This window comes from Hypanus sabinus, chromosome 3 (assembly GCF_030144855.1).
Source record: "Hypanus sabinus isolate sHypSab1 chromosome 3, sHypSab1.hap1, whole genome shotgun sequence".
In the NCBI taxonomy this organism is placed as follows: Eukaryota; Metazoa; Chordata; class Chondrichthyes; order Myliobatiformes; family Dasyatidae; genus Hypanus; species Hypanus sabinus.
This window is the reverse complement of record NC_082708.1, coordinates 160,439,651-160,511,739: the sequence shown is the minus strand read 5'-3', so window position 1 is coordinate 160,511,739 and position 72,089 is coordinate 160,439,651. Positions and strand designations below refer to the sequence as shown.

Sequence of the window (72,089 nt, the reverse complement as noted above, 5' to 3'; positions counted from 1 at the left end):
ATCTTATAATAAAGGCCATCATACCATTAACTTCCTAATCATCTGGCTTCTAGTGGTTTGTGCATTAGGACACCCAGCTCCCTTTGAATGTCAAGTTTTTGCAATCCCTTCCCATTGAAAGAACATTCCACTTTTGTGTTATATTCTACGCAGTGGATCATCTCACCATCTTCCACATTACATTACATCCACTGGATTCTTCCTCACTCATTCAGTTTGTGTGTTTCCTCTTGAAGCTTCTCCATCCTCTTCCCTCCTCACAATCTCACCAAGTGTTGTAGCATCATCAAACTTGGAAAAGTGATATTTGGTTCCCTCATCCAAATCATTAATCTAGATCACAAAGGGATGTGTCCAGTAATATATTCTAACTGAGCACAGAATGTTACAGTTAAATACTTATTAGCTTATAAAACTCTATAGTACTGAACTGAAAATGTCCTGTGCTATAGCAAGTGTTCAGTACTGAGTTCCAAAATCGTCTTTAAATATAATGTACAATAGCAGAGTTCACTTCAGTTCTGGGCACGTTGGTTTCACTAATGGATTAGATGGATGGTTTCAGACCGTGGGAGGAAGGACATCAGCCTGAGTCACTGTACAAGTCAAACTCTTGCCATGCTTGAGCATACACTGTACATTGTTTTAGATTTCTGGCATCTAGGAACAAGCAGAACTGCTGTTAGAATATTTACATTTCTACCTGACGTGAGTAGAGAAACCATTTGGCCAATCCCGCACATGTCAGCTTTTGTCCATGCCCGGGAAACTGCCAAAAATGAATCACCCATCTCACAAACTGCCTAAAATCCAGCCACTGCCCCTCAATTTCACATACACATCCAGTTCTCTTCCTCTGACTGCAAATGAGCTCTGAAACTTTTCCCAGACCTCCCATCCCATGTCCCCTCCCCTTAACCTTCTCTCCTAATCTATTGTGACCAACTGTAATGATTGTCCACCTCTCAACAGGAGGAAAGGAAAAGGTTTACTCCATCCAAAAAAGATTAACACTTGCCTGCTGAGATTTCCTGATAATAATTTCACTTATTGAACAAGTGAATATAACAAATATAGCAATGTAAATTTAAAAATATAAGAGATTCTGCAGATGCTGCAATTCTTGAGCAACACACACAAAATGGTGGAGGAGCTCAGCAGATCAGGCAGCATCTGTGGAGAGAAACAAACATTCCATGTTTCAGGCCAACACTCTTCATCTATGCTGAAGGGTTCTCAGCCCATAAGGTCGACTGTTTATTTCTCTGCCTGGCCTGCTGAGTTCCTTCTCAACGTTATAAATGTGAATTTATGTTGCCTTTCTCTTAGTGAAAGCATTTCAACTTGCCTTACAAGAGTACTTATTGGCCAAGCTGTGCCAGAGGGGATATTCAAGATACTCAATTTTATTTTTTAAGAAGCATCTCATAGGGGTTTTGGGAAAGGAATCTCAGAGTCGAAGATGCAGCCATGAGTGATGGTCTATAGGGATCTCAGAGACTTTGTTAATTTGGGCTTTGTCCATGCTCTCAGGTGGACACAAAAGATTGTATTGTACTATTCCAAAGAAGAGGGGAGGGCTCTCCCTTGTGAGCTGGGTCAGTGTTACCTAACCAGTATCTCATCAAAACCCAAAATACAGCAAATGCAGGGGTCCTGAAATAATAAAAAAAAACAGGAAATACTGGAAATCCTCTACAGCCCAAGCAGCGTCAAGGGAGAAACAAAACTGTTCTGATGAAAGATCATTAACCATAAACATTAATTCTGTTTCTCCTTCCGGGTCAAAATTACATTTCAGGCTGGTGACCTTTCATTGGAATGGAAAGGGAAAATATGGATTAGAACCAAGTCAAATCGGTTGAGCTGATATAATCCTTTGGTTTAAATAGCTGCCTCATTAACAGATTAATGAGGGGGAGAGAGAGAGATTATAAGTACAGGGAGATGTTAAAACTATGAGACATGGGTCAAAGGTGTGGCTAAGACCTGACATCGGAGTGAGAATGCTGGAAACCATTGACAGATTCTGCCTGGCCAGCATTTTCTGGTTCATTTCAGATTCCCAGCACCTGCAATGTTCAGATCTTCAATCCACCCTTTGCCTGTTGTCTGGATTCAATCACGATCCAATCATGTAGTTGTAATCACAGTGTGAGGATGCAATGTTTTCTTTGTGTGGCATTGGTGGTTATTACTCAAGATGGCATCTAATTGGCTGTGAAATCCTTTTAAGATGCTAAGCGATCATTCCAAGTTCCAGTTTACTGACAACAGAACAGGCACTTCTGCCCACAATGTTTTGCTAAACTAATTAAACTTGGAGTTAAAAACTTAACTGAACTAATCCCCTCTACCTACACAACATCCATATCCCTTTATTCTCTGCACACTCGCACACCTATCTAAGAATCTCTCAAATGCCTCTATCGTACTTTCCTCCACTGCCACACCGGGCATCCACTATTCTCTGTGTAAAAAACTTGACCAACACATCCCTTTTCAATTTATTCCCCCACTCACTTAAATGCATGCCTTCTGGTATTAGACATTTCATCTTGGGAAAAGATAGCAGCTGTCTACCTATGCCTCTATTAATCTTATAACCTTCTATCAGTTCTCCCATCAACCACTGATGCTCCAGAGAAGACAACCCGTACCATATTACTGTACTCTCTTTTAGAGAATATCCCCTCCATCTATCCTGATAAACTTCTGCACCCTCTCCAAAGCTTATAATGAGAACGGAGTACTCCGGAAGCGGCCCAACCAAAACTTTATAGCTCCTTTACTCTGAGATTTTTTTCCATCTCTGAACTTACCTGCTTCGGAAGTAGTAAAAGAACAGGACAGCAAGCCCACTGAGCAGCAATCCAATCCCCATGCCAACTGCAATGTACAGATAGCGTTCTGACTTTTCAGCCCCTTGGGAAGGTAAGATCGCATGCTGGCATCTTGTTCCGGTGTATCCTGGGTCACAGCTGGTGAGAAAATTCCATAAAGGATTACACTTACAATCTGAGAACTGAAGGCTGTTTTCTGGAAGTAGGTCTTGCTGTTTTGCGGGCAATAGCTAATGCACAAATTCAGGAACTCCAACAACACACTAATTAAATAATTCCCCTCTTCTCTCCTCTGAAATTTTAACTAGAACATAGAACAGTATAGCTCAGGAACAAGCCTTTCAGTTCACCATAACTGTGCCGATCATGATGATAATTCTAACTAATCCCATCCACCTGCACATGCAGTGGAGATATATGGCTGGGGGAGGTACTGATCTGACTATTACAGCATTAAAACTGCTGGGGCAGCTCAATATGTTAAGGTCTCATTATGTGCCTGGGTAAAAGCTAAACATTTACCTATAATCTTATAGGTGCTAATCTCAGTTTAGTCTCAATATCAGCATTAACCTTATGATTATCACACATCAATACATCAGCAGCCATTCAAGACCTACCATTGCCACTTGACCTCTTCACACAAGCATCTGCCTCACCCCCAATTCCTGCCATTGGTCAGACTGCATGTCCATCCTAACAGCTGGTTGGAAGCCAACGGGTTCTTTTTGAATACTTCCGTCGGACAGAAATGTTTCTCGCTATTCTGGATAATTTTTTGGTAAATTAATCTCTAATTCCTGAAGAGTCGGGCCATTTCAAGGGGGTTTATAGCCAAAAAGCAAAAATAAACTCCAGATGCAAGCAGAGACTTAAGAGAGAAGAAAAGGGTTGGCATTTTAGTTTGAATATCTTCCACTGAAATGGGAAAAGGTTAGAAATAGAAGGGCTGGGAATTATAAAAAGGAAGGTCTTGTCCTTGGAGGCAAGTCCAGAAGGATCAGAATTACGTTCATGATCCATGATGTTGGTTGAGAGGGAGATTTGAAGGATTGGAGGAGGTATGAAAGGTGGGATTGGGGAGAAAATATTTTTGAATTCTTTGTTAGGTTCAAAGAGCTGTAACTCAAGAGAGAAGATGCCTCAAGTTTGCTTTGAGTTTTGCTTGAAGAGTGTAGAAAGTCAAAGGCTGAGAGATCAGTGGGATGGAGAATCCCATTGGCGGGAGACAGAATGGAGGTGCTTCATAAAATGGTTACCCAACCTCATTTGGTTTCTCCCAATCATGAACACCAAAAAAAATGGTAATATCTTCCAACTGACGCTGAGTTCAAACATTTTAAAGGAAAATGACTTACATGCAGATGCGATATCTGGTAACCTGGTCATGGTCTTCATGGTATTGGCAAATACCATTCATACAATAATCTTGGTCACTTTGGTGACAGTTTTGTTTTGAATTCAGAGCCATGAAGCGACTGGAATTTCCTGTCAAGTGAATTAAAATCAGGTTCAGGCATCAGATATACTTTTGCAGACACCATATACACCAAACCTCAGCTTTAAGAGGGCCTACTCATGCTCCGGAGAAAATCGATGCCATCACACACACAGAACAAGACCAACCAGCCTATCAAGCATTAAATGAGTGTGCCTCTCGGTCTCTGATCTTCTTGCTTCTGGTAACAGTTTCTCCCTATTCTCTATCAGAACCTTTCTTAGTTTTGAACTTAATCTCCTCTGCACTGGTTCTATCCCAGAGGTTTACATAAAGGCTCGAGTGCAACGCTGAATGGAGGCCACATTGCCTCAGGTGCTGCCTCTTAGACGACACTTTAAACTGAGGTCAGACCTGACTTTTTATGACAGTGAGCGATGTGATGGCATTATTTTGAAAAGAAGAGGTATTTTCTGTTCTGTACTTGACCAGTATCAAAGTACAAAGTAAGTGTATTATCATAGTATTTATATGTCACCATGTACTGCCCTGCGATTCATCTTCTTGCAGGCATTCACAGTAGATCAAAGAAATACAATAGAATCAATAAAAAAGCTACACACAAAGATGGACAAAGAACCAATGTGCAAATGAAGCCAGTCTGTGCAAATACAAAAAATGACAATAAACAATTAAATATTATTGAGAAAATGAGCTGACGTGTCCTTAAAGTGAGGAGCAGATCTTCAGGTCCCTACACTAAACAATGACGTAATCACATGGAGTGGGTGCAAAGCGATTCACAAGAACATTGCCGGGACGAGCATGCTTGAGTTTTCCCTGGAGTGAAGGAAGCGAGGGATGACCTTATAGAAGTTTAAATAGGTAAATTGGTTTATTATTGTCACATGTACCATGGTACAGTGAAAAACTTGTTTTGCATATCCTTCATACTGATTAATTCATTACCACGGTGCATTGAGGTAGTGCAGGATAAAACAATAAACAGAGTGTTACAGTTAACAGAGAAAGTGCAGGGCAGTCAGGGTCAAGGTCAAAACAAGGTAGATTGTGGGGCCAAGGGCCCACCTTATCATACTAGGGAACCATTCAATAGCCTTATAACAGCAGGACAGATGTTGTCCTTGAGCCTGGTGGTATGCACATTCAGACTTTAATATCTACGGCCTGGATTGAAGGGTGGGGGGGGGAGAGAATATCTGGGATGGGTGATGGGTGGGTCTATGATTATGACAGTAGCTTTATCAAAGCAGTGAGAAGTGCAGACAGGGGCAATAGAGGGGAGGCTGGTTTCTGTGATGATCTCTGAGACACATCTACGTCCCACTGCAGTTTCTTGCAATCACGGGCAGAGCAGTTACCAAACCAGACCATGGTGTATAGGAATAGGATCCTTTCTAAGGTGCATCACTGAGAATTGGCGAAGATTGAAGGGAACCTGCCCAATGATTTAGCTTCCTGAGGAAGTAGGGTCAAATCAATAAGTAGACAGAGCCCATCAGTTTTCCAGGTTAGGGGAGTCTAAAACTAGAGGACATAGATTTAAGTTGCAAGAGGAAAGTTTTAAAGGGAACTCAAGTGACAACATTTTCACACAGAGGATGGTGGCATATGGATCATGTTGAGGCAGGTACAGGTGCAATGTTTAAAAGACATTTGGACTACACAGATGGGAAAAGCTTAGAAGGATACAGAACAGATATCTGCAAATGGGCTTAGGTAGAGAGGTTCTTCGTTCATTGGACCAAAGGGCCAGTATCCATGCTGTATTGCTCTATGACTCTATGGCCTGTAAAATACAGTCTTTGAAGCAAATGGACAAAAGATCAGGAAGCACACACAAAATGCTGGAGGAACTCAGCAGGCCAGGCAGCATCTATGGAAAAAAGCACTGTCGACATTTCAGGCCAAGTCCTGCCGAAGATCTCAGCCCGAAATATTGGCTGTACTTTCCCCATAGACATTGCCTGGCCTGCTGCGTTCCTTCAGCATTTTGCATGCGTTGCTGGATTTCCAGCATCTGCGGATTTTCTCTTGTTGGTGGAAAGATCAGGGAGCGTTGACTCAGAATTTCCCTTCACTCTGAAGTTCTTCCTCTTTAGGGAACATAATGCGGTGGAGCAACATCACCTCTGCCCAACTCATCCTGACAACACTGGCTGTAATTAAAGTTCAAGAGAATTCCTGAAGCATGAGGTGTGATACCACATCTTTCTGCAACAGTTTACCAGGTGTGACGCACAACACGCAACTGTAATCATGGATTCAAATCACAGTTGGGCTTGGACCTAAGGCAAGTATTTCTGGTGCCTGTGAAGATGACTGACTAACTGGAAAGGTGCAGTTTGAACAGACGGTCAGCTGGCTGAAGATTTCTGCACACTTGGGCACTATCCCATACTCCGCATCGTTCGGGTCCTTGGCCCTGCATCACAAAATGTAACCCACCTCCAAATGCATTCAACTTCCTGGTTTGGCACTGAGCTTGAAGTAATCAGTCAAGACAATTACTTCTCATCATCTCAAAATAACTACTCCCACTCGCTTACTCAATGAGAGAATGGCATGTTCCAGACAGACAATGATACTGTATACTGCCAAGGGCACTTAACTTGACTTTGAACTAAATACTGAGCAGAATTCCAGAGCTGTGGTGGGAGTAACTTCCCTCAACGTCAAGACTGCAGCTGACAATCGCGACATCAAGGATCACTGGTAAACTGAACTTAACGGGCATTACTGTACATGTAATAAATAAATTAACCTGAATGAAGGGGAAAACCCTTTCACTGTTGTAGTTACATTTCACACAAAGGGAAATATGTGTGGTTTCATCGCCATGGCATTTCTGCTGGGGTTCCTCATTGCTTCATCAATGACCTTCCCTCCACTAAGGTCAGAACCGATGTTCACATAATGGAGCAGCCCGCGCCTATGTGAGACAAAGTCTTGAAACCACACAAGCAGGGATGCAGGAAGCATCTGCAAAATCGTTAGGTAGCAATTCTAGCCACCTCTGTATACTCTCTGGCACTACCATCTACAAGGGCTCCACCATCAGTATCCTGAGAGTCAGGATACTGAACCATCCGCACACATCCCACGGCTTCAGGCCATGGCATCGCATGACTCGCCTCCACACACCCCAAAAGCCTTTCCACCATCGGCGAAGCCTTACAGCCACTCACTCCAGCTTCTTCAATGACAAAGTGACACAAGCTAAATGCTGAAGGAACTCAGCAGGCTAAGCAGCACCTGTGGGAAGGCGTAAACAGTCGCCATTTCTAAGGGTCTCGGCCCAAAGCTTCGACTCTTTCCCGTAATGCGGCCTGTCTTGTTGAGTTCCGCCAGCACTTTGTGCATGCTATGGATTTCCAGCCTCTGCCGATTTTCTCCTGTTTGTGAGTTCTTCAGTTGCACCTCTCAGCCCAGCCCCCAAGAAGGACTGGGATAGCAGGCGCAAGGGGAATACCATCACCTGTGGGTTCCCCAATTTGAAATAGGTCACTGTTGTTTCATATAGACTCTTCACCCAGAAATATTGTAAGGTAGAGATTGCACCACCTTCTCAAGCAATGAGAGCTGGCCAATAAGCTCTGCCATTGCTGGTGACCATTATCTTGTATTTATTCTTTCACAGACAAGGACATCACTGCCAATGTCAATTTTGATCTTCCATCTCTAATTGCTGGTAAACGTAGATAATTAAAAGGTAACCACATTGTGGGTCTGGAGTCACCAGCTAGGTGTAGAAGATGGCTTTCTCTAAAGGGCATCAGTGAACCAGGTGGGTTTTGTACATCAGGTAGCTTCACAGCCACTTTTACTGAATAGGTTGCATTTTCATTCCCCTATTGCCTCGGCAGGATCCAAACTCCCATCCCCGACCAATGGCCACTAGAACAGTAAGTTTAGCATGATACTACAGCCGTGAATTAATTCAAAATCAACTGCTAGATTAAAATAATTGAGCCTTGAAAGCAAGCGGGAGATGTAGAGGAGGAGGCCATATTCAGAGGTGGTGCCTCAAAAAGGACCTTCATTGAGGACACACACTATCCAGGGTATACCCTCTTTCCATCACTACCAACAGGGAGGAGATACAGGAGCTGGAAAACCCTTATTCAACATTTTAGCCACAGCCTCTTTCCCCTCACCACCATATTTCAGAATGGTCCATGATCACCACCTTGCAGTTCATCTTTTGTATTTTTATATACTGTAACTTATAATAACTTTGTAAGAGCCGCACTGCTCTGCTGTCAGTGATAATACACCTGGATTCTGACTCTGCCTGACGCTCGCTATTTCGTATGTTCTCCAGCATGACAACCCTTTGAGGTATTTGTCCTCATTCACTTCTGGAGCATTGCATCATCTCTGGTGTCTATTTTGAGTACTCCTGTGTACTGAAGTCACATCTCCAACTCTATCTGCTTCTCAGCCACTCACTGCTGATCTACAACCGTCCCTAGCGCCTGGGCTCGCCCTGACACCTCCTGCGACAGCATGGCATCGCAGACCGTTCCTCCTGCTGCATTGCCAGCACTACATAGAATGCTGCTCAGGGAACTGGAAGATAAAGGGCCACCCAGAGGTTGGAATGGGCAGCCTGTGGAAGTAGTAGGTATAGGCAAATTAGAATGCTTAAAGGATCTTTGGTTAAGTATATGGATAGGAAAGCTTCAGAGGGGCATGGACCAAGTGCAGGTAAATGGGACCAGCTCAGCTGGGTATTTTGGTTGGCATGCATGAGTTGGTCCATTCTGTGCTGCATAGCTCTATGGATCTATATACTCCTCTCAAAATTACATTGATTTTCAAGTCTATAAATTTCAAAAGTTAATTTATAAACTTGGTCTTGCTTTCTATCAGTGAAGATTTTTCAGCGCCATTGAAGGTCACTGCTGAGGGTACTAGAGGCTCCTTTATACTGAGGCCACCAAGGACGGCCAACTGAGGGCTGTCTGCAATCAGCTTCCACCATGGCAGACAGCCACCAGCGTAAAAATGTCGGTATCAGCCACGTGCCCTCACCTCGGACTGCTGGAGCCGTTGTTTCTGGGCCACTCAACTCACGTCCCGATATGCTGGAAGCTGGAGTCTGTTCACTGAGAGCCACAGCCAGAGCCAAAGCTGCAGGAGAAAGCACAGAGATTATGTTTAGTGGCTTGAGGGAACAGGGTGTGTGCGTTATATCCACCAGCACACCAGGACTGTGTTATATCCACCAGCACAACGGGACTGTGTTATATCCGGGAGCACACCAGGACTGTGTTAGACACACGAGTACACCGGGACTGTGTTATATCCGGGAGCACACCAGGACTGTGTTAGACACACGAGTACACCGGGACTGTGTTATATCCGGGAGCACACCGGGACTGTGTTAGACACACGAGTACACTGGGACTGTGTTAGACACACGAGTACACTGGGACTGTGTTAGACACACGAGTACACTGGGACTGTGTTATATCCGGGAGCACACTGGGACTGTGTTAGACACACGAGTACACCAGGACTGTGTTAGACACACGAGTACACCGGGACTGTGTTATATCCGGGAGCACACCGGGACTGTGTTAGACACACGAGTACACTGGGACTGTGTTAGACACACGAGTACACTGGGACTGTGTTATATCCGGGAGCACACTGGGACTGTGTTAGACACACGAGTACACTGGGACTGTGTTAGACACACGAGTACACCGGGACTGTGTTAGACACACGAGTACACCGGGACTGTGTTATATCCGGGAGCACACTGGGACTGTGTTAGACACACGAGTACACTGGGACTGTGTTAGACACACGAGTACACCGGGACTGTGTTATATCCGGGAGCACACCAGGACTGTGTTAGACACATGAGTACACCGGGACTGTGTTATATCCGGGAGCACACCGGGACTGTGTTAGACACACGAGTACACTGGGACTGTGTTAGACACACGAGTACACTGGGACTGTGTTATATCCGGGAGCACACCGGGACTGTGTTAGACACACGAGTACACTGGGACTGTGTTAGACACACGAGTACACTGGGACTGTGTTATATCCGGGAGCACACTGGGACTGTGTTAGACACACGAGTACACCGGGACTGTGTTATATCCGGGAGCACACTGGGACTGTGTTAGACACACGAGTACACCGGGACTGTGTTATATCCGGGAGCACACGGGGACTCTGTTAGACACACGAGTACACCGGGACTGTGTTATATCCGGGAGCACGCGGGGACTCTGTTAGACACACGAGTACACTGGGACTGTGTTATATCCGGGAGCACACTGGGACTGTGTTAGACACACGAGTACACTGGGACTGTGTTATATCCGGGAGCACACCAGGACTGTGTTAGACACACGAGTACACTGGGACTGTGTTATATCCGGGAGCACACTGGGACTCTGTTAGACACACGAGTACACTGGGACTGTGTTATATCCGGGAGCACACTGGGACTGTGTTAGACACACGAGTACACCGGGACTGTGTTATATCCGCGAGCACACTGGGACTCTGTTAGACACACGAGTACACCGGGACTGTGTTATATCCGGGAGCACACCGGGACTGTGTTATATCCGGGAGCACACCAGGACTGTGTTAGACACACGAGTACACCGGGACTGTGTTATATCCGGGAGCACACGGGGACTCTGTTAGACACACGAGTACACTGGGACTGTGTTATATCCGGGAGCACACGGGGACTCTGTTAGACACACGAGTACACTGGGACTGTGTTATATCCGGGAGCACACCGGGACTGTGTTAGACACACGAGTACACTGGGACTGTGTTAGACACACGAGTACACTGGGACTGTGTTAGACACACGAGTACACTGGGACTGTGTTATATCCGGGAGCACACCAGGACTGTGTTAGACACACGAGTACACTGGGACTGTGTTATATCCGGGAGCACACTGGGACTGTGTTAGACACGCGAGCACACTGGGACTGTGTTATATCCGGGAGCACACCGGGACTGTGTTAGACACACGAGTACACTGGGACTGTGTTATATCCGGGAGCACACTGGGACTGTGTTAGACACGCGAGCACACTGGGACTGTGTTAGACACACGAGTACACTGGGACTGTGTTATATCCGGGAGCACACTGGGACTGTGTTAGACACACGAGTACACTGGGACTGTGTTAGACACACGAGTACACTGGGACTGTGTTATATCCGGGAGCACACCAGGACTGTGTTAGACACACGAGTACACTGGGACTGTGTTAGACACACGAGTACACTGGGACTGTGTTAGACACGCGAGTACACTGGGACTGTGTTAGACACGCGAGTACACTGGGACTGTGTTAGACACACGAGTACACTGGGACTGTGTTATATCCGGGAGCACACTGGGACTGTGTTAGACACACGAGTACACCGGGACTGTGTTATATCCGGGAGCACACGGGGACTCTGTTAGACACACGAGTACACTGGGACTGTGTTATATCCGGGAGCACACCGGGACTCTGTTAGACACACGAGTACACTGGGACTGTGTTAGACACACGAGTACACTGGGACTGTGTTATATCCGGGAGCACACCAGGACTGTGTTAGACACGCGAGCACACTGGGACTCTGTTAGACACACGAGTACACTGGGACTGTGTTATATCCGGGAGCACACGGGGACTCTGTTAGACACACGAGTACACTGGGACTGTGTTATATCCGGGAGCACACTGGGACTGTGTTAGACACACGAGTACACCGGGACTGTGTTATATCCGGGAGCACACGGGGACTCTGTTAGACACACGAGTACACTGGGACTGTGTTAGACACACGAGTACACTGGGACTGTGTTATATCCGGGAGCACACTGGGACTCTGTTAGACACACGAGTACACTGGGACTGTGTTATATCCGGGAGCACACGGGGACTCTGTTAGACACATGAGTACACTGGGACTGTGTTATATCCGGGAGCACACGGGGACTGTGTTAGACACACGAGTACACTGGGACTGTGTTATATCCGGGAGTACACTGGGACTGTGTTAGACACACGAGTACACTGGGACTGTGTTATATCCGGGAGCACACCGGGACTGTGTTAGACACACGAGTACACTGGGACTGTGTTATATCCGGGAGCACACCAGGACTGTGTTAGACACATGAGTACACTGGGACTGTGTTATATCCGCGAGCACACTGGGACTGTGTTAGACACATGAGTACACTGGGACTGTGTTATATCCGGGAGTACACTGGGACTGTGTTATATCCGGGAGTACACTGGGACTGTGTTATATCCGGGAGCACACCGGGACTGTGTTATATCTGGGAGCACACTGGGACTGTGTTAGACACACGAGTACACTGGGACTGTGTTATATCCGGGAGCACACCAGGACTGTGTTAGACACACGAGTACACCGGGACTGTGTTAGACACATGAGTACACCGGGACTGTGTTATATCCGGGAGCACACCAGGACTGTGTTAGACACACGAGTACACTGGGACTGTGTTATATCCGCGAGCACACCGGGACTGTGTTAGACACATGAGTACACCGGGACTGTGTTAGATCCCACCAGCACACCAGGACCGTGTTAGACACACGAGCACACCGGGACTGTGTTAGATCCCACCAGCACACCAGGACCGTGTTAGACACGAGTACACCGGGACTGTATTATATCCGTGAGCACACCAGAACTGTGTTAGACCCGCCAGCACACAGGGACTGTGTTATATCCGCGAGCACACCGGGACTGTGTTAGACACACAAGCACACCGGGACTGTGTTAGATCCCACCAGCACACCAGGACCGTGTTAGACACGAGTACACTGGGACTGTATTATATCCGTGAGCACACCAGAACTGTGTTAGACCCGCCAGCACACAGGGACTGTGTTAGATCCGCCAGCACACCGGGACTGTGTTAATTCCACATCAATCTGTGTTAGAGCCACATCAGGAATGTTTTAAGACCACACAGTGACTGGGCACTGAAACTGTACTAACACTACAGAGACACTGGGACTTTAGACCCACAGCAGCTCCAGTTTGGTGGGAGGGCTGCCTATTCCAAAACCTCCCTGGCTTGGCTCACCAGCTTTGCCTTAACCCTAGCTGGCCTAGCTGTTAACTTTTGTTTGATCTGTGTTGTTCATCTTTCATCCCTTGACCCTTCACACTCTCACTCCTTGACTCAGCTTGACCCTTGACCCCAAGCCCCGACATCCAACCCCACTGACACACCAATTCTCTGTCCAACAATCTCTCAAAATTCTCATCTACATGTTTAAATGCTTAACTGATCTCATTTCATTCTGATCTTCATCAAGTTCTCCAAAAGCATTACAAGAACTAGAAGCAAGAACTCCCACAGTGTGACACTCCCTCAGTACCGCCCCTCCCACTGTGCGGCGCTCCCTCACCTGCCCCTCCCACAGTGAGGCGCTCTCTTACTACCACCCTTCCCACAGTGTGATGCTCCCTCAGTACCACCCCTCCCACAGCGTGTCACTCCCTCAGTACCACCACTCCCACAAAGTGATGCTCCCTCAGTACCGTCCCTCCCACAGTGTGATGTTCCCTCAGTACTACCCCCCACAGTGTGACACTCCCTCAGTACTGCCCCCCCACAGTGTGATGTTCCCTCAGTACTACCCCCCACAGTGTGACACTCCCTCAGTACCACCTCTCCCACAGTGTGACACTCCCTCAGTACCGTCCCTCCAACAGCGTGACGCTCCCTCAGTATCACCTCTCCCACAGTGTGACACTCCCTCAGTACCGTCCCTCCAACAGCATGACGCTCCCTCAGTACCACCTCTCCGCAATGTGATGCTCCCTGTACCACCACCCCACAGTGTGATGCTCCCTCAGTACCACCCCTCCCACAAAGCGACACTCCCTCAGTACCGTCCCTCCCACAGTGTGACACTCCGTCAGTACCGTCCCTCCCACAAAGTGACGCTCCCTCAGTACCGTCCCTCCCACAAAGTGACGCTCCCTCAGTACCGTCCCTCCCACAAAGTGACGCTCCCTCAGTACCATCCCTTCCACAAAGTGACGCTCCCTCAGTACCATCCCTCCCACAGTGACACTCCCTCAGTACCACCCCTCCCACAGTGTGACACTCCCTCAGTACCACCCCTCCCACAGTGTGACACTCCCTCAGTACCACCCCTCCCACAGTGTGACACTCCCTCAGTACCATCCCTCCAACAAAGTGACGCTCCCTCAGTACCGTCCCTCCCACAATATGACGCTCCCTCAGTGCCGTCCCTCCCACAAAGTGACGCTCCCTCAGTACCATCCCTCCCACAGTGTGACGCTCCCTCAGTACAACCTCTCTGCAATGTGATGCTCCCTCAGTACCACCCCCACAGTGTGATTCTCCCTGAGTACCGCCCCTCCCACAGTGTGACTCTCAGTGCCGTGCCCCTGGTGCTGATCACCTTGTGCTGTGGGTTGGCAGACTCCGTCAATCTGTGAGATACAAACAAGGGATTAAATTCCTGCAATGTTCGACCGTAGACAGGTAGCGTTGTTGCCGGACAACCTGCCCCTATTGCTGACCTGTGTTCTCCCTGCATTGCCTTAGTGCCATACAGCTGCGGAGCACTCCAGTACAGAAACAGCCCATTTGGCCAGTCTAGTATGTACTGAACTGTCACTGAAATTTACCTATCTCGTTCCCTTGGGTAGGTTTCTGCTGAATCTTTTCTCTGCACCAGATATTCACTGAGAGAGGTATTCTCCACTCCCGGAATCTCCTTTACCCAACTCATAGAGGACGACAGCGGGTGCTTTGGCCCATGTAGTGTGTGCCAAACTGTTGTTTAAACTTACTCCTTTTGAACATTTTTTTCTCTGTACCAAGTAGCAGCTGCTCACTGAGAGAGGCATCCTCAGCTCCCTCAATCTCCTCCACCCAGCTCTGCTGACTCCTTCACTCTCCACAGTCTGACTCCTATCCCCCATCACGAGAAACAGTCGATCCACACGCATCCTACCTGGACCCTTCCTGGACGTGAACTCTTTCCATTAAAACTCCACTTAACCTCCTCCTCCGAACTGAGGAGACTAAACCCAGCTTTATTCACCTCACTGAGTAACTGAATCGCATAACCAACATTTATTTCCAAATATAATGAAAACAGAAAAGACTGGAAATACTCAGCAGGTCAGGCATAAAAATCGTTAACTCTGGTTCCCTTGCTGCCTTACCAGCTGAGTGTTTTCTGCACTTTCTGTTTTTATTTTGGACGTCCAACGTCATCTTTTGTTTTCAGTCGATAGTTTCGGGATCTTCGTTCTAGCGAGAGCTAAAGCAGTGAAAGCGTCCAGACTGACATCACAGTCAGTCTCCAAAACATAAACCATGGGTCAGATGGGGCTCCACAGATGAGATCACAGCTTATTTCTTCTGTGAAGTTTTGGCAGGCAGCTGGGAATCGGGTTGACAGGCAGTGTAGTACAATTACAGAGGAGTTTAAAAGTATTTGCAAAGAGTCTTACCACTTAATATGTAGACACTTGCCCTGGATTCCATTCTCAAGCACAGTATGTGCATACACTCCCACTCGACCTGCACAATGCTGCTCGCCTCGTTGCTGTGTGCGGACCAGCTGATCTACCTGTACTTAAACTTGCTCAAAGAGGTGAGTCACTGCTACGTCAGGGAGTTGGAGTTCAGCCCACATTCTGATCTTAAGGAGCTTCACAGCAGGTCCAGTCTTGGCAGCTCGTACTGAGCTCCAGCTGCCCTGGGGCAGGATCTATCATGCAGGTGGTACGGAACAGTTCTTCTGTGCCTTTCACCAGAACCGGGGCAACTCCCAAAGCAAGTCCATAGATGACCACAGGAAAGTGGTCTTAGCAAAGATATGTCTGAATCATTTCCTACAACCACCTATGCTCCAACTTGCACCATCTCCTAATGCCTGGTGTTTATGATCGGAAACCAACTTCCTGCACTGCCTTACCACACCAGTTCGCAATTCTCCAGAAGCATTAAACCCTGTTACCTTTGAGAGCCTCATCCATGAACTTCTACAATGCAGGGACAGGCCCTTTGGTCCAGTTCATCCTCTCCAAGCAAGTTACCGTCCTGAGCTAGTCCACTTGCCTACATTTGGCCCATATTCTTCTCAGCCTTTTCTATCCATGAATCTGTTTAAATTACCTTTAAAGATTGTAATTGTATCTTCCTCTACCAGTTTCTATGGCAACTCACCACCCTCCTTGTGAAAAACCCATGTTCTCACCTTCAGTCTATGCTGCCTCGCTTTGGACTCCCCCACCCTGGGAAAAGAGTGTGACCGTTGACTGTAACACTGGAACAGTCGCAGTTACCTGTAGTGACCCACAACAATCCTTCACCTCCAAACCCTAAACAACCCAATTCCTTGCTTTGTTTGAACATAAGTAGTAACTTTCTGTTTTTGAGCTTAAGGACTGATCTGCTATCTCAGCTCCACTTTCCTGAACTATACACCTATCCCTTCATTCCATTAACATCCATAAATCTATTGAACTCTGCTTTAAATTAATTCATTTCTATTTGGGTAGAGAGTACCAAATATTCATCTCTCTGAGTGGAGAAATTTCTCCTCATCTAGTCCGAAATGGCTGAACTCTTTATCTGAAACTGTGACCGTTGATCCTAGTTTCTTCAGCCAGGGAAACATCCGCCCTGCTTCCACCTGTTTCAAGCCCTCTGAGAATTTTGTTTTGTTCATGTGAGATCGCTCCACATTCTTCTAAACTCTGGAGAGTATAGTAACTCTAAAGATACTCCTTAATCTTTCTACCATTCCTGGAAACAATTTGGTGAACTTTTGCTTTACTCCTTCTGTGCTAAGTATATTGTTTCTTAGGTAGGGAGATAAACACAATGAGTCTGGTCTCACCTTCACTCTTTTCCCATTTCCCACTCTGGTTTACCCTCTCACCCCTTCTCTTTCCCTCACCTGCCCATCACTTCCCTTTAGTTCCGCTACTTCCCTTCAAGATGGCGCCAGCGAACAATGATTCTTCGGGTGACATCTTGCGGATAGTCAATAATTTCAGTTTTTCTACATCTTCTACTTATTCTTCTTACCTCAGTGTTGTGTTTGGAACTGTTGGGGCCTGTGGCGTACGGTCTGTAGTTTGATTGAGTGAGCCAGCGCTCTGCTCAAGGAAACCGCAGGAGAGAAATGTGAGCACTAGCTGCTATGAGAAGAAGATCAGAGACAAAGCAAGGGGTCAGGATCAACCGCATTTCTCACCGATTAAAGCATCGGGGAAAATTGAAACATTGAGGCAAATGCGGAGGAGAGAGAGGCTTGGTTTCAGTCGCTTCCCTGGCTCGAGTTGCTGCCCTCAAAGGGGCCCCTGGGTCCCAGTGGTCTTGGAGACATTATTGAAATTCTGAGTTTGATGGATCGGACTGTAGTTCAAACTAACTGCAGTTCACATTGGCCTCTTTCAGTTCTATGTTCTTTCTCTGTTCTTGTCCATTCCTTCTTGTTGCCGATTGGTGGGGCTGGGGATTTGGTTCTTGATGTTCTTCTTGTTGTTTCTCCATGTGGGGGGTAACCTGTTCGTTCTTTGTGTGCCAGATGGGTGGAGAGGGGTGTGGGTGTTTGCAAGTTATTGTTTCTTACTCTTTTCATGTGGTGGGGGGTGGAATGATGTCTTTCTTTCAACTACTTCTATGGCTTTCTGTACTTTCTGGAGAAGGCAAATCTCAGGGTTGTATTCTGCATACATACTTTGATAATAAAAAGAACCTTTGGCTCCCCCTTTCATTCCTTCCATGCTTCACTGTCCTCTCCTCTCAGATTCCTTCTTCTTCAGCCCTTTACACCTTCCACCTATTCACCCTCTCATCTTCTTACTTCAAACCCCCTCCTTCACCCACCCACGTTCCTTCTCACCTATTACCTGCTAGCTTGTTCTCCTTTCCATCTCCCCAGCTCCTTATTCTGGTTACTATCCCTTCCTCCACAGTCCTCATGAAGGGTCTCGGCTGGAATATTGACTTTTTACCTCTCCATGTCTGTGCTACGATGGGGCCACCCTCAGGGTGGAGGAGCAACACCTTATATTCCATCTGAGTAGGTACCCTCCAACCTGATGGCATGATTATTGTTTTTTCTTTCCGGTGAACAAATTTCTCACCCCCTTTCTCTATCCCTCATTCTGTTTACTTTCTCACCTACCTATTACTTTCCCCTGGGTCCCCTCCTCCTTCCCTTTCTCCTATCGTCCACCTTCCTCTATTATCAGATTCTTTGTTCGCCAGCCGAACTTGGCATCACCCATCGCCTTCCAGCTAGCCCCTTCCCCTTACCCCTACCCCTACCTTTTTATTCTGGCATCTTCCCCCTTCCTTCTCAGCCCTGAAGAAGGGACTCAGTCCAAAACATTGACTGTGTACTCTTTTCCGTCGATGGTGCCTTACATGCTGAGTTCCTCCAGCATTGTGTGTGTGTTGCTTTGGGTTTCCAGCAGCTGCAGACGTTCTCATGTTATGATTGACCCAACCACAAGTGCTCCCTGATTTGCTGAGCTCCTCCAGCATTTCATGTACATAACAAATCACTTGTTCTATTAATGTTCATTGCATTTGCATATTGTCTTTTAGTGACTGATGTACAAGCACTTCCCTTTGATCATTGACACTACCGAATCTCTCATCATTAAACCAACACTCTGTTTTTCTGTATTGTGCTCCATGTTGAATGGCCTCACAGTTTCCCCACACTATATTCCATCTGCTCTGTTCTCACACACTCACACAATTTGTCCATGTCCCTTGATGTCTCTCTACGTCAGCTTCCGCACTCACAGTCCCAGCTAGTTTTGAATGATCAACAGATTTGGTAATTTGATATTGGGTCCCCTCAGATGAATTATTGATACACAGTAGATTGGGAATAGCTGGGGTCAACAGCACCGATCTCCACTACACATGGCTGTCAACCTAAGAAACATCTATTTTTTTTGATTCTTTCATTTCTATTGAACAACCAGCTCTCAGTCCATATCAGTATCTGAGTGTTCTAATCTTCTTGACCAACTTCTTGTTCACGGCTTCAAGAATTACCTTTGGAAAGTCCAGATAAATGTTCATCACTTTATTATTCCATGACCTTGAAGAACTCCAGCAGATCAGTCAAACATGATCCTCCTGACACAAATCCATGTTCAATCCTATTATTTTTTTCAGGACACTCTGCTATTACATTACCAATTCCAGCATGTTTCCTACTATTGATGTTAAAATAACAGTTTCTGTTTTCAGTCTCTCTCTTTTCTTATAACAAATTCATGCTTGCTGCCCTACAATCCACAGGATCAATTCTAGGACCTATAGAGACTTTGTACTATGCTCTCTTCTTATTTCTACCATCAGGGAAGACATACAAGAGCCTGAACACACACTCAACATTTTAGAAACAGCTTCTTCCCCTCCGTCAACAGATCGCTGAACAGACAATGAGCCCATGAACACTACCTCACATTTTGCTCTCTGTTTGCACTACTTATTTATATATATACACACTATATTCCTTAAGGTAATCTATATTATTTTTATGTATTACACTGCACTACTGCAGCAAATTAACAAACCATGACATACAGTGTTCCTCCCTCCCTTGGAAGTTCTCATGTTTTATTGTTTTGCAACATTGAATCACAGTGGATTTAATTCGGCTCTTCTGACACTGATCAACAGAGAAGACTCTTCTGTGTCAAAATGAAAACAAATTTTTACAAATTGGTCTAAATTTATTATAAGTATTAAACACAAAATAATTGATTGCATAATAACACACCCCCCCACAAGTCAGTATTTAGTAGATGCACCTTTGGCTAGGTCTCTATCAGCTTCGCACATCTGAATACTGCAATTTTTCCTCCATTTTTCTTTACAAAACTGCTCAAGTTCAATCAGATTGCACGAGGATCATGAGTGAACAGCCCTTTTCAAATCCAGCCACAAATTCTCAATTGGATTGAGGTCTGGACTCTGCCTCGGCCACTGCAGGACATTAACTTTGTTGTTTTTAAGCCACTGCTATGTAGCTTCGGCTTTATGCTTGGGGTCATTGTCTTGCTGGAAAACAAATCTTCTTCCAAGTTGCAGTTCTCTTTTAGACTGCATCAGGATTTCCTCCAGGATTTCCCTGTATCTTGCTGCATTCATTTTACTCTCTACTTTCACGAGCCTTCCAGGACCTGCCACAGTGAAGCATCCCCACAGCATGATGCAGCCACCACCATGCTTCACGGTAGCGATGGTGTGTTTTTGATGACATGCGGTGTTTACACCAAACATAGCATTCAGTTTGATGGCTAAAAAGCTCAATTTTGTTTTCATCAGACCATAGAACCTACTTCCACTAGACTTCAGTCTCCCTCGTACCTTCTGGCAAACTCTAGCTGAGATTTCACGTGATTTTTTTTTCCCAACAGTAGCTTTCTCATTGCCACTCTCCCATAAAGCTGTGACTGGTGAAGCACCAGGGCAACAGTTGCTGCATGTGCATCTCCCATCTCAGCCACTGAAGCTTGTAACACCTCCAGAGTTGTCATCTGTTAGTCTGATGTGTCTTCCTTGAATTTAATACTTTCGTTGAATTCTCTTCTCAGTCATGGATGACTATATTTTCATGTTTATTCATTATTCCCTTAAATGGTAACTCCTAGCTCACCACCCTCATGTTAAATCTGTTCTGCCACTTGTCCTCTCACATGTTCATGCATTTCTTTGCTTGGATCAAAGTACACACTGAACCCTATCACTTTCAACTCAATTCCATCATGTTGTAGTCACTTTTCTCAAAAGCCCCTTGACAACAAGATTATCAGTTAACACCGTCCACTTGCACCACAGTATCTTTGTAAATGCAACACTGTACTCTAAATTCTGTTTTCTTGTAACCACCTCAATGTACTTATGTATGGAATGATCTTTCTGAAGGATTGTATCTTGGTACATATGATAATAACAATAGAAATAACATTGAACAGAAGAAGAGAAAAACAGCATTTGCCCAGTTGCTTCCTTGCCATGTTGATGTAGAAAACCATCTATCTCATCCACTTCCATCAATTCATCTTCCATCTTATTACAGAAATGTTGATTGGTCCAGACTATATGGAAATTAAAGTTTCTACATTTATCTCTGTCACATGCACCGCTAATTTCCTGATTTAATCTATATCAATGTTACAACTGGTTTCTTAAGGTTATTAAGGTCAGGAGTGGTAGTGGAGATAAGCTCTCACCATCTATTAAATGATTTCAATGGTGTGCTTCTCAGATAGCCTCTGACAGCCAAGTCCAGCTCCTGACTTTCACGTGTGCCCGGTTGGAACCATTTCTACTGATGGGAGAAGGGCAAAGGTGGGTTGCTGGCGTCTGACTACCAGGAGCTTTGGGCAGATGGGGCTCATCAGTCGTAGTTGGAAGGAAAAGTCTGATCTCAATCCTCCACTGCCTTGTGGCTATACCCACTCATGGGGAAGACTTTGGGAGCAAGTCCCTAAGTCCTATGTTGAGTTCAACACTGAGTGGCAGCTCCTGCAATGTTGCTGTTGCTAAATTCTATCGGTCTCTGCCATTCCTTTGGGTTCACCAGATTCATGGAGAGGGGGAGCTTGCTGCACGGACAACAGCTTGTTCTCCATATTGTACTGCCCAGGCCTGCTTAACTTGTAGACAGTTGGGATGCAACGTCCATGGCTAACCCCCACCAGCGGAGGGTCTCAAATGCTACAACTACTCTTGCACCTGTCGGTAACCAAACTCCAGTTTCCTTGCCCTTTGTTATTTCTTAGCTAGAACAAAATTCATTCTATTCTGCATCATGATCTCAAACAAGATAATTCTCATCATTCCCTTCCTTACTAACAGGGCTACACCACCCCTCTTTCCCTAATTGTCTGCTCTTCTTGCATGCTAGGTCCACTGGAATATTTTTTGCCCAGTTTTGGTTGCCCTGAACCCACACCTGTGTAACAGTAGTGAGATCAAATCACTATCAGTGCACTAACTCACACATTTTCAAATGATGTGAATATTCTGATGTAATGTCTTCATTAGGGTGATTCTATCATAACTATCACTGCATTTAAAAAACAGACCCTTCGGCCCATCTGTTCCATGCTGTTGACTCTGACACCCCCATTGCTTAACTTTATTTTTGCAGCTACTTTACTTTTGACTGTTTTTAACTTTCTTTCTGTTTTGTCTCTCTCCTTCCTTAATTCCTTTTCAGATCCCAAATCCTTGCCAAGCTACCTGAAACCATGCTCAATACCAGCAGTGAAACACGCCTCCCCTTTCGAAATGTTGCCCACATTGTAGGGTGATCCCATCCACGCTTCCACCTGACCTACGGGTGAGTCAGCGTCATTGTCCTGACTCTGCTAAAGAAACCTGGTAGTAAACCATGTCTCTTTGGCTGCAAAAGGGACTGAGACTATGAAATGAACTATCAGAATTCATCTCTACTGCCATTCCTTGAAAAGCAAACCTGCTCAGGCAAAAACTCAGTGGTTTTCCCACATTATTTAATTTGAAGTTTATTTGAAAATTCTGCTTCCTTCATTGCATCTGCTAAGAAAAGCTCAGGGCTAAAGAATCTCTGTTATACCAACAGTTAACACAATGAAACTTGTTAAACTGTGGGCTGAAACTGGTTATGAAATGCCAGAACTTCAGTAATAAACAGCTAGTGATTTGAAACACTCACAAACCCCGCAAACGTCATAGCTGTTGGCAAGGAAGTTTCGCCAGCATGACCCTGCAGTGAATGAAGGAATGGTGATTCTTTCCCAGGACAGGGTGGGAAAGGGGAACCAGCACTGGCTGCACTTGTCCACCTTGTCGGGAAAGATTTGGAACTGCCTGGGTAAGTATCTGCAGGATTTTAAATGGATAATTCAACTTTGGCTATATCCCACCATACATGCAAGGTTTTAAAAATTATTTTCGGGCTGTGACTTTTAATATCGATCCCTAGCTGTTCCTTGAGAAGATGTCCAAGGTCAATCATGCCAGAGAGTCTATGGTAGACTGTGGATCAAAAACAGTACAGTACCAAGGTACAACACACAAACTGCCACATCACATTTACAGTGAGGGGCGTAAGGTTGAATATTTGTCCAAATTTTGCTCCGAGCTCTCTTTGATTTTGCTGTTGGTGACACAGAGGTTTTCTTATTTCTAGTCTGAGTTTAGATTTCAGTCAGATGGGGATCAGTGAATTCAGCAAACCATCAGAATGTAGCCCATGTTAAAATGGCACAGGTTAAAAGCCCCAGTAAGTGTTGGTTTCAGTAAGGGCCTACCCAATACCCTTGTCCCATCAAGCCTCAGACTTACTGATTAGATTAATCTTTCAAAATCCAGTGGTCACTCTGTTACAGGCACCCTTCCTATAGCCTCTGTCCAGAATCCTATATGGAACTGTGAAATGTCCAAAGGATGAGAAGGAACAGTTGAGGAGTTATTCCTCGAGTTCTGAGAGTAGTTATCCTTCAAGCCACATCACTTGATCCAGTCATTATCACCATGTTGCTTGTAGAATCTTGCCGTGCAAGGATGACCACTATCTATGTGACCACGCATGATAGATACACGTGCATTATAATCACACAAAGTTGCATGAAGCACAGTAGGAAATTCATTTGCAATGGTGTGGATGTTGGGCCCATCAAACTGTCTGTACTTCCAGACTTACCCACCGTCTCTCCCCATCTCCTCTCCTCTTCCACTCCGTTCCATTGTGATACTGTGGTAAACCATGTATACCTGTCTGGACACGCCCCTCTGCTGTCTGCTCCTGTGGCTCCTCCCACAGACCCCTGTATAAAGGCGATTGGGGCACTGCTCCTCAGTCTTCAACATGGTTGTGCTCCCTTTTCGATGTTAATAAAAGCCTATCGTTCACTTCCGGTCTCCTAGAGTTATTGATGGTGCATCAGATACCTCACCGCCTTTGCACCTCTGGGTGCTCCCCAACTTTGCGTGATTATAATGCGTGTGTATCAATCACGGTCAGCTGTGTTTCTATCCTCCAGCCTATGGACATAGTCACTGAGAATAGAAACAGGCCCTTCAGGGGATCTCCTTCAGGGTCCCATTTTCCTGTTTGGCTCATATACCTCTACACCTTTCAAGTACCTATCTAAATGTCCTTTAAATGTCGTAGCCCCCACCACCATTTCCTCTGGCAGCTTGTTCCATATATCTGCTGCCCTCTGTGCAGAAGAGATTCTCCTCAGGTCCCTTTAAATTTTTCCCCTCTCACCTTAAATCTATGCCTTTTACTTTGAAACTGCCCTATTCTGGGGGGAAAGATTGTGACCAGACACTTACCTGTGCCCTTTGTGATTTTATAAACCTCTATCAAATCACTCCTCTGCCTCCTCAACTCCAGGGAAGACAGCCCCAACCAATCTAAATTATTTTGGGTCTTTCTGCACTCCCTTGTAAATCTTTCCCACCTCACCCTAAATGATGCCCCAGGGTTTGGACTCCCCTGCCCTGGAGAAATAACTGCTGCAGTCCACCTGATATCGCTCATAATTCCTTAAGGTCACCTCTGTGCACCAAGAAATAAATAACCAGCCAGGCCAACCTGTCCCTATAAATTAGGCTGTTAGACCTGGCAACATCCTTGCTAATATTTTCTGTACCCTCTTCAGCTTAATGTTAAAGGTGTAGTGGTTCTGCAGTTGTAAAATGACCTCCCAACCCATGTACTCTGTGCCCTCACTGAGGTAAGTGAACAAAGACATTCAGCCACACTGCATCAAGTGAGAGTTCTGGCACCCTACACATCACCGGCTGCGCCTGATCCTATCAAGTACCTCTCCTGATTTTCCAGTGAGCATGGAATGAGTTCTGTGCGTCCTAGAGGGTACAACACAAGCCTAACATTCCTTTGACCTTGTAAGCTTAAGGGAAGTTCAACTGGGATGTAGGATACTTAAAAGATTTAATTGGGTCAAGAGGAACTACAGTGCCTATAAAAACTACCTTGGAAGTTTTCATGTTTTATTGTTTTACAACATTAAATCACGGTGGATTTAATTTGGCTTTTGTTGATACTGATCAACAGGGAAAAAAACTCTCACTTCAAAGTGAAAACAGATCCCTACAAAGTGATCTAAACTAATTACGAATATAAAACACAAAGTAAATGATTGCATGAAGTATCCACCCCCTTTAATATGACACACCAAAGTGCAGCCAACTGGTTTTAGAAGTCACATAATTAGTTAAATGGAGATCACCTGTGTGCAGTCAAGGGGTTTCAACTGATTGTAGTAAAAATACACCTGTGTCAGAAATTGAGTGACAGTGCAAGAAGGGGACTCGTGAGGGAGGCCACTCTGACAACTCTGACAACTATGACAACTCTGGAGAAGTTACAAGCTTCAGTGTCTGACATGGGAACGACTGTGCATACAACTGTTGCCCAGGTGCTTCACCAGTCACAGCCTTATGGGAGAGTGGCAATGAGAAAGCCACTGTTGAGGAAAATCTTGGCTAGAGATTGCCAAAAGGCATATGGAAGAAGGTTCTAGGGTCTGATAAAACCAACATTGAGCTTTTTAGTGATCAGACTGGATGCTATGTTTGACGTAAGCCAAACCCCACACATCATTAAAACACACCATCGCTACCGTGAAGCATGGAGGTGGCTGCATCGTGCTGTGGGGGTGCTTCACTGCAGCAGGTCCTGAAAGGCTTGCGAAGATAATAAATGCAGCAAGATACAGGGAAATCCCGGAGGAAAACCTGAAGCAGTCTAAAAGGAGATTTGTTTTCCAGCAAGACAATGACCCCAAGTATAAACCCAAAGCTACACAGGAATGGCTTAAACAATGTCCTGCAATGGCCAAGTCAGAGTCCAGACCTCAATCCAATTGAAAATTTGTGGCGGGGCTTGAAAAGGGGTGTTCACTCACTACCTCCATGCAATCTGACAGAGCTTGAGCAGTTTTGTAAAGAAGAAAAGGAGAAAATTGCAGTGTCCAGATGTGCAAAGCTGATAGAGACCTATCCACACAGACTCAAGAATGTAATTGCTGCCAAAGGTGCATCTACTAAAAACTGACTTGAAAGGGATGAACACTTATGCAATCAGTTATTTTGTGTTTTATAGTTGTAATTAATTTAGATCTTTTTGTAGTGATGTGACACTAAAGTCTTTTACTGTTGATCAGTGTCAAAAAAAGCCAAATTATATCCACAATAAAACATGAAACTCCCAAGGGGAGTGAATACTTTTCATAGGCACTGTAGACTCACTGATTAGTGACTCCACTTGTGATGGACCAGCTGCTCCATGACATCACTAGTGATCCAGACCTTGGCCCAGGAAGCTGTCAAGTTTGGAAACTATTTGGTGGACCAGAAGAATTTTGTTTTGTAGATGTGATGGGATATTTAAGGATTACAGAATAGAGGCAGGTCGATGTAGATATACAAACTGTTGTTAATGCTACAAGTGTAAGCAGATAAACAGAATGCAAGAGAGCGTCATTGGGTCACTGTGTGCAACTGTAATGTGACTTTAAATGGACACCATGTTCCGGGTTTAACATTGCATAGATGACTTTAATCAATGATTATCAGATGAAGATCAACGATTCGACAAAACTGATCCAATTGTCCATTGCCCAATACTTGGGAAGATTATTGAAGGCCAACATTTGGTGATCTGCTCCTATGGGAATTAGACCCATTGATGATGGCAGACTATTTTCGGTGTAGGATGGTATACATCTGTTGGTAGTGGTGTTCCTTCACCTGCTGTCCCTGCCCTGCCACAGAGGTGTGGGAGGTTTTGTCAGAACAGCCTGGACAAGTACCATTATTGGTGCTGGTATTTGCCAATTAATGAACAACTCTGTTTCAACATTTAACTCTCTGAGGACACTTCACATCTGCAATGCACGACGGCCAGGAAAATAGTGTACTGTGAGTTCAAAGGGTTCTAGAGCTGGAGGAGATCACAGGGGTGGGGACAGGAGAGGACATAGAGCTCTGTGAATGGCTGGGGCACAGACAAAAGTTGAAATGACTTCATACGTAAAGGAGAAAAAGGTGAGAAGTCGGTCAGCAGACTACTCAAATGGTTCCCTAAAACCTAAACAGAAACCTGTTCCTGTGTTCATTAGAAATTTGTGGCAGATTGTGTTTTTGTTCAGTCTATCCTCAGAGGATGCCTATCAGATCAATACCAGCTCTTCAAGCGATCTATGTAGTCTCTCTCCCTAACATATCCTTAACACCTTGCAAATATTTCTGTTTCTCACAACAGTAAAGGTCAGTCTGGCGATCAAGCCTATACTACCTCCCAGAATATTCCAATTTCCCTCTTACTGCTTTCCCTGTAACCCCATCAATTCCTTATCACCTACCTGCACTAGGGAATAATTTACAGCAGGTCAACCTATCTGATCATCTTGAGGACTTGAGAGGAAATGCAGAGCGTCCAGGGAAGCTCATGCCACAGGGAGAATGTGCAAACTGCACAGAGACAGAATCAGAGGGCAGTGTTGAACCCGGATCATTGGAGTGGTGAGGTAGCAACACCGCCTGTTGCACCACTGCTCTGCCCTTCAAATATTTACAAAAGTGCTTTCTGGAGGGTTCGGTTGAACCTGTTTCCACCCTCTCAGGATAAAGACATTAGCTTCTCTCCTCTGGTCCTCCCTCTGATCAATTACTCCTTGGCTTCTCTCCCTCTCCCTCTCTCTCAACAGCTTCTCCTCGCTTATTAACAGCAAATTGTTTCAGAGTTGACCATCAGCATCACATCTCCTGACCTCCTCTGCTCTAAGGAGAACAACCCACCTTCTCCAATCTCTCCAAGGAACCTCACTGTCCTCAATGTCAGACACTTGCATAAATACAGGAGGTTCTGATACTCTGTAACTATCCAGAACTATTCTATCTAAACTACCAATCACTCAATCACAATACCACGAGCTTTAGAGAAACTACAAACCCCCATAGCTAAGTTGGTTTACAAACACACTCTTCCCCAGATTTATCTTCTCAGTGACCCCTGAATTTAATCAGTGGCAGCCACTGCGAAGCCCACAGCTGAGCATTCCCCCCTGAAATCTCTCCATCAGTGTCCTTGTCTCCTCGAACAAGATTTTGTTTATTTGTCCAAATATCTCTTTCTGTAGCCCTTGCCAAACATTTAAAATAATATTCCTGTGATGTCTTACCAGGCTAAAGGAGCTTTATAAATGCTAAGAGTTAGAATTAATGTCACAGCAACTTCAACTGAACAACCAGTCATTGTGTCACCCAGTAAGAAAACAGGCCCTTCAGCCCATCACCTGGGCCAACCATCAACTACCTATTTACACCCACCCTATTTTACTCTCCCATATTCCTACCAACGACCCCAAATTCTGCCCCTCACTCTCACTAGGGTCATTACCACGCCCAATGAACCTACCAACCCACACTGCTCTGGGATGTTGAAGGAAACTGGAGCCATCACACACAGGGTCAAGGAGGAGGCCGCCGCCTTGTGAATGACAACGCTGGCATGAATGAGCGAGCCCAACATGCGGAAGGATGCAGTGACCCGGAGTAGGGTGGTGGCTGTCGCTATGCGTCCTCAGCTCCAGGAGACAACATGTGACAGCTTGCAGCAAATATAGATAAATGCAGTTAACAAAAATATCTCTTGTATAATAAATTAAACTGCGCTCCACAGAGGGAGAGGGGCTGCTCGAGCTGATGACGTGGGTTCATCCTCAGTAGCTTACTGACTTCTTGGCCACAATCAGAGTGTTCTTCATGAGCATCGCTACGGTCATCGGACCCACTCCTCCAGGGACAGGGGTGATGTAACTGGCCTTCGTCTTGATCTCTGCAAGGAGGACACAACAGCTTTACTGTTCCAAAGATCGGCAGACAAAGCGAAAGGACAATGAAAGGCAGATGGGGCGACGCTCACTAAATGCTGGAGGAACTCAGCAGGTCAGGCAGCGTCTATGGAGGGGAATAAACAGTCGATGTTTCAGACAGAGAATCTTCATCAGGATGGAGCGGGGTGAAGAGATGGGAGGATGAAGGTTGGGGACAGCTGCTAGAGGGAGATAACCAGGAACACAAAGGACTACAGGCACCTCAGCCTCCATATGAAGGGTCTCAACACACAATGGTGGCTCCTCACTTCTATTGTTTACTTCTATTTATTTAGAGATACAGCACAGTAACAGGCCTTTCTGGCCTAATGTGCTTGGCCACCCAACTACACCTATGAAGCCAATTAACTTACTAACCTGCATGCCTTAGGAATGTGGACGGGAAACAAAGCACCCAAAAGAATCCCATGTGGCAACAGGGGAAATATACAAATTCCTTACAGCCAGCGGCAGAGTTGAACCAGGGTCACAGGTACTGTCATAGCGTTACACTAACCACTAGGCTACTGTGTCACCCTAAGTTCCCACCACAGATACCGTCCTCACTGCTGAGCTCCCCCAAGCATCTTGCTTTTGCATCATTTTTATAGATGTCCATCAGTCAATTTTGTCCAGAAATTGGAAAATGCATAAAAATCACTCGATAATTTTGCCATACCTCCGCAGTTGTGTAACAGATGGAATTAAAAACACATTATGCCCACAATTAAGAACAATTAAAAAAACAGGGTGAAAGAGGAAACCTATTCTTTTGTTAGTAGGAACGAACATATGTACAGTACATGCAGCAATGAATTTAATATTTTGCGAGCTTATTTGTACAGTGGTGCAGAAAGTTTGTGAACCTGTAGAATTTTCTCTATTTCTACATAAATATTACCTAAAATGTGTTTAGATCTTCATCCAAGTCCTAAAACTAGATATAAAGAGAACCCAATTAAATAAATAACACAGAAACATTACACTTGTTCATTTGTTTATTGAGAAAAATGATTCAATATTACATGTATTTGTTGGATAAAGTACGTGAACCTTTGCTTTCAGTAACTGATGTGACCTCGTTGTACAGCATTTCCGGTAACTGTTGATCAGTCCTGCACGTCGGCTTGGAGGAATTTTAGTCCATTCCTCTTTACAAAACTGCTTCAACTCTGGGATGTTACTGGGCTTCTTTCCACGAACTGCTTGCTTCAGGTCCTTCCGAAACATTTCTATAGGGTTGAGGTCAGGACTTTGACTCAGCCATTCCAAAACACAAATTTGCTTCTTTTTAAACCTTTCCGTTGTTGGCCTTCATATCCTTGTCTTGTTGCATTATCCAACTTATATTAAGCTTCATGTGACAGACTGTTACCCTGACATTCTCCAATAAAATGTCTTGATATAATTTTGGATTAATTATTCCCTCAATAATTGCAAGCTGTCCAGGACCTGAGATAGCAAAGCAGCCTCAAACCATGATGCTCCTTCTACCACGCTTCACAGTTGGGATGAGGTTTTGGTGTTGGTGTGTAGTGCCCTTTTTACTCCAAACATAGCAATGTGTATTTCTGCCAAAAAGTACAACTTTAGTCTCATCTGCCCATAGAACATTATCCTAGAAGCATGTAGAACATCCAGGTGGTCTTTTGCTAACTTAAAACATGCAGCAATTTTTACTTTTAGAGAGCAGTGGTGCCCTTCCTTGTTCAGTGTTCTTCTTACAGTGGACACAGGAACAGAGACTTTAGCAAGTTCTAGAGATTTCTGGTTCTTTTTCACCTCCTTCAGCATTGTACGTTGTGCTCTTGGTGTGATGCCCATTCCTAGAGAGAGCAGCAACAGTGCTGAGTTTCCTCCGCTTGATGATAAATTCTTACTGTGGACTGCTGAACACTCAGGTATTTGGAAATAGCCTTTTCCAGCTTCATGCATCTCTACAACTCTTCTTCATAGGTCCTCTGAAAGTTGTTTTGAACGAGACATGGTGCACATAAACAGATCTTTCTTGAGAAGAGCAGGCTCAGTCAGTAACCTGACTTTGTGTGTCTTTTTTATAGGCAGGGCACCTCCACAAACCACACCTCCAATCTCATCTCATTGATTGGAACACTGACGCCAAATAGCTTTTGCAGAAGGTATCACCCCAGAGGCGCACATACTTTTTCCAACAAAGACATGTAATATTGGATCATTTTCCTCAATAAGTAAATGAGCAAGAATATTGTTTTTCTGTTATTTATTTAATTGGGTTCTCTTTATCTTGTTTTAGGACTCATCTGATCACATTTTAGCTCATGCTTATGCAGAAACAGAGAAAATTCTACAGGGTTCACAAACGTTCTAACATCACAACATGTAGGGATCACCAAGAGTCAGGTGTTAATAACCTGGGTACAGTCTCTACATAAATACATTGGCTTTTAATCATATGAGGAACTCTATTACAATCCTTTAAGAGTGTCAGATATAGGAACAGAACTAGGCCATTTGGCCCATTGTCTGCTCGCCATCTCATCATAGCGGATTAGTCTTCTATCTCGGCCCCAATCTTCTGCCTTCTTGTATACCTTCACGCCTTGACTAATCAAGAATCTATCGACCTCTGCCTTAAATATACATAAAGACTTGTCTCCCACAGCCACCTGTGGCACAGATCACTACCCTCTGGCCCTCCTCATCTCTGCTCTAAAAGGATGCCCCTCTGTTCTGAGGCTGTGTCCTCTGGTCTCAGATGCTCTCACCATAGGAACCATCCTCTCCACATCCACTCTATCAAGGTTTCAATGAAGTCACCCCTCATTCTTCTGAATTCCAGTGAGCAGAGGCCCAGAGACATGAAACGCTCCTCATATGACAAGCCATTCAATCCTGGAATCGTGTTTGAGAACCTTCTTTGAACCCTCTCCAATGTCAGCACGTCGTTTCTTAGCTGAGGGGCACAAAGCTGCTCACCATACTCCAAGGGAGGCCTCACCAGTGCTTTATAAAGCCTCAACATTACACCCATGCTTTTATATTCTAAGTATCTAAGATCTATGACAATCGGGATGCTGTTCCAGTGCTGTCTGAACCAGGATCATTGATCAAGTGGGGTGCCATTAATTACAGGGAAATGGGAATGAGCAGAGAAATGGGAATGATAAATTAGCTCTGGGAGTCAGGATAGGCTCAATGGGCCGAGTGGCAGGAGACAATATGGAAGTTTAAAATGGGGCAAGAATGGAATACATTCCATTGACTGTTCTCAGAGAGAGGGATAGAACAAGGTCACCTTTTAATGAAAGGTTCTATTAAACATTCCTCAAAGTTCAGTGAACACACCTAGTTCAAAGTAGTCAGGTCAGTTCTCAAGAGTTCAAACAGAGGGCAAGAATCTGAAACCTGTGCAAGAACTGCTTTCCCTCCCTCCATCATGTGCTGTTGATGAAACCTGTGCTTTTCATAAACCTGAAAAAGCTTTATGAAAACAAATGACAGTCTGAACTAAAAAAATCAACACAAGATAAAGATCCTGCAACTGAGGGAGTCTGGATATCTGGGACTCTATCAGATACAGTAACATCACAACATCTGATTCTTCTCCGGTTCCTCCTTACATATTGCATATTATGGTGTAGTTTTAATGATGGTTGCTCTGTGATAGTGGAACCCAGACAGCTAATACAATCAATGCACACACTGTCTCGAAGTAGAGAGGTATTGAGCTGGCCAATTAGAAGTTGGAGAAGAAACTCGCTCACTCGGGGGGGTGGGGGGGGGGGGTTCAGAGTATTGGAGCACGGAAAGATGTCCTTCAGCCAACTACCTGAGTTAGTCCCATGTAACTGCATTTGGTCTAATTCCCCTAAACCTCTCCTATTCACATACTTTCTACACTGTGTGTCAAGAAAACAACCTCTCCCTCAACGTCGCAAAAACAAAGGAGCTGGTTGTGGACTACAGGAGGAATGGAGACGGGCTAGCCCCTATTGACATCAATGTATCTGGGGTTGAGAGGGTGTACAGCTTTAAGTTCCTCAGCATACACATCACCGAGGACCTCATGTGGTCTGTACACATCGGCTGTGTGGTGAAAAAAGCTCAACAGTGCCTCTTTCACCTCAGACAGTTGAGGAAGTTTGGTACGGGCCCCTAAACTCTAAGAACTTTCTACAGGGGCACAATTGAGAACATCCTGACTGGCTGCATCACTGCCTGGTATGGGAACTGTACTTCCTTCAATCACAGGACTCTGCAGAGAGTGATGCGGACAGCCCAGCACATCTGTAGATGTGAACTTCACACTATTCAGAACATACACAAAGACAGGTATGTAAAAAAGGCCAGAAGGATCATTGGGGACCAGAGTCACCTCAACTACAACCTGTTCCAGCTGCTACCTTCTGGGAAGCAGCCGAAATGAGCTTTGCTGATAACGTGAAAATAGTACAGGAACATTTAGAACCAAAACCATTGTTGATTGCAAAACACTTTAGGTTTCATAAGTGAAATCAAAAGGAATTGGGAGTTCATTTCAGCATTCAGCAAATGGCTTAATGATGCACTGAGAGATTAATGATGCACTGAGCTTGTGGAATCTTACAAGAAAGCATTCAAAAGCAGCTCCTAACTGAAGCATAACTTACACTTAAAAGAGCAGTTGACATAGCTGTATCAATAGAAACAGCAGACAGAGATGCATTCAGGAATGAAAGTGAACGTGAACAAAATTGCAACATCTAAACAGGAACCAGCCTGGTTGAACAAATTGTGTTACCATTGGAACAGAGCTCACACATACCAGGCTAATGCAAGTTTAAATGCAGAGCTTGCAGAAAAGTAGGGCACATACAAAGTGCATGTTTGGGCAGATAAAAATAAATGGACTGCACAGGGAAGAGAAAAAGCTAAAAAGTAAAGCTACAATTTCAAAAAGAGCATTAATCAGCAAGCTATTGATGAAAAATCTGATAATGATGAAAGTGACACAGGACCAAGTAGCCTTGAGATTTATAATGTGAAAAATAACAATAGATAAGCAATCTGGCTTACACTAGAAATAAACAGCAAATTAATTAAAATGGAATTGGACACTAGCTCGGTTGTTTCAATCATTGCACAAAATGAGTTTGAACAGCATTTCAAAGATACCAAACTGAAGCCAGCAGATAATCCAATTAAGAACTTATACGGAGAAAAGAAAACTCCCATGGGAATGACATTCGTAACAGTGAGATACAACAACCAACAAGACAATTTGGGCTTGCACCAGTATGTGGCAAAAACAGGAGGCCAACATTGTGAAGGCATGATTGCCTGAGACAACTACAACTTGACTGGAGATCAACCCATCATTTGCATGTCACATCCCCTGCAACAGAGTCAACTGAGAGCAAATTAAGAAAGGCACTGGATGATGGCATTAGAAAACTGAAACACATCAAAGGTAAAATAGTATTAAATGAAAATGCCACACACAAGTTTTATAAAACCTGTTCGGTTCCTTATACCATCTGTGATGAAGTAGCAGTGAGCCAGATCGCATGGAGGCTGAAGGAATTCTTTCCAAGGTTGAGTGGAGCCCATGGGCAATGCCAGTGGACCCAGTAGCCAAGGATGGGTCTGTCAGGATCTGTGGTGATTTTCAGGTCACCATCAGCCCAGTATTTAAAGTAGACCAATGCCCTTTGCCCAGGATACAGAATATTTTTGCAAACCTTTCAGGAGGAAAACACTTCAGCAAAGTGGACTTTGCTACGGCCTATGTGCAGATGGAGATGGAAGAATAGTCCAAAGAATGTTCTCACTATCAACATTCACAAAGGGCTTTATCTCTGTGTAAAGGGGGTTTCTTTTTTTTCTTTGTTACTGTTGGGAAAGGGTTTCCTTTTGTTAACTAGCAGGAATGCTAATTTACTGATAACGAGAATTGTATTCCTTTGTAAACCAAATGGGGATTAATGTTCTTTCTTCTGTGTCTGTAAGCTTTTGTTGACGGGCTTTTGGGCAGATCGGCGCGAGGGGGTCGAGAGAGAGGACGCAATGCTCTAAGCTGGGCGAGGATCGGACCCCAAAGGGGGGTCCGAGGCCGGGAGATTCTCCGGGGGGGGGGGGGATGAAGCTAGATGTGCTTGGTTGACCACTCGGAGGGTCCTGAGCTGTTTGGAGAGTCGAGGAGTTCGGAGGGTCCTGAGCTGTTTGGAGAGTCGAGGAGTTCGGAGGGTCCTGAGCTGCGAGTCGAGGAGTTCGGAGGGGATCGAATGGTGGCCAGAAGACTTCAGTAATTGAACTCCAACGGCTGTGCACGAAGTGGTTTGGACTTTGATAAGTTTGGCGCCTTTTCTTTAATTTTCTCTTCATATATACTGTATCGTTATTAATCACTTAGTTATAGTAACCTTTATAAATTGTACTCATTTAATCGCATATGGTGTACTGTCTGTTTTTAGGTGAGGCGGGGACCTCACACAGCATCCACACCAGCTGATTACCCAGTTTGGCGGGGCCGAAGGCTGCTCCCCCTAGACGAGAACGAGCTGAGCGAGCCTGAGGCGACCCAGGGGGTTGCATTGTGGGGTGCTCGTCCGGGATTGATTTCTGTGGAAGCTGTGTGATCACCCTCTTTAAATTGTGTCTGCGGCAAAGAGCTGGTGTGCCTTTGTGGGTGTATGATTGCTGGTTATCGCTGCGTGTGTGTTGGGTGGGGTGGCTGCTGTTGTTAGCCTCGAGGTCGTTGTTCGAGTTCCAACTAGTGCTGACGAAATGGTGATGGGACCATGGGCTGTCCGTACTGTTTGGAGAGTGAGGAGTGACAGGTTGGGATGTTTCAGCAGTGGTGAGCTCCGCCTGGTTGTTGGAATAATGTCCAGCCCTAAAGGGGCGGAGGCGTGGGCGGAGCGGACCCCTCAGTTGTTGGGTGAGTGGCAGTGCTTGGCTGAGGGAAAGCGACAGGGACGGGTTGAAAGTTTGAGTAGGCGGGCTGGTGACTTTGTTAGAACTGTCGGGCGCAATGACCTCGAAGTGACCGCTGCCAGTTCTGGGAAAGTGTGGGAAAATGCGTGTGGTTCGACTGGAAGTCAAATGCCGCAGCTGGGGGGCTTATCATATCCGTGGCAGGAGATTGGTGGGAAGTTTTTAGGGTATCCCTTTTTGCCTAGGGGGGCAGATAAATTGCTTGTGGTGCCAAGGGGATCTGTCAAGGGGATCAGTCGTTCCGTTGATTCGAGAGGTGTCGGGAAACTGAGAGGAGGCCCAGTGGGAGAACGGCTTGGGGTCTCTGAGGGAGCACGTTCCCAGCAATGTACCAAGGAACTCCCAAAAGGAACAGAACCTATTCCTGAAGGCTTAGAGGGGCCACGCGCACAGGTGTTGTTACGGATGGATGGAAGTCAAGTTAAAGCCATCCTCGGCACTGGGGCGCCGGTTAAGTTGCTGTACAGTTTGTTTCATAACCGTTATTGGAAGCATTTACCCTTGACGACATTGAGGACACTGGAGATTCGGGGTACCAGTGCCGGTGATTATCCAGACGATGGTTGTTGGTCAGTGAAAATGGAGTTCTTGGAGGCAAATGTGGAGGAGACTGAAGTTCATGAATCGTTAATGCTGATGTGTCCGGACCCTGTTGAGACGGGCAGCGTTTCTGTTCTAGAGAGAACCAGTATCCTGCTGGTGAGCTTGGGGGCCTGCCCGGAGGAGGCGGGTGAGCGTTGTTTGGAGGCATTGTCGATGCACCCAGAGTTTCCAGCTGCTTGTGTGGACGTGTGTAGCAGCATTGGGCCGATACCGAATTCAAACAAGAGCCAGTGGCGGTACGGCCTGGGGAAAGTATCTGAGGGTGAGACCCTCTTAGTGGACGCTGCGAAATACCACGAGGGAGCGGAGTTGACTGCTGAAGACACCTCGGAGAGAGAGAGGTTGCGGCGACTGGCCCCGACAGCCGTGGAAGACGTAGGCAGCGTGTGTGTGGATTGTATTGCGTTGAAGAGGCGCACTGTCAGTGACCAGAATATGGCCCTGAGGGCCAGAGAGGCGATGGCCTGTCTGAGTGGTGCGATGTGGTTTAAGGTGCTGGATCGGAGGAGTGGATGTTGCCAGATCCCGATGAGTGGGGCCGACAAGGAGAAGACGGCCGTTATACATTCCCTAGGAGACTTCGGGTCCGAAAAGATGCCACAGGGCATATCTGGAGCCCTTGCAACCTTCCTGCGGGGCAGGTGGAAGACCATAGGGGATGTGGAGGCGTTTGGAGTTTTGGTGTATGTGGATGATCTCTTGGTGTTTGGATTTGCCTCAGGAGAATATGAAGTGAGGTTGTTGCAGGAGCAGCTGAGAACTACCGAGTTAAAGTGTTTTCGGGACGCGTGCCAGGGCTGGCGAAGGTCGCAGCTCGTGAGTGACTGTCTCTACGGAATCAAGTTTGAAATGAAGACGGAGAGACTGGAGAAAGTGATCTGGAACCATTCGGAAGACTTACAAGTTGGAGAGAATGAAGAAAGTTGTCTGACTGAGGGTAATAGCAAACTGAGAACCCGGAGAGGGGAGTTTGCGGAGGTGAAGAAATTACAGACGAATCTCAGAAGAGAGAAGCGGAAGCTTGCAGGGAACCTGAAGATGACCATCGACAGTTCAAATGAAGTGCAAAATCTGAAAGTTGATCTGGAAGAAGTCATGAGGAAGAAAAAGCTGGAGAGAAGTGCAGTGAATACTGAACAGGAGGCTGAAGAGACTGCGGGAGCAGTGCAGGCCACGTGTTTCCGTTTGGAGAAGATCAAACAGCAGCTACCGATCACAGGAATGAGGAATAATACAGATTCGATGGATGATGTGCTGGATGTGTGGTACATGCTGCCTTTTGCTGACTTTCCCTCGATTGAGGAAGAGACCTTTGGCCCTTCTCCCATTGAGTCAGGTGTAGCGGGGAGGGTTAGCTGTGTGCAGTGTGGGGCATGAGTGAGAGGTTGAGAGAGGAGTTGGTAGTGGGCCCAAGGTATCCCCAGTTGTGTCCGAGCCTGCAGGGTTTAGGTGAGGGAGTACGGAGGCCTCAGAAGGGTTAGGGAACTCCCAGATAGTTGGCCTAAGTAGCGCCTGAGGAACAGGGCGTGAGGGTTACTGTGTGGGGAGGAGATGTCACTGTTTGTGCTTGGGTTACGGTGTGTTGGCAGGAAAGGTGGCGAGTTATTTAGTAGTCATGAGGACATGACTTTTATTTGGTGGAGGAAGTGTGTAAAGGGGGTTTCTTTTTTTTCTTTGTTACTGTTGGGAAAGGGTTTCCTTTTGTTAACTAGCAGGAATGCTAATTTACTGATAACGAGAATGGTATTCCTTTGTAAACCAAATGGGGATTAATGTTCTTTCTTCTGAGTCTGTAAGCTTTTGTTGACGGGCTTTTGGGCAGATCGGCGCGAGGGGGTCGAGAGAGAGGACGCAATGCTCTAAGCTGGGCGAGGATCGGACCCCAAAGGGGGGTCCGAGGCCGGGAGATTCTCCGGGGGGGGGGGGGGATGAAGCTAGATGTGCTTGGTTGACCACTCGGAGGGTCCTGAGCTGTTTGGAGAGTCGAGGAGTTCGGAGGGTCCTGAGCTGTTTGGAGAGTCGAGGAGTTCGGAGGGTCCTGAGCTGCGAGTTGAGGAGTTCGGAGGGGATCGAATGGTGGCCAGAAGACTTCAGTAATTGAGCTCCAACGGCTGTGCACTAAGTGGTTTGGACTTTGATAAGTTTGGCGCCTTTTCTTTAATTTTCTCTTCATATATACTGTATCGTTATTAATCACTTAGTTATAGTAACCTTTATAAATTGTACTCATTTAATCGCATATGGTGTACTGTCTGTTTTTGGGCGAGGCGGGGACATCACACAGCATCCACACCAGCTGATTACCCAGTTTGGCGGGGCCGAAGGCTGCTCCCCCTAGACGAGAACGAGCTGAGCGAGCCTGAGGCGACCCAGGGAGTTACATCTATAATAGGGTTATTTTTGGAGTGGCATCTGCACCTGCAACCCAGCAGAAAGCGATGGAACAAGGGCTCCAAGGCTGCCCGATACTCAGCATTACCTGGATGGCATCGTTGTTACCAATAAGGAAATCTCAAAAATCTCAAGACAGCATTAAAAAGATTAGAAGATAATGGGCTCAGAGCACATCACAAGAAGTGTGAATTCTTTATACCAAGCATCATTAATTGTGGTCACACCATTGACGTGCAGGAATTACAAGACGTTTTCTAAGAAAATTCAAACAGTAGTGGATGCCCCAAGGCCAAAGGATGTGTCACAGATGCAGCCTCTTTTAGATTTGTCAATTTTTGTAACAGATTCGTCCCAAAATGACTACTGTGCACCATCCCTTGAACTCAATACTACAGGTGGGAAGAAACAGCAATGGACGGAATAGTGTGAGGTGACAAATGAAATGGTGACGTCAGACCAATACTCACACAGAATGATCCACTTTATCCGGTGAAGCTTATCATGCACCATTTGGGATGATAGCACATCCAGCAAAAAGGTATTCAGAGCTGTCAGAACCGCTTCCTGCAGTCCCAAACTCAAATCCTACAACCACCACGGAGGAGGTCCCAGAACTTGAGATTGTTTCACAGCCACAAGTCTCACTTGCCAGGCAGAGTGATCCCCTTTGTCAGGAAAGACATTATCCCACAAGAGTAAGAAATCCTCCATAGTAATTAAATCTTTAGGCCTGAATGGGACAATATATGAGAGCAATTTGAGTTGAGACACATTATACATTATATGTATAAAAGATATTAAGAGGAATAGATAGAGTGGACAGCCAGCACCTCTTCCCAGGGCACCACTGCTCAACACAAGAGGACATGGCTCTAAGGTAAGGGGAGGAAAGTTCAAAGGGGATATTAGAGGAAGGTTTTTTACTCAGAGAGTGGTTGGTACATGGAATGCACTGCCTGAGTCAGATGCACTAGTGAAATTTAAGAGACTACTAGACAAGTATATGGAGGAATTAAGGTGGAGGTTTATATGGGAGGCAGGGTTTAAGGGTCGGCACAACATTGTGGGCCGAAGGGCCTGTACTGTGCTGTATTGTTCTATGTTCTATATTGAGTTGGAGTTTATAACTAAGCAGAGATGAGTCTTGTGCATTTAGTATTTCAGCAATATTTGAGTAATATTGTAAATATATTATCTAATTAAGAAGTCTTTGTTTAAATAATTCATTACAGGATATACCTAACAGTACATGAATGGTATATATCACCAAGCCACTATGTCATACGTATGTGCCTCATTAAAGTAAAAACAAAACTAAGACCTGTTATCATAGGCTCCCATCTTTTTCTTGTAATTAGTTTTATGTTCTGGAGTTATAAAACACAACAGCTGAAGGGAAGATGAGAATGATTGTGGGGAGAGGGGAGGGGAGTAGTTGGAGGCTCACTCAAAGAGCTGGCACAGGCATAAACAATGCAAAACTATCCAATCCATCAAAGTTTGTGACAAATCAGCATATAAGAGCAAGATTGAAAATCAGGCTGGGTGGTGCCACAACAACTTCTTACTCAATGTCAGCAACACCAAGGAATTGATTGTTAACTTCAGGAGAAGGAAACATGAGGTCCATGAGCCTGGGAAATCAGAAGTGGAAAGCATCGGCAACTTTAAATTGCTCGGTGTTACCCTTTCAGAGGATCCAGCACGTTAAGTGCGATTACAAAGAAAGCACGGCAGCTCCTCGACTTCCTTAGGAGTTTGCAAAGGTTCGGCATGACATCTAAAACTCTGACAAACTTCTATAGGCGTGTGGTGGCATCACAGCCTGGTATGAAAACACCAACACCTTCCCTGCCAGTTGAGGGGTAATAACTGTTCTTGAACCTGACGGAGTGGGTCCGGAAGCTCCTGTACCTTCTTCCTGATGGCAGCAGCGAGAAGAGAGAATGACCTGGGTTTGAAGGTCCCTGATGATGGATGCTGCTTTCCTGTGGCACTGCTCCATAGGGATGTGCTGAATGGCGGGGAGCACTCATCTCATGTTCTCAATATTTATTGTTTGTTTTCTTTATTTATTTCTTCTTGTATTTGCACAGTCTGTTGACTTTTACAGTGGCTGGTGCAGCCTTGCTTTGATTCTGTTACGGTTATGCCCACAAGAGAACGAATCTCAGGATAATCAATTTACTTTGAACTTCCTTCCATCCATTCCAGCTTCACAGCGTGTTATTTCAGGAAGGAAGCCTGCCACCCTGCCCATTCCCTTTTCTCTCCTCAGCCTTCTGGAAGAAGACACAGGAGCTTGAAATTCTAAATGACCAGTCTCAAGAACAGCTTCTTCCCCACTGCTACTGGATTTCTCAACCAATCACAGCCTTCCCAGTGATGCTGTTACGTTTTTGCACCCTCTCCCATCGTCACTTTAGGATTTTTTAACTACTTCAGTTTGCACTACTGTTCTTGGTGCTGTTTTGTATTTATTGTGTTTATTATTACCATGTATACTTTTACTCTGTAAGATTTACATGAGCAAAGTATTTCATTTCACCCTGGTGTACATGAGAATGCACTGATCTGGACAAGTCCAAATCAGCAGCCGTCATACATCTCTTGTATATCCTCTCTCCAGTATGCTTGCATGCTTCCCTAGTGCAGTGACCAGAACTGTCCTATTACTCCAGAGTGGTCCCAGTATCACCTCTCTGCTCACCTGTTCTGTGCTTCAGTCTGTCAGGGAGAATATCCCACAGGACTTCTTACCCACCTGTGTGCCTACTCTGCGCTCTTCAGGAGGTGTGGAAAGGACCCCGATGTCCTCAGCACTTCGGCACGTTGCAGAGTGCTCCGCTTTCTTGGCCTTCTCCGTACAAGTCACCTCACTCGGCTCCACCACCAGTTCTGCTTGCCACTTTCCCAACCCAATTAGATCACTAATGGATCCCTGACAAATTCAGTGCCTCCCATGCACACCAACGATTGCACCTGATCCGTCGGCCCTCAGCTTGTACTCACTGGGTTCCCCACCGTCCATGCCATGCCATCCCCTCACTGGTAGCATCCGGCAAGAGGTACAGAAGCTTCACACCACCAAGTTCACAAAAAGTTACTTCCCTTCAGCCATTCAGTTCTTGAATCAACCCGTACAACCCTAATCAGTAAACAAAACTATGTTCACTTTAATGCAAAGTAATTAGTTTTCTCCTTTGTGATCTTTCTTGTAACAATTGTGTATAATTTTGTTTAGTTTATATTTTCTTCATGAATGCTGCTAATAAAGTGCATTTATCTGTGAAGCTGCTGCAAGCAGGTTTTTCAATGTAGCTGGTCATACATGTACTTGTGTATATGTGAATTAGCTTTGATTTTTCACTTCTTTACCGTCAAAGTCAGCATCTCCCACCAACTTGGTCTTTCCTGTTACAGGATCCTGTACACGATTGATGCCAACATCTATTACGACTGTTCCCTCTTTGATCATATCAGCAGTAATCAGTTTCGGAATTCCTGGAAGAAAGCAACAATTTATGTATCACTGAAGGGTCTCAGGCAGTGAGTTTCGAAGCAAATCACTTTACCCAGGCAGAAATGGATGATAGGAACCTCCCTCAAAACTTCAGTCTTACCTAATAAAGACATAAATAAGCTATAAGTATCGAGAACATGAGATGAAGGGTCCTTGAAAGTATGTCCATTGGTTGTAGGAAGATTTCCCTGATGGGGCAAATGAAATTATCCTCTTTGGTTCAAGACCCTGATAGTTGCGGGGTAGCAACAGTTCCTGAACCAGGTGGTGTGATTCCTGAAGCTCTTGTACCTTCTATCTGAAAGAAGAGAGCAAGTTCTGGGTGGTGGGGGTCCCTGAACAGGAATGCTGCTTTCCTACAACAACATTTCATGTACAGTGCCAATTAAAATATTCACCCCACCCCCTTGGAAGTTTTCATGTTTTATCGTTTTACAATGTTGAATCACAGTGGATTTAATTTGGCTTTTTTTTGACAATGATCAACAGAAAAAGACTTGTGTCAAAGTGAAAACAGATCTCTGCAAAGTTTTCTAAATTAATTACAAATATAAAACACAAAATAATCAATTACATGAGAATTCATCCACTTCAAGTCAGTATTTAGTAAATTCACCTTTGGCAGCAATTACAGATCTGAGTCTGTGTGGACAGGTCTCTATCAGCTTTGCACATCTGGACATTGCAATTTTCCCCCATTCTTTTTTTACAAAACTGCTCAAGCTCTGTCAGGCTGCATGGGGATTGTGAGTGAACAGCCTTTTTCAAGTCCAGCTACAAATTGGGGTCATTATTTTGCTGAAAAACTAATTTTCTCCTGAGTCACAGTTCTCTTGCAGACTACACCGGGTTTTTCTCCAGGATTTCCCTGTATTTTGCTGCATTCATTTTACCCTCTACCTTCACAAGCCTTCCAGGGTCTGCAGCAGTGAAGCATCCCCACAGCATGATGTAGCCACCACCATGCTTCACAGTAGGGATGGTGTATTGTTGATGACCCGTGGTGTTTGGCTTACGCCAACCATAGTGTTTAATCTGATGGCTAAAAAGCTCAATTTTGGTTTCACTGGACCATAGAACCTTCTTCCAGCTGAGTCTCAGAGTCTCCCATGTGCCTTCTGGCAAACTCTAGTGGAGATTTCATGTGAATTGTTTTAAACAGAGGCTTTCTTTTTGTCATTCTCCCATAAAACTGCGACTGGTGAAGCACTCAGGCAACAGTTGTTGTATGCACAGTCTCTCCCATCTCAGCCACTGAAGCTTGTAACTTCTCCAGAATTGTCACAGGTCTCTTGGTGGCCTCCCTCACTAGTCCTATTCTTGCATGGTCACTCAGTTTTGAGGACAGCCTATTCTAGACAGATTCACAGCTGTACCATATTCTTGATGATTGACTTAACTGTACTCCAAGGGATATTCAGTGACTTGGAAATGTTCTTGTATCCATCTCCTGACTTGTGCTTTTCAATAACCTTTTCACGGAGTTGCCTGTAGTGTTCTTTTGTCTTCATGGTGTAGTTTTTGACAGGATACTGACTCACAGGCAGATGGATTTTTTTTACTACAATCAGTTGAAATACCTTGTCGGCACACAGGTGATCTCCTTTTAACTAATTATGTGACTTCTAAAACCAATTGGCTGCACCAGTGATAATTTTGGTGTGTCATATTAAGAGAGTGAATACCTATGCAATCAATTATTTTGTGTTTTATATTTGTAATTAATTTAGTTCTCTTTCTAGAGATCTGTTTTCACTTTGACACGAAAGAGTCTTTTTTTTGTTGATCAATGGCAAAAAAGCCAAATTAAGTCCACTGTGATTCAATATTGTAAAACAATAAAACATGCAAACTTCCAAGGGGGGGGGTGAATACTTTTTATAGGCACTGTAGATGTGCACAATGGTTGGGAGGGGCTTATTCGTGTTGGAATGGGCGGCATCCACTACTTCTTGTCAGATTTTTCTCTCAAGGGCATTGGTGTTCCCATACCAGGCTGTGATGCCATCTGGTCAATATACCGGATACATCACAGCCGGTTAATGCATTAAGAAAAGTTAATGAATGAATGGGGCAGTGCAAATTTGGACAAATCGCTCTATATGTGAATTAGAAGAAGGGTTGACTATTTGTCTCCCTCAACCTGCCCCCCATTCATCAAGATTATGGCCTATCTTCTACTTCAACACCCACAGTTCCCACATTCTTTAAACTCCTTTAATATACAGCCTCCACAATCATAATTCATGATCTTATGACTGCAGAAGTTTTTCCTGAAACATCTACCCTGTATTCTGTTTCTCAGCCAGGGAAAGCAACCCATCCGTCTATCTGCCAAGCCCTTTCAGAATTCTGTATGTTCTGATGAGATCCCCTCTCGCTTTTCTAGAGAATACGGCTCGTCGACTCGATCTCTCTTCATAAAGCAATAAAGCAAACCCCACTCCACCCCCCCCCCCCCCCTGCACATGCTGGGAACTAGTCTGGTGAAACTTCGTCACACTCCCTCTATGGTAGGTACATCTCTCCTAGGGTGAGAAGACCAGAACTGTACACAGTACTCCCGGTGAGATCTCACTAACATCGTGTACAATTTCAATGTCTTTATTACACAGGGACAAAAGACCTGAGAGTAGTTAATCAAATTAATGGGAACCGTAGAAAAGGTAGAGAATCATTGGAGTAGAAATTAAAGTCAAACACTAAAGGATACACCTGTACACAAAGTGAGAAGGCAGTAAGTTCAAACGGGATGTGTGAAGCAAGTTTTTTGTTACAGGGAATGGTGGATGCCTGAAGCACACTGTTGCGGTTAGTGGTGAAAACAGGTATGATAGTTAATGATTCCGAGGCTGTTAGAAAGACACATGAGTATGCAGGGATTAGAGGGAAATGGATCACATGTAGGCAGAAGCGGTTTAGTTTATGTCAACATTGCGTTCGGCAGAAACATGGTGGGTCAAATGACCTCTTCCTGTGCTGTATAGTTCCACTGTTGTGTGTTGGTGTTAATCCAAACAATGCATTTCTCTGTAAGTTTCAATGGACACAGGATAAGAAGTTCTGCAGATGCTGGAAATCCAGAGCTACTCATAGAAAATGCTGGAAGAACTCAGTAGGTCAGGCAGCATCTATGGAAATGAATAAACAGTCAACGTTTCGGGCCAAGACCCTTCTTCATGATAAATAAATTTATAGGCTGAATTTCACTGCTGCAAACCAATAAATTTTGCATCACTTAAGTCAGTGATTAATAGACCTAACTCTGAAGGCACATGTCCCATACAACGGGTGCAGGTGTTGAGGAACCAGAGGAAGATGAAGTGGGCAAACTTTCTTAAAAGCCATAGATTGGATGGATGAGGAGGGAGATGTTACCATCACACACAGGATGTCACTTTAACATGGATTACTTTTGAGCTGTCACAGAAGCGGGAAGGTGATGCTATGTGCCAAAGACTCAACACAAAAGCAACCCACAACAATAAGACTGCAGTAAAATCACCCAAGAGTTGGTTGAATGACAGAGCAGGCTCAATGGGCTGAACGGCTTACCCCTGCTCCTAATCCACACTGAGCTGAAGACAATGGGTACACACTTAATGTGAGCCGCACCCTATGAAACTGGATCAGTTCACATTAGGTAACAGTAACACCTTCCAGACAATGACAGCAAACTTGGCAAAGATCAGTTAACTTGTGGTTCACCACAGGATAGGTCACGGTTTCAACACATCACACATAGCAACAGTGTTTACTGACATTTTAACAAAGTTAAAGTTCCCAACAAACTTCCAAAACTCTCGTGACTAAATGCTTTTCAAAGTGGGTGGGACTCAGAAAGGGTCTTTCTCTCAGGCTTTGGGGCGAGCAGCTGCCCAAAAGACCAAAGCTGGATGGGTCCGGAAGCACCAAGTGGTGAGACTGAGGTGAGGATGGACACAGGGTCGATCAAGCCAGTGTGTTCAAGGTGTGGATAAGGATTTTTAAACCAAGTTGCAGTCGCTCCATACGGTTCAGATGGGTAAGCAATGGGGCCCAACAAGGGGTTTCAAGGGAAATGATATTTCAGAGGCAGTTGCTACAATCAACAGCTTGACTAAGTTTGACCAACTTGTATGAACCTTGGTCAAACTACACTCAGAGTACCGCTAACAGTTCTGATCTCTGTATCAAAGAAAGTCACAGAGACATAGCGAGCTACACTATGGAAACAGATCCTACACTCCACACAGTCTGTGCTGAACGTGAACTAATCATTTACACTAATCCCATTTGATTTTCCCAACTCCTCCTGGATTCTACCCCTCACCTACACGTGGGGTGGGGGGGAATTTACAGCGGCCAATTAACCTGTCAGTCCACACACCTTTGGGATGTGGTAGGAAACCGGAGCACCCTAGGAAAACGTAAGTGGTTAAAGAGAAAACGAGCGAACTCCACACAGACAGCACCAGTGGTCAGCATTGAACCTGATCTCTGGTGCTGTGAGGCAGTGTTTCTGCCACAACGAACAGTACAGCACAGGAAAAAGCCCTTCAGCCCACGACGTCTGTGCTGAACCTGATGCCAATCCACCGCCCTCCTATTCATGTGCCTGAATGAACGCCACCGGTGCCTGAATGGACGATGCACGTCAATGGTCCCGAGCTTTTACAGATGCAGAGTAGAGAGCATCCTAACATGCTGCATCACTGCATGGCACAAAAACCGCAATGCAGCGGACAGAATGGCGTTATAACCAGAAGCCAAAACTGGCCAGTGAATCACCAACCTACACATCACCAAGGACATATAAACAGAAAGGTGCCAGTAACATCATGAAGGATCCCACCCACACTGCTCGTGGACTGTATGTCCCACTCCTCATCAGGAATGAGGCAACCGGGCATCCATGCCAGGACCACCAGACCCACAAATAGTTACTTTCCCCAAGCAGTACGGCTGATCAACACCTCCACCCACTAACCCACCCCACCACTTTATCATTTCCTGTCAGTCACCTTATATACAGACACTCCTAATCCTAGCATCACTTTATGTATCAATCAATCTATGTATAATCTTACGTTTTTTTTATTATGTTCTTTATCTTAGTGTGTTTTCTATATGCTGCATCAGATCCGGAGTAACAATTATTTAATTCTCCTTTACACCTGTGTACTGGAAATGACATTAAACAATCTTGAGCTTAAACGTTGCGATTGTAGTTGCTTCCATTACCTGCCCTGACAGAAACTTTCGGATCCCCTCTGCTCTCTGTGGGAAAGATTTCCTTCGCACGTCCCACATCTCACTTTAAAGCTTTGACCTCCACTATCTGGCACACTGCCCTGAGAAAGCAGCTCGTGACTGTCTACTTATCAATGCTGATCAAAATTTTTTGAATTTTTACGAGGCCGCCCCCTCAGGTTCTGATGCTCCAGAGCCTGCCCAAACTCTCCTCTTTGAAAACAGCTCACTGCACCGCTCAGCTACTCCGCAGAATCCCTGGAGGAAATGGAAGATATCCAAGGACGATACCAACACTCAGAGGATATGAGTATCGAGAGAGATCAAAGAGACAGAGTCTTTCCTCTGGAAGGCAGAAGTGTTGAGGAACTGCCTAATCGAGCTCATTAGTACAAGATCCGACTGGCAGCAGTAAAAAGTAAGGCAAGAATCACCACTGGAAGCTGGTCACCAACTGGGAACCCAGGGAATTCTTTTTCCTCAGGAAGGGGGGAGATTGTGGAGTACATTCCCACAGAGAGTTAGTAGGATGGATTTCAGGAGAGAACGGACAAGCAGAAGGAGGACGATGAAAACAGAGACTGTTGGAAACACGCTGTGGGCCAGTGTCTGTGGAGAGAGGAAAACCAGTGTTAATGTTTCAGGGAGATGACCTTTCATCCTGAAATGTTAAGTCTGTTCCTCCACAGATGCTGCCTGGCCTGGCAATACTTTCTGTGCTTATTTTGAATGGGCAGCATTTTCAGGTTTGTGCTGGAGGAGTAGAAGGAGAAGGTAATGGGAAATATAAAGAGAAGATTCCTGTGGACTAGAAACTCAGTCATGAATCAGATGGGCCGAGTGGACTGGCCCTTAAAATAGATGCATTGAGTTCTACAGATCAGAAATCAACCATTCAGCCCAACTCAACCATGCCAACCAAGATGTCTACCTCACTGATCCCATCTGCCTGCGTTTGTCTCACATCCCTCTAAACTTTTCCTGTTCATGTACCTGTCCAAATGCCTTCAAACACCCACCTCTACCACAGCCTCTGATAGCTCGTTCCAGTTACCCACTATCCTCTGTGTGAAGAAGTTGCCCCTTAGGTTTCCTTTAAATCTGTTCCTTCTAACTCAAAACCTATACCTTCTGGTTTTAGACTCCCCTTTCCCGGAAAAGGTCTGTGATCATTCACGTTATCTATGTCTCTTATGATTTTGTAAGGTTAACCTTCACTCTCCTGTGCTCCAGGGGAAAACAGCCCCAGCCTACCCAGTCTCAAGCCCTTCCGTCCTGGTGCCTCTCGTCAGGAATCAGTGGCACGAGATGAGGCGACGAGTCACTATAACATTTAAGCAGTGAGATTGGGGATGGGGATGGGGATGAACTTGCCTGCACCCACGATGACGATATCTGCCAGAAGCGTGTGAGCCATCAGTTGCTCCTTGGGTGTGAACCTGTGGGTGATGGTCACTGTGGCATCGCCTGCAATTCACAAACAACAGCCTGGATTAGCAGAGCACCTTCGACCAACTAGATCTCCACCAGGCACTAACTCAAGAAGGCAACATCCGTCATCAACGATCCCCACCACCAAGGACACATCATCTCCCCGCAGCTATCATTGGGTAGGAGGTATAGAAGACTGAAGTCCCACACAAGCAGGTCTGAAAACAGTTACTTCCCATCAGCCTTTCAGTCCTTAAACCAAGCAGCACAAAACTGAACATTTCCCTTTAGCAACATTATGACCACCAACCATTTTGCACTAAAATAGACTGCTTTTTTGTTCTAATTGTGTCAGAGTAGTGCATAATTTAAGTTTTTCTTGTAAATAGTACTTGAGGAAGGACATTCTTGCTATTGAGGGAGTGCAGTGTAGGTTCACGAGGTTAATTCCCGGAATGACGGGACTGTCATATGTTGGAAGATTGGAGTGACTGGGCTTATACACACCAGAATTTAGAAGGATGAGAGGGGATCTGATTGAAACATTTAAGATTATTAAGGGATTAGACACACTAGAGGCAGGAAACATATTCCCGATGTTGGGGGAGTCCAGAACCAGAGGCCACAGTTTAAGAATAAGGGGTAGGCCATTTAGAACGGAGCTGAGGAAAAACTTTTTCACCCAGAGAGTTGTGGATCTGTGGAATGCTCTGCCTCAGAAGGCAGTGGAGGCCAATTCTCTGGATGCTTTCAAGAAAGAGTTAGATAGAGCTCTTAAAGATAGCGGAGTCAAGGGATACGGGGAGAAGGCAGGAACGGGGTATTGATTATGGATGATCAGCCATGATCATAGTGAATGGCGGTGCTGGCTCAAAGGGCCGAATGGCCTAATCCTGCCCCTATTGTCTATCTGATGTTACGTCCCTGTGACACTGTGCAAGATTTTTCACTCTCGTTGAGCGTAAATGTACATGTTCACATGACTAGAAACTCGACTTTGGTTTTAGAGATTCCACCCCAGATACTCACAATTAACAATGGGCAATCAGCCTGCCAAGATCAATAATGATGCAGATGTACAAAGGCCACGAGTAACACTGGGAAGGGTCAAGAGGAAACAAGTTACAAGGAAATGGCTATATGTGACCAAGAAAATTTTAATAAGGAATCACTGATAGCCCAACTTCTTGGAAAGGAGGAGTTATTACATGGTTATTACAAGCAATTGGAACACCAGGTGATGAAAGTCCAGGTGAAACAAGACTATGCTTGTGCTGTGGGCTTACGACTACCGGCGTGAGGCACGTGGCTCTAACCTCAATCGGGAGGAGCCTCACGCAAGGGACCCAGCAAAGGAATTCTGCTTTCTTCACCTTGTCTCTACACGCTAATAACCTTACAACACATTCCTGATCTCCTGGGTGTAGAATTTCCTCATAGCCTCTGGTATTGTGCTTGCCCACCCATTCATTCCTGAGAGGTAGTGGATTAGAAAATCAAAGCTCAAGACGTAGGTTCAGATGCAATCGCAGCAGTAGGCGAATTCAAATTCATTCATTAAATTAAAATTAAATGAAAAGGTACAATAAACAGAAAGTAGGGGCTGCGTATAACACGTTGCCAGGGCAGTGGCACAGGCAGACACATTGGGGATATTTAAGAAACTCTCACATGGGTAATAGAAAAATGGAAGGCTATATGGGAGGGAAGAGTTAGATTTTTGGAGTAGAATAAAAGATCAGCACATTATCATGGCCAAAGGACCCGGACTGTACGACATGTTCTGTGTTCCATTCAAATTATTGCCACAAAAGCCAGATAAACATAGTTTGTGTGTGCACTTTGGATATTTTGTTACACCAGTTACAATACTTCCCCTTGACCTTGAGACACGGTCCCCATTGTGAAGTTGGGGATGGAATTCTCATGATTTAAACCCTTTGAGGATGAAAAAATAGCAATGCTGTGTGTATCGTGGAGAGGAACGTGCAAGCGGTGGAGTTTGCCTGTGCCTACAGCCATTCTGCACCTTGTGGTAGAAGTGGAGGGTTTGGGGGACACTGACCCAGCCCAGTGAGTGCGGTACACATTAGAGAGGGGGCGCACTACATACTGTGTGCTGGAGGCGGTGGGAAGGAGTGTTTTGGGAGACGGTCAGGGTGCCATTCAAGTGGGCTGCTTCATCCTGCATTCAGAATCCTGCAATGATATTCGTGGCTGTTGTTACACTCGTCCAGGCAAGTGAGGAGTATTAAACACACACGAGAAAATCCAAAGATGTTGGAAATTCAAAGTAACACACACAAAACGGTGGAGGAACTCAGCAGGAAAAGAGTAAACTGTCGATGTTTCCGGCCAAGACCCTTCTTTATGACTGACAGGAAAGGGAGGAGATGCCTGAACTAAAAGGTGAGGGGAGGGGATAGAGGCTAGCTGGAAGCTGATGGATGAAACCAGGTGATTGGGAAAGGTCAAGGACTGAAGAAGAAAGGATCTGATAGGACAGGAGAGGGGACAATAAGAGAAAGGGAAGGAGGAGGGGTACCCATGATTGGCAGATGAGAAGTAAAAGTTCAGAATGGGGAATTGGGGGGGGGGGGGTTGGAAATTTTTGCTCACCGGAAGGAGAAATCAATATTCATGCTATCGGGTTGGAGGCTACCCAGATGGAAGAATGAGGTGTTGTTCCTGCACCCTGAGGCTGACCTCATCTTGGCACAAGAGGCGGCCATGGATCGACAGGTCGGAAGAGCATTCGCCAGACCCCTGACTTGTGCTTTGTACTTGGTAGAAGGGCTTTGGGGTATCAGGAGATGAGTCTCTCACTGCAGGTTGCCCAGTCTCTGACCTGCTCTCATTGCCATGAGGCCGGTCCCACTGAGATGCAGGTTAGCGGTCCCCGGGCTGTTAGTGATGAGGATCTTGGTTGATATGAAGGGTAAGGTTGCTGGACTTTCTCTTGTGGGAGGCAGTCACTGCCTGTCCTTCTCATGGTGCAAATGCTATTTACAGCTTATCAGCCGACATCTGAATGTGGTTCTGGGGCTGCTTCTCTTGCTGAGCAGCTATGAACATGGTGCAGCCATCGACAGACATCCCCACTTCAGTCCTCATGATGGATGAAGCAGATGATTGAGTTTGGGGCATCAACAGAGGGCAGGCTATTTGGAACAGAAAATAGGAGAAATCACTTCAAAGGATGAAGAAACTTTCGATTCATGGCGGCTCAGTCATTGACAAGAGATTCTGAGTTCTGGATTTTAAAGGAACTCACTTTTAAGATGATTGAAGGAAAATATAGTGGAGGACATCAGAGATAATTTTATTTTACACGGAGTCTGGGTCCCTGGAACGCCCTGTGGGGGTTGTGATAGATCAACATCATCATTATGTGCTTTGTCACATGTTATGGGCAATCCAGGTCTCCATAACCATGACTGTCCTTGGCAAATCTTTCTACGCAAGTGGTTTGCCATTGCCTTCTAGGCAGTATCTTTACAAGATGGATGACTCCAGCTATTAACAACACACTTCAGAGGTTGTCTGTCCGATGTCAGTGGTCAGCATAGCCAGGACTTGTGATCTGCACCAGCTGCTCGTACGACCATCCATTTCCTGCTCCATGGCTTCACATGACCCTGGCTGGAGGGCTAAGCACCTTGCCCAAGGATGACCTGCAGGCTAGTGAAGGGAAGGAGCAACCTACACCTCCTTTGGTAGAGACATATCTGCATCCAATGGCAGAGGCAGAAACATTAGGGACATTTGAGAAACTCTTAGATATGCACATGGATGACAGAAAAATGGAGGGCTATGTGGGAGGGAAGGGTTAGATTGATCCTAAGAGTAGGTTAAAAGGTCAGCACAACTTTGTGGGCCAAAGGGCCTGTACTGTGCAGAGCAGCGTACGTCGTACACTGGAAAGCCCCATCAAGGAGCACAGGAGGTGTATCTGTTTGGGTTACCCAGAGAAATCGGCGATAGCAGAATACTGCATTCGCAATGGCCATAGGATTGACTTTGACGGCACAAAACTACTGGCTTTTGCGACCGCGTGGTGAAGGAAGCCATTGAAACAAAACTAGAGGAAAAGAATTTTAACAAAGACAAAGGTCTTGCTCAAAGTAAGAACTGGAATACAAATGTAATCAGGTGGGATGGACGATGGGGGTATAAATACCACCAGACCAGACATGTCCAGGCATCATCCCTGATGAAGATGGCAGAATTTGTCATCGAAACATCAGTTAAAATCGATATCTATACCCAGCTGGAAGCCCAAGAAGAGTTTATTCAACTTTTTAAAAAAACTTCTATGATATTAAAAAGGACATCAAGCATATAGCAAAATATGACCACTGAGACAGATGCTAAAATATCATAACCTTTTCAATCATAAATAATATCATTACTTCAAGTTACACTATGCTTTAAATACTAGCTGAATTATCATCCACGTTACTGAAATCAGAGTTTAAGGGACAGAGAGGTTGTTCAGCAGCAATTATAATTTGGCTAGCCATCAGACGTACAGCAGCACTTTGCTCTGAGATGACTTTGGAAATATCTGATGCTCCTGAGAGGCATCAACCCAAGGTTTCCTGTCCTTTTTCAGGCAAATGCACAGCCGGGGACTGAAAAGTTGGGCTGGCAAATATTCCTCAGACTGCTGTCAGCAGTCATTACTGCACTGTTGATTGTGGGATCCTACTGTGTACTGCCCCGCTGTATTTCCTACTTCACAACAGTGAGTGGACTCCGTATTAAACACCAGGGCGCGCGATGTGAAAACGCGAGCTGCTTCTTCCACCTACCGCCGGGTCTCTCGTGCCTTCCGTCGGAGTGAAGGAGAACTGCAATGGGCATCCCGACGTTCTTTGACCTCCCCACGACCACCACGTTCTTACCAAATGTCTCGATCCCTGCAGGGGAACATTTTGTTAGACTTCAGCTGAAGTACAGTCATACAGTGCAGAAACAGGTGCTTAATTCCAACTGATACACGTCAACTAAGATTTCCACCTAAACTAGTTGCCCACGTCTTTCTAAAGTTCCCCTATACATCATTCTCTCTCTCTCTCTCTCCAAGTACTTTTTAAATTTTGCCTCAAGCACTTCCTCTGGCAGCTCACTCCATTTACTACCTACTCTCTACGTGCAAAAGTTGTCCCTCGGGTTCCAGTGAAATCCCTCCCCTCTCACCTTAAACTAATGCCCTCTAGTTCTTGATTCACGGACATGGGAAAAAGACCTTGTGCATTCACCCTATCTATGGCCCTCTGATTTTACACACCTCTTTAAGATCACCCCACATTCTCCTGCACTGCAATGAAAAGAGCCCCAACCTGCTCAACACCTTTCCATATCTCAGTCCCTTGAGTCCCAGCAAAGTCCTCCTCAACCACCTCTGTATTCCTTCCAGCTTGATGGCACCTTTCCTACATCAGAACTGACCAAACCTGACCAAAACCGAAAACAATATTCTAAATGCAGTCCCAACAATGTGTTCTAAAGGTTAATGTTATCATCAAGGTTGCTCACACCCAGCGCAAGGCACTCACAGAATGTAGACTGGTTGTTACCCACTGAAGCAAACTGACTGAGGGGAGAAAACATTAACTGAACCGGCCTTGAAGCTTGATGCTGGAGAGATAATGGTAACAGGGTTCTTAAGAAAGAGGAGGAGGCCCTTCTTCCTTCACATGTGACTAGCCACTATGATCTACTGTATCCTTAAACTCTTTCTACCACTGTATTCTGCAGATTGCACCTCCCAAGCCAACTTAAATCTCTGATCTTTGTTCTGAAGTCTTTAGTTAATTTCATCCAAAAGCCTCAACCTCAGTATCTTGCTGGAGGTGTGGGGGGGGGAGCGGATTGAACCAGTTCGATCCAACCATTTGCCTGTGTCAATGAATTCAATTACCAAAGCCTGCACATTGTTCCAACTGTATCAGACTCATCTCTGTACCTCAGGATCAGATCTATCTCAGTCCTGTACGCCTCCTCATCGCCAAATGAGATTCCACCAGCAACGGTGGTGCCATTGGCAAAACTATAGATGGCTTTTGAGCTGTGCTTAGCCACACAGTCAAGAGTGAAGAGACAGTACAGTAACAACCTCCGTGGAAACAAGTTTCACATCACTCTGTGGGCTCCAAAGTTCCCAAAGTCACCTTATGTCCATTTTGGTCTTGGTGATCAGCGACAGAAAGCGTTATTAGGAACAGAATATAGAACACTACAGTACAGAATAGGTCGTTTGGCCCATCGTGTTTGTGCTGACAATAATAGGCTGAAAATCAGCCAAACAGGAGTTAGAAGAGAGTTTCTCTCTCTCTGTTATTGTCAGGGGCGCCACCGGAAACATTTCTGAACTTAATCAATTAAAATCTTTCACAATCTTGAAGCTTTCATTGGACCTTCAGAAAAATCCACGGTTAAGTTAGCAACCCATCCTTGCAGTGACTCAGCACCTTCATAAAGTGTACTGGGCTTGAGCTGAGCGTCAGCAGAAAGAGCTGCTGCTTGTGCTAAATATACCACATACTGCTTCCAGAATTAGGTTCCTCCAAGCACATAAGGACTAGATTCTGGATTTTAAGTTTTTGTGGTAGAATTTCTGAGATGTTGCTATACAGCATGGTGACAAAACAATGTCCTTGCACTCAATGTCAGCAAGACCAAGGAATGGATTGTGGACTTCAGGCTGGTGAGAACATAGAACTGTGTTGATCAAAGGGTCAACAATGGAAAGGGTGAGGAGCTTCAAGTTCCTGAGGACCACCATCTCTGAGGATCTATCCTGAACCCAACACACTGATGCAATCACAAAGAAGTCACGTTTGTGGCTCTACTTCATTAGGAGTTTGAGGATATTTGATACGTCACGGAAAACTTTTGTAAACTTCCTCAGAGGTCTGGTGGAGTGTGTTGTGACCGTTTGTATCAAAGTCTGGTATGAAGCCTCCAATGCAGAGGCTACAGTGGGTTTTAGATTCTGCCAGTTCCATCGTGTGCACCATGCTCCTCACTATCAAAGACAGCTTCAAGAGATGGTGCCTCACAAAGGCGGCATCCTTACCATCCGGGACATGTCCTCTCCTCGTTACTACCATCACTGAGGAGGTACAGTAAGCGAAAGACCCACACTCAATGTTTTACGAACAGCCTCTTCCCCTCCACCATCAGATTTCTGAACAGTTCATGAACCCATGAAGACTACCTCTTGTGTTTTGCTCTCGTTATGTATTTCAGTAACTTTCTACATCTTGCAATTCCACAACATATGTCAATGATAATAAACCTAACTCTGATCCTAATCTGCTCTGGTTATTTCAAGAGCTTTAAAGCAGCCTGGGTTTTACTTCTTTTAAAAATAGTGGTGAACATGTTTTACTGCCCCAGAGCAAGTAACAAGACTCCAAGGTGAAGAGGAATCTGATTCAAATCTCTCCTAGGATTCTCTCCTTGGGAACAAACTCGAAACTGTTTTGCTGAAAGTTACTGAGCAATTATGTAATCTTTGAAATGACAACATCGCCCTCCAGAGGCGTCTGCAATTATTGTGCACAAACATTTTGAAAAAGGATTCCACATTGAACATTCTGCCCATTGTAATTACGCAAGCTTTCTGAAGGTACCCTCCTCCTCTCTACTGCCCAACTTTTCCCTTCAAAAACAGATACAACATTCCCTTCGGAAAGTTCTATCTACTTCCAAGCACATTTTTCCCAGGGTTGGGGAACCAAGAACTAGAGGGCATCAGTTTAGGTTGAGAGGAAAAAGATTTAGTAAGAACTTGTGGGGCAACTACCAGTAGGTAGTCAGTAAATGGAATGAGCTGCCAGAGAAAGTGATTGAGGCAGGTGCAATTAGAATATTTAAATGACATTTGTACAGCTACATGGGTAAGAAAGATTTAGAGACCTGGACCTGGTGGATGTACATGGACTAGCTCAGATGGGATTATTGGCTGGCATGGATGTGTTGGGCTGAAAAGCTTTTATCAATATCGTGTGACTTTTTCCCAGGTTGTATAATGCATTGTATGAAACCACTTCCTACACCTGAGCCCTTTCACCAATCTCTTCACTCCACATGTTCTACTCACTGATCTCAAGTCTAACAAGACTGATCCTGAGAACGAAAGACTGAAAGCAACATTTGATGTCTCTGGGCTGGTACTCAATGGAGATCAGAAGGATGATGAGGACAGACCTCAGTGAAGTCTGAAAATGCAACGATCATGGAGGGAATATTTCCATTAGAAGGAGAGTCTAGGATCCAAAGACTCAGCCTCAGAATTAAGGAAGGTCTCATTAAAACTGGGATAGGGAGGAATTTCATCAGCCAGTGAGTGATGAATCTGTGGGAATCCATTGCCAAGTCATTCAGTGTACTTGAGGCAGAGATGATAGGTTCTCAATTGTTAAGAGGGTTAAGGTTGTGGAGAGAATGAGGTAAAAAAAACAAACATGATTGAACAGCAAAACAGATTCAATGGGCTGTATGGTCTAAATCTGTTCCTACATCTAATGACCTGGTGTTTCTAATTTGTTTCTAATCTCCCTAACCTTCTTGTCTGCAAATGGAGCAATCCCAGCTCCCCTGATCTGTCTGTATCGTAACTGAGTAAAATTCACTCTCTTGGCTTTGGTCACTTCTGAAAGGAGCCACTTTCACTATTCACGTGGTGTTCACATACCTGTCCTTTTAATCATCTCCCAGACCCCTGCTGGGGTGGCTGGGAGAATCGTCTGCTGATCCAAGCAGAGCCTTCCAACGTTGACCACGTGAAACCCATCCACGTCCTTCTCCGGAGCGACCGCGTTGCAGACGGAACGCTCGTCAATGTGCTCTGCAAGTCAAACAGTAAAGGGTTTTGGTAAAAAAGCATTAGCATTCTTCATCTTTGCCTCGCCTCCATTTCCCCAAATCCCACCATTTTAACAGCACCCAAGTACCTTACCTGTTTCCACTCATCACATACCAGCCCGTCTCTCTACTCACCCCCTCAGCTGAATCCGCCACATACATTCCCTTTTTATCTGGTTCCAGTTATCATCTCCTCTTCTGCCTCCACCTTCCTCCTCTGATTTCTACATCTGGGTATGTGCCCATCAGTCCCCCCCTTCACCTATCACCCACCCAGCTCCATCTGTCCATCATCAGCTACCTCACCCAGTTCCACCTATCACCTGCCAGCTCCTGCCTCACCCCTCCCTCTCACCTCTCTGTATCACCTGGTTTCCTTCTACACACCGGTCCTCATGCAGGGCCTCAGCCAGAAACACTGACCACCCCTCTGCCTCCAGACACTGTCCGACCCACGGCCGCTTGATCCTTGTGTTCAGATCCTGCTCCTGCTCCGTGGCCAACTCACCGATTTCCAAGATTTAAGTCTCATGCCAGACCCTCCAGTACAAAGGCTGATGGTGCACAGTAGCGTGACATCTCCCTGGCTTCATCTCTTTCTTCAGCAACACCCACCCACCCACCCTCTTCACTCCTTACGCAGTCACTGTGGGCAACACCATGTCAGCCAGTGTCAGACAGGTCATAGAACACAGAAACAGGCTTCACAGAGTGAAGAACACCAAGTTATCCAGGTTTAAGCGGTAGAAGACAAGGAACTTGAAAGAAACTGCAGCAACATCTCCGAATTTGAGAAGGTACTTCACTTCAAATGTAGGAGCTGGAGGATGATTCTGCGTGAATGATCTGCTCCAGCTCAAGGTCGGACACACGGAGTTATAGAATCACTGGTCCATACCAAACAAGCTGGTCCCATTCATCAATGTAAGAATAACTGGCAGTGAAATGATCTAACCACACTCACTTTGTCTTAAAATAGCTGCAATTGCTGCAATCCCCACGTGTGTCCCACCAGTGGCATAAGGGTGGGAGGGAGTAACACTGGGAGTCCTCATCACCAGCTCCAGATGCCATGAAGCTTTGTGGTATCAATAGACAATAGACAGTAGGTGCAGGAGTAGGCCATTCAGCCCTTCTAGCCAGCACCGCCATTCACTGTGATCATGGCTGATCATACACAATCAGTACCCCGTTCCTGCCCTCTCCCCATAACCCTTGACCCCACTATCTATAAGAGCTCTATCTAACTCTCTCTTGAATGCATCCAGAGACTTGGCCTCCACTGCCTTCTGCAGCAGAGCATTCCACATATCCACCACTCTCTGGGTGAAAAAGTTTTTCCTCAGCTCCGTTCTAAATGGCCTACCCCTTATTCTTAAACTGTGGCCTCTAGTTCTGGACTCGCCCATCAGCGGGAACATGCTTCCTGCCTCCAGCGTGTCCAATCCCTTAATAATCTTATATGTTTCAATTAGATCCCCTCTCATCCTTCTAAATTCCAGTGTATACAAGCCCAGTCGCTCCAATCTTTCAACATATGACAGTCCCGCCATTCCGGGAATTAACCTTGTGAACCTACGCAGCACTCCCTCAATAGCAAGAATGTCCTTCCTCAAATTTGGAGACCAAAATGCACACAATACTCCAGGTGGGGTCTCACCTGGGCCCTGTACAGCTGCAGAAGGACCTCTTTACTCCTATACTCAATTCCTCTTGTTATAAAGGCCAGCATGCCATTAGCTTTCTTCACTGCCTGCTGTACCTGCATGCTTGCTTTCATTGACTGATGTACAAGAACACCTAGATCTTGTTGTACTTCCCCTTTTCCTAACTTGACTCCATTTAGATCACCAATGGCAAGGAAACCCCTCCCGATCACTACCCACCACCATCCCTCAGCTGACACACCTGGACTCCTCCCGAGTGTAACACTTGGAAGAAACACTGAGAACAGCAGGGACTCAGAATGTCCCCTTGGTCGGGACCTCAGGGTTCGTTACTGAGTGGGGAAGTGCCACCACTACTGACCAAAGTGCCCTAGTCCAGGAGGATGGAGGTCGCAGGCTGTGGTGCAGCAGGTAGTGAGGACCAACACCAGGGACAAATCCACTGGGCCCTGACCTCAGCGGTTTCCCTGTGGTAGGTACACCTGACCTGGGAGTACTGATAGGTGACCACAGCATTACCGTACAGCCATTTCAGGTGGTGATGAGAAGGCATACAAGAGCAAGATAGGTCAGCTGGGTGAGTGGTGTCACAGTAACAACTTTGCACTCAACGTCAGTAAGACCAAAGAATTGATTGAGGACTTCAGAAAGGGGAAGTCGAAGGAACACATACCAGTCTTCATTGAGGAATCAAAAGTGAAAAGGGTGAGCAATTTCAAGTTCCTGGCTATCAACATTTCCTTGGATCTATCCTGGGCCCAACGTATTGATGCAATTACAACAGCAGCTATATTTCATTGAGTTGGAGGAGATTTGGTATGTCAACAAAGACGCTTGTAAATTTCTACAGATGTACTATAGAGAGCATTCAAACATAAATAGACTTCTAACTGTAACTTACAGATTTTATTATAATGAGGTACAATGTACTGCTGCTGCATAATAACACATTTCACGACGTATGCCAGTGATATTAAACCCAATTCTGATTCTGAACCATAAAGTTACACAGCATGGAGACAGATCCTTCAGCCCAGTTCACCCAGGCCAACCAAGGTACCTTGGTCTGAGTTCTGCTTGCCCCGTATATTTCTAAACCATTCCTGTCCATGTATCTGTCAAATGCTCTTTAGACATTGCAATTATACTCATCTGTGCAGCTTCCTCTGGCAGCTCATTCCACGTGTCGACAAACCCCATGTGAAAAAGCTCCTCCGTTAGATCTTCCCCTCTCACCTGAAAGCAGGGCCCTCTAATTTTGGATTCCCCTACTCTGGGAAAAAGTCTGTGACCATTCATCCGCTCCACGGCTTTATAAACCTCTTTACGGTCACCCCTCAGCCTCCTGTGCTCCAGCCTACCCAGTCTCTCCGTAGAACTCGAGCCCTCGTCGCCCCAGCTTCCCCGTGTATCAGTTGCACACCAGCTTACTGGCAAACTTCTCCTGTCACCAACAAAATGATGCCCTGTACTCGAGACGCAATCCTTCACACTGCGAACATCCTTCACAGTGCCATGAGACACTCAGAACAGATCTGGCAGCTCCAGACCCCGCGGGAGTCCATGAGGCCCTGTCCATCACTCCCACGCACCCTGTGGCCACATGGCCGGGCATGTTGCTGGGTGAATCCCAGTTTACTGGGAGGCACAGAGGATCGTGCCAGGGGCAGCAACAGACAAGCCTTAAGGTGACAAGGTCAGCAGTCCACTCGCCTATCGCACACGGGTGAGAGTGGTGGAGAATGAATGCTAACTGGAGATAGAGGCTCCAAAACATCTTCCCCCTCAACAATGGCAGAACCAGCCTGTGAGTGCTAAAGAAGTGTGAGGTAGGTGATCTATGTTGGCTCCTTCTGAGAGTCTCACCGTCACAGAAAGCAGTCTTCAGTCCGTTCCGTTCACTCCACATCGAGAAATGGCTGAGAGAACTGGTCGCAGCAAAGGCCAATGGACCAGACAACATACTAAGGACCTGCTCTCCAGAACAAACTGTGCCTCCAGCCAAGCTGTTTCAATCCCTTGTAGTAGGCCAAATCGCAAATAATTATGAGAGTGTGCAGGAGGGAGATAGAGAGCCTAGTGGCATGGTGTCATGACAATAATCTTTCTCTCGATCTTTGAAAAAGAGCTGCTCATTGATTTCGGGGGGGGGGGGTAGTGTGTGGGGTCTGAGGTCAAGAGGGTTGAGAACTTCAAGCTCCTAGCAATGAACATCACCAACAGCCTGCCCTGGTCCAATTACGCTGATGCCATGGCCAAGAAAACTCGCTAATGCCTCTACTTCCTCAGAAGACTATGGAAATCTGGCACATCACCCTCGACCCTCACCAAATTTTATTCATGCACCATATCCAGGAGCATCGCAGCTTGCTATGGCAACTGCTTTGCCATCGACCGCGAGAAACCGCAGGGTTGTGGGCACAGCTCAGGAAATAACTTCCCCTCCTTGTACTACCCTCCTCAGGGCCTTGGTAAAGCAGCCAGCAAAATTAGAGGCAACACCCACCTCGAACATTTTCTCTTCTCCCCCTTTTGCTGACTGCAGAAGATACAAAAGCCCGAAAGCATATAGCACCATGCTCAAGGGCAGCTTTGATCCCACTGCTATGAGGCCATTGAATGGTCCCCCAGTACAATAAAATGGACTTTGATCTCATAATCTACCTTGTTATGATCTTGTACCCTACTGTCCACCTGGACTGCACCTTCTGTAACTGCAACATTTTATTCCGTACTCTGTTATTGTTTTACTTTGTGCAGTGTTGCAGAGAATCGATCTGCATAAACGACATGCAAGACAAGTTTTTCACTGAACCTCAGTAGATGTGACAATAATAGACAAATTTACCAGTTACTTCACTTACATCAGTCTGACAATGTGGAGAACTGCCCGTGCCTGTTGTGTTCACAAAAAGTTAGACAAATCCAGTCCACTCGTTTCTGTCAATGGAATTGATACAGCAAAGAAGACCATTCAGCACATCTAATCTATACTGGATCACTGTAGAGCAATCCAGTTAATCCCAGTCCTCATGGCTCTGCAAATTATCCTCCTTTGATCTGCAAAGCGCTGGAAGGTATGATCAATGCAGCCGTCAGTGGCGCTTACCAAACACCTGCTCACTTTACCCTGAACCACCAAACTTGGCCAAAATTACACCATGAAGCTGAGGTGAGAGAGGCTGCCCTTGATATCAAGGCGTCCCTTTGAAGGATGAAGGAAGAGGCTCGAAAGAATCATGAGGCCTGACACACTGGGGTCAGAGATCTGTGTGAGTCTGAAAGTCGAGGCCCAAAGATCAAGCCCATGATCGGCAAGTCCTGGGGCAAAGTCTGAAGTTGGGGCCCCGACGTCTGCGAGCCTAAGAGCCCAGGACCAAGGACTGGAGGCCTAGGAATGGCCTGTCCTTGTCTGTATATAAATGGGTGTGTGGGTGTGGGAAATGGGCCTGTTTTGCTGTTGTCTTGTTTTTTTATTGCTGTTGCTTATGTTGTTCTGCAGAACGTGGCACACATGCAACGCTGGCGCCAGAATGCGTGGTGACATTTGCGGGCTGCCCCCAACACATCATTGGGTGTGCTGGCTGTTTAATGCAAACAACTGCATGTTTCGATGTGCACGTGACAAGTAAATCTGAACCAGCATCACTCGACTGAGTGTAGCGTCAGGGAGCCCAGGTGAAACAACCTCTATGGACATCAAAGGGAGAGCATTCCAGTAACTCGAGTTATCCCTCACACACACGAAGTTCATTATCTTCAGTGGTGGTCAATACCCTCGTAGGGCTGTGTCCTCGGCCTAACCACCTTCCTTTCTCAGGATGGTCACTGATGACGGCACAATGCTCACTTTGACCTGCAGCTCTTCAGACGATGAAGGAGCCCCTGCAAAGGCAGTGGAGTATTGTGGCAGGTAACATCCATACCACAGCGGAAGTGCCATGCATTGGTCATCTCACCCAAGTGAGAGTCTCACCACCCACCCCTAACTCAGTGGCAACACCAATCACCAGCACTCTGGGGGGGTCAGATGGAGCAGAAACCCAGCCCAGCAGAGTACTGCAGCTACAAGTACAAGTCAGCCCTGTGGCACGTGTCACATCTCCTGATACTCCCAGGCCTTTCCACAATCAACAAGGCACAATTCAGAACCAGTGCAGCTCCAGCATCACTCAAGACGATCGACATTATCCAGTCTTGATTAGCAGCACCCAGCACACTCCCTCCCTCAGCCGGCACACGGGGGCTGCAGTATCCACCATCTACAACACTACAATGCCGTGACTTGTCCAGGCTGCTCTGATAGCACCTCCCAGACCCATCACCTCTCCCGCCAAGGACCACCGTCACCATCAGGTTTCCTTTCCAATCATGACTTGGAATTGCATCGCTGTCCCTTCATCTCACTGGGTCTAAATCCTTCAACTCCCTCTCCAGCAGCACTGTGGGAGCACCGATCAAGAAGGCGGCTCATTCCTCACCTCCTCAAGGGGCAGTTAGGGATGGGCAATAAATGTAATCTTAAGCTAGTCAGCAGTATGCAGGAACTATGAACTGAATTTGTAAAATCTTCCAAACTAACTAGTCCTATTTTAAAAGGACAGTACAGTGACACCTAACTGCTGCCTCACAGCCTCAGAGATCCGGACTCGATCGTGACCCTGAGTGCTGTCTGTCTGGAGTTCACGTTCTCCCTGTGATTGCGTGGGTTTCCTCTGGGTGCTCCCAAATCCCAAAGCTGTGCAGTTACCTTCCATAAATTGTCCCTCGTGGGTGTCGGAATCATCAGGGAAGGTTGATGGGCGTTTGAGAGGAAATAGCTTACAGGGAAATGTGGGATAAAGGACTGGTGGGATTGCTTGGAGAGACCACATAGACACAATGGGCTGAATGGCTGCCTTTTATTTATTTAGTAACACTTCTTACTAAAGGGGCTTGATCTGGGTGTTTCTTCTCTGTTTTCCCAGTGTACTGGGTAAATGCCAGGAGGAAACTCACCAGGCAGAGGGAGCTGAACCAGCAGCCCAGTGACCTTCGGATCCCGGTTCAACCTCTCAATTAGTTCCAGAAGTTCTTCCTGTGACACACTGGCAGGTCGTAGAATGGTTTCACTGACGATGCCTGCAAGCAGAGTGAAGCCATACATCATTGTCCATAACGAGATTTGTCCCTTTTCAAACAAGGAAGGAACCAGAGCTAGCAAGAGAGGTAGAGCATTTAGTCAGAGGAAAGAGGGAGCATACTTAAGGTTCAGAAAGCCTGAAGATCAGACAGGACACTTGAAAGTTGTAAGGATGGACAGGAAAGCTAGATGGGGACATGAGAAGCCTTGGTGAGCAAGACTGAGGAAAACTCTAAAGCATCTTACACATCTGTGAAGAACAGGATGACTAGTGAGGGTAGGATCAATCAGGGATTAAAGGGGGAATGTGCCTGGAATCAGAGGAGGTTGGGGAAGTCCTTAATAAATATTTTACCTCAGTATTCATGAGTAAGAGGAACCTGGACGAACATCAGGCAGCATAGAACAGAGTAACGTGCTGGAACATGTTGAGGTTAAGGAAAAGGCAGTGTTAGAAAAACATTAGGATAGGTAAATCCTGGGACTGGACGGGTTATACTCCAGGTTACTATGGGAAGCAAGGGAAGAGATCGCTGTTCTATTGCCAATGATCTTTGTGTCCTCACTGACCACAGGAGTAGTACCAGAAGATTGGAGGATACAAAGTGCTATTCCTTTATTCAGGAAAGGCAGTAGGAATAATCCTGGCTGTTACAGACCCTTACAAACAGAAGTGGCTGAGAGTGGCAGATAGAATTCAGTCCAGAAAAGTGCCAAGTGATAGAGTTTGGAAGGTCAAACTTTTAGGCAGAGTACAGGGTTAATGTCAGGATTCTGTGTGGAGGAAAAAAGGGACCTTGGAGATCCCTCAAAGGTGCCACGCAAGCTGACATGGTGGTCAAGAATGTTTATGTTGGTCTTCATGTTCAAGAGCTGATGCAAGTTAATGTTGCAGCTCTACAAAACTCTGGGTTGACTACACTTGGAGTATTGTCTCTGTAACTTTGCCTCTAACTTCCACCCTGCTCTCAAATTTACCTGGTCCATCTCCGACGCCTTCCTCCCCTTTCTCGATCTCTCTGTCTCTATCTCTGGAGATAGCTTATCTACTGATGTCTATTACAAACCCACTGACTCTCGCGGCTACCTGGACGATACCTCTTCCCATCCTGATACTTGAAAAAAATGCCATCCCCTTTACGCAATTCCTCCGTCTCCCCCACATCAGCTTTCAGGATAAAGTTTCTCATTCCAGAACTAAGATGTCCTCCTTCTTCCACCTTCAACACTGCCCTGAAACTTATCTCTTCCACTTCACGCACCTCTGCCCTCACCCCATCCTCTGCCACCCCACCAGGGATAGGGTTCCTCTTGTCTTCACCTACCACCCCACCAGCCTCCGCATCCAGCACATGCGGTAATTCTCCATAACTGCCACCACCTCCAACGGGATTCCACTACCAATCTCATCTTTCCCTCCCCTGCAGGGATCTGTAGGGATCGCACCACATGCGACTCCCTTGTCCATTCGTCCCTCCCCACTGATCTCCATCCTGGCCCTATCCATGCAGGCAGAACAAGTGGCACACCTGCCCTACACCTCCTCCCTCACTACCATTCAGGGCCCCAAACAGTCCTTTCAAGTGAGGCAACGCTTCACTCTGTGTCTGTTGGGGTCATATACTATATATAATGCTCCCAGTGTGGCCTCTTGTATATCAGTGAGACCCGATGTAGATTGGGAGACCACTTCACCGAGCACCTATGCTCCAACCACCAGGAAAAGCAGGATCTTCCAGAGGCCACCCATTTTAATTCCACTTCCCATTCCCATTGCAGTATGTCAATCCATGGCCGTGATGAGGCCACGCTCAGGTTTGAGGAGCAACGCCTTGTATTATGTCTGTGTAGCCTCCAATTCAATGGCATGAACATCTATTTCTCAGTCTTCCAGTAATACCCCCCCCTTCCCTATTCCCCATTCCCATTCCTATCTCCTTACCCATCCATCACCTCTCTCTGGTGCTCCTCCCTCTTCCCTTTCTTCCATGGTCTTGTGTCCTATCAGATTCCCCCTTCTCCAGGCCCTTGTCTCTTTCCCCAATCGACTTCCCAGCTCTTTGCTTCCCACCTCCCCTCACAGCTGCACCTATCACCTTCCGTCTCTTCCTTCCCACGCCCCACCTGCTAACTCTGACTTCTCATCTTTTTTCTCCAGTCCCAATGAAGGGTCTCAGCCTAAAACGTTGACCGTTTACTCTTTTCCTGGCTTGCTGAGTTCCTCAGCATTTTGTGTGTGTTGCTTGGAGTATTGAGTTCAGTTCTGGTCACCTCATTATAGGAAGGATGTAAACCTTTAGGGAGGGTAGGAAGAGATTTACCAGAATCCTGCCTGGATTAGAGAACATGTTTCATCAAGAAAGGTTGAGCAAGCGAGGGCTTCTCTTTTTGTAGTGAAGAAGGATGACAGGTGACCTGATAGGAGTATATGAGGAGTGATTGATAAGTTTGTGGCCTAAGGTAGGAGTCAATTTTAGAAAACCTAGCACATTTGCTTTTCCTACATTTGCACTCTTAGTCCAGCCGTCGTGGAGCATACGGATCCCTTCTTTGTAGAAGTCGGCACTTGGACCTCCAGAAGTGGTTCACAGCAGGGATGATTGATAAGTTCATGGCCTAAGGTAGAAGAGTTATTTCCTTCAAACTTCCTGCATTTTCCCTCAGTTGAACTGCATGCACATGTAACAAGAGTTGTATAACTCATCTCCTTCTAGTTTAGGCCACGAATTTATCAATCACCCTTGCTGTGGACCTCCTGGAGGTCCAAGACACTCTTGTTACATGATGTGCAGTTCAACTCTTTGAGTGATAATGCAGAAAGTTTGAAGTTAAAAACTCATCTCCTTCTACCTTAGGCCACAAACTTATCAATCGCCCCTGCTGTGGACCATTTCTATAAAGAAAGGATCTGTATTCTCCACGACCACTGGACTAAGTGTGTACATGTAGGAGGGGACTATGTTGAAAAATAAATGTGCTAAGTTTTCTAAAATTGACTCCTTCTACCTTAGGCCACAAACTTATCAATCACCCCTCATAACATGAGAAGAGGCATAGATAGGATGAACAACCAGAACTTTTTTCCCCAGGGTGGCAATAACCAATATGAGAGGACATAGTTTTAAGGTGATTAGAGAAAAGTATAGGGGGATATCAAAGGTAGTTTTTTATTAACCAGAGAGCGATAAGTTCTTCCTTCCTGTAATGAAGCAACCAGAACGGAACCCAATTCTCCAAGTGTGGTCTACAAGGGGACTGGGAGAGGCAGATGCAATTAGGCACATTCACAAGAATTTTAGCCAGGTGCGTGGATGATAGAAAAACTAAAGGCCATGTGAGAGGAAAGGGTTAGACTGATCTTAGAGTAGGTTAAAAGATGTTGTGGGCCGAAGGGCCTGCGCTGTTGTGTAATGTTCTACGTTCTGTGATCTGTTCTTCAGATCTCGTATACCCTGAGACGAGGAAAACCAGGTGCATCTCTGTATCTCTCTCAGTGCTGCTCTCCAACACCGCAACCCTTCCCCAATAAAAGCCTGGGATTCTGTGTCCAAGCCTCTGGACTGGGACCTGTATTCGGACATGGGAATGCTGGGTTAGTGACTCACGGCATTATCAAAAACCTGCAGACACTGGAAACCTGAAATACAGACAGAAAATGCCAGAAGTACTCCACAAATCAGGCAGCATCTGTGGAGAGAGAAGGCAGAAATGTTTCCTCTCAACGAAAGGTGATTAGCCTGAAATTTTTCTCTGATAGATGTGGCCTGAACTGGTCAGTGTTGCCAGCATTTTCTGATGTCATTAGTGTAAGCAGGGTAAACGTAAGAGATTGTTTGGGATTGGGGTGTGGAGTACTCTGTGGGGAGGCGAGGGTTAACACGTACAGGGCAATCCCTGTCCTCACCTACTGAGGCAGCAGCTCTGCTTTTATTCTTCACGTACGCGTGGCTGCCAGGATCATCCCCCACCAGGACAACACTGAGCTGAGGGCGCATGTTCCCGAGAGACACCCACTGCTCCAGCTCTCTCCGCACCTCATCACGAATCTGCTTGGCCAGGGCTGTTCCTGAGATGACCACGGCCGCCTGCCTGGGGACAAGGAAAGAACGGAAACTGTCAGAGCCAGTGGGGTTTTCAGTCCAGCTCCCTGTCAGCACCAGATCCCTACCAGGACCAGGTAATGAGGCCAACAGCATCAAGACTAGATCTGCACTGGGACCAGTTACCCATTAGGACCAGATCTCCATCAGGACCAGACAATCCAACCATCTCAGTATCAGAACAAGAAACTATCCCCAACCCCCGGCCAGGTCCATATCCCCGATCAGACCTCCACCAGAACCAGATCTCCACCAGGGCCATATCCCCCATCAGACCTCCACCAGAACCAGATCTCCACCAGGGCCATATCCCCGATCAGACCTCCACCAGAACCAGATCTCCACTAGGTCCATATCCCCGATCAGACCTCCACCAGAACCAGATCTCCATCAGGGCCATATCACCCATCAGACCTCCACCAGAACCAGATCTCCACCAGGGCCATATCACCCATCAGACCTCCACCAGAACCAGATCTCCACCAGGGCCATATCACCCATCAGACCTCCACCAGAACCAGATCTCCATCAGGACCAGACAATCCAACCATCTCAGTATCAGAACAAGAAACTACCCCCAACCCCCGGCCAGGTCCATATCCCCGATCAGACCTCCACCAGAACCAGATCTCCATCAGGACCATATCCCCGATCAGACCTCCACCAGAACCAGATCTCCACCAGGTCCATATGTCCAATCAGACCTCCACCAGAACCAGATCTCCACCAGGGCCATATGCCCCATCAGACCTCCACCAGAACCAGATCTCCATCAGGACCAGACAATCCAACCATCTCAGTATCAGAACAAGAAACTACCCCCAACCCCCGGCCAGGTCCATATCCCCGATCAGACCTCCACCAGAACCAGATCTCCATCAGGACCATATCCCCCATCAGACCTCCACCAGAACCAGATCTCCATCAGGACCATATCCCCGATCAGACCTCCACCAGAACCAGATCTCAACCAGGTCCATATCCCCGATCAGACCTCCACCAGAACCAGATCTCCACCAGGGCCATATCCCCCATCAGACCTCCACCAGAACCAGATCTCCATCAGGACCAGACAATCCAACCATCTCAGTATCAGAACAAGAAACTACCCCCAACCCCCGGCCAGGTCCATATCCCCGATCAGACCTCCGCCAGAACCACATCTCCAGACAATTCAAACATCTCAGCATCAGAACCAGAACCCCCTGGCCGGGTCCAATTCCCCAGCAGGATCAGACAATCAGACCATCTCAGCATCAGAAACAGAACCTCCCCCCACCCCCACCACCAGGACTAGATCCCTATCAGGACCAGATCCCCAGCTAAACAAACCATCTCGACATCAGGACCAGCTCCCATTGCTGGGAAAACCAACCTAAGCATTTGAACTAATCCGTTATTATTTTGATGTCACACAGTGTGGCACCGATCTGGAATTGCTACCCTACATTATTTGCTGCCATCTCCTAACCAAAACAAAGTTCCTCATCTCTGCCCTCAATTTATGAGGGGGCCGGCAGTTTTAAGATGCTCTTGAAGAAGTGGAAAAGAACTCTGGGTCAACTTCCCAGTCCAGATGAAGGGTCTTGACCCAAAACATAGACTGTCCATTACACTCTGTCCCTGACCTGCTGAGTTTCCAAGGCAGGTTGTTGGTTGCTCAGATTCCAGCATCTGCAGTCTCTTGTGACCTCCTTCCATCCTGCACATGGTTTAGTTAAACGTTCAGAACTTTGAAAACTGCACTGGATTAAAGCTTCCCTAAAATCTGAGGCAATCTTTGCAACATTAGAGATTGGTCTATGATTCAAAACTAAAGCCTTTGGCCAGATTTAGAGACAAGATGCAGAAATACTGGAAATGCTCAGAAGGTCAGGCAGCATCGCTTAAGTTTCAGGTCATCGGTCCTCCCGCTGAACATATTTTTGTTTCAAATGCTGAACTGATTGATCTTTACCGACGGTCGCTTTAAAATAATGTCTGCCGCATGCAAGCTCGCCACCAGATGTCGCGCTTTGCCATTCCAAGCTTTTGCTTGACATTTGCAAAAAAATGAATCCTTTCACTAAACCCACTTGCAAACTCAGCTAATCCCAGATATGTTTGCGATCAGCAAAATCAGTGCGTTCTTGGCGATTTATTTCTTTTAATTTTGCAAAAGAGAATTGTTTTTCAGATTGCCCGCATTGTTAAATTAACCTGCCTCCCTCCTATTTTGCACAGGACGGGTCAGCAGGGAGAGGCTGATGCCGCCGCAGTTCCAGCTATTGTTTGCGCCGGTTGCAGAGCCCTGGGGCGCGCTCCTGGGGTCTGCAACGGTCCCCGGTAGCTACCACACCTGGGGGGCACTCGGCCCGCTCACCTGCCGGCCAGGTGTGGCCTTACCTGCAGCCGCCAGCGTGCAGCCGTCTGGCCAGCATCGGCGGGTGCACCACGGGCGCCAGCTTCAGCACCGCCGCTCGGGCGGGCAGCGAGAAGATGCAGAGAGAAGCCATGATGTGCAAGGCAAAGCGTGCAATGCCGGGGAGAGGGAGAGAGAAGGGGAGGAGCGGGTGTCCCCTATACCGAATGCAAGTTAGAAGCACTCCATTGGCTGCTCCCGAGTTCGTGACCGCCGCTAGAGAAATGCAAATTCTTTCCGAAACCATGGTTATAAAGTATGGACACAGTGTCCAGGGTACAGATCGTACATTGCACGTGGAACATGGTGCGAAGAACGGTTTGTATTTAAATCCCATTATAAATTTCTCAAGGGCAATGAAGTACAGTACCTTTGCAGATAATTGGCTGTTCTGTCATACGGGAGACTCAGCAGGTCATTTGTTCACGGCAAGCCCCCGTCCAGTAACTTTTTTTGCTGTGACGTGGGGTGAGTGTTGAATTGAACACTGTGAAAACTCCGCTGACCTGAGGTAATCGAG

At 46.0% G+C, this 72,089-nt stretch overlaps 2 protein-coding genes across 2 annotated transcripts in view; both read right to left on the bottom strand.

The window, feature by feature from the left end:
* LOC132391828 (epigen-like) overlaps positions 1-15,958 on the bottom strand; it is a 16,656-nt gene extending 698 nt beyond the window's left edge. The window contains exons 1-5 of the mRNA XM_059965481.1: positions 15,835-15,958; positions 9,340-9,438; positions 4,202-4,331; positions 2,823-2,981; positions 1-660 (exon numbers count right to left, since the gene is read on the bottom strand). The exon at positions 1-660 is cut by the window's left edge and continues 698 nt beyond it. Of these exons, the coding sequence (XP_059821464.1) occupies positions 606-660; positions 2,823-2,981; positions 4,202-4,331; positions 9,340-9,438; positions 15,835-15,889 (498 nt within the window). The 5' untranslated portion in view covers positions 15,890-15,958 and the 3' untranslated portion in view covers positions 1-605. The remainder of the gene's footprint in view (positions 661-2,822; positions 2,982-4,201; positions 4,332-9,339; positions 9,439-15,834) is intronic.
* A 10,126-nt stretch (positions 15,959-26,084) lies between these two features.
* On the bottom strand, positions 26,085-71,673 carry LOC132390866 (bifunctional methylenetetrahydrofolate dehydrogenase/cyclohydrolase, mitochondrial-like). The gene is made up of 8 exons (XM_059963411.1): positions 71,554-71,673; positions 68,973-69,157; positions 64,945-65,067; positions 58,110-58,262; positions 54,217-54,324; positions 49,346-49,438; positions 42,595-42,720; positions 26,085-29,228 (listed from the first exon to the last, which is right to left on the bottom strand). Exons 1-8 carry the CDS (start codon positions 71,661-71,663, stop codon positions 29,113-29,115), a joined length of 1,014 nt encoding a protein of 337 aa, XP_059819394.1. The 5' UTR covers positions 71,664-71,673; the 3' UTR covers positions 26,085-29,112.
* Positions 71,674-72,089: the final 416 nt, after the last annotated feature.

Bases quoted from the DNA above. Each gene is read 5' to 3' on its own strand.
- LOC132390866 (XM_059963411.1), bottom strand. From the start codon at position 71,663: ATGGCTTCTCTCTGCATCTTCTCGCTGCCCGCCCGAGCGGCGGTGCTG. The intron at 65,068-68,972 runs GTGAGGACAGGG...CTCTGCTTGCAG, and splicing joins CAGAGCTGCTGCCTCAGTAG to GCATCGTCAGTGAAACCATT. The intron at 42,721-49,345 runs GCAAGTTCATCC...GCTTTCTTCCAG, and splicing joins TATCGTCATCGTGGGTGCAG to GAATTCCGAAACTGATTACT.